This window comes from Chrysemys picta, chromosome 1 (genome assembly GCF_011386835.1).
Source record: "Chrysemys picta bellii isolate R12L10 chromosome 1, ASM1138683v2, whole genome shotgun sequence".
NCBI classification, from domain to species: Eukaryota; Metazoa; Chordata; order Testudines; family Emydidae; genus Chrysemys; species Chrysemys picta.
The window spans coordinates 142,134,294-142,187,747 of NC_088791.1; the positions used below are offsets into that span (position 1 = coordinate 142,134,294).

A 53,454-nucleotide genomic window follows, 5' to 3' on the forward strand; every position below is an offset into this window, starting at 1 on the left:
ATGCAGGTGGAGAGCAAGAACTGGGAAACATCAGGAAGGGGAGATACCAATGATAGACACACTTTCAATAACTAGAATGAAAGTGTATAAATGTTGAAAATAGCCTCCCCTCAAAACTGGCAGAGTAATCCTCCAGCACCCACACCTCGCCCTTAAGGCAGGAGGGGCAGAAAGGAGTGAGCAGCTGGTGGGAGGCATTTAGGGGAGGGAGTTTGCAAGAAGGAGGTTTTCAGGGGGGTCTAGGAGGATCTAGGGGCAGGAAGAGGTGGAGTGGGGGTGGAGCCTTGGATAAGGGGGTGAAGCCAGGATGGGGCACCCACCGGCAAAACCAAAAGTCAGTACCTATGAGTCGGGGTGACAGGGTCCCCCCTGCCTGCACAGGGTGTATTTGTTGCCTGTACAAACTTCCCCAGCAGCTGCACAAAGTTGTTGTAATTGTCACACAGTGAACCCCATGCTGCTACCAAGACCCCCCTTATTCCCCCACCCGAGCCTGCCCAGCCAATCGCTGCCTCCCCAGCGCTACACGTGACCTTTGACTTACGTCAGTCATAGCGCTCTTTCACCATTGCACTCCAGCTTGGTTGGCGCTCTCTGCGCCTGCCCTGTAAGTGCCATCATGTCATTAGTCAAGGGGATGTCCAGGGGGTGGGATTTGGTGGGGACTTTATTCTGAGCAGTGGCGTGGTAAGGGGGCTGGGCCGGGTCAGGGGGGTTGGATATGGGCCTGACGGTCTCGGGGGCAGTCAAGGGACGGGGAATGGGGGCGTTGGATAGGGTGTGGAAGTCTCAGGGGGCCTGTCAGGGGGCAGGGGTGTGGCTAGGGGTTGGGGCTGTCAGGAGACAGGGGGGTTGGATAGTTGGTGGGGTCCAGGGGGGTGATTGGGGGCAGAGGGGGTCTCTGGAGGTGGCAGGCAGGGTATAAGGAGTAGGGGGGTTGAATGGGTTGGGAGTTCTGGGAATCCTGTCAGGAGGCAGGGAGTGGTTGGATAGGCATGGGAGTCCCGGGGGTCTGTCTGGGGGCGGGGTGTGTGGCTAAGGATCAGGGCAGTCAGGGGACAGGTAGGGGGTAGAGTCCTAGGGAGGCAGTTAGTGTGGGGGGGTGTCAGGAGGGGGCAGTCAGGAGACAAGGAGCATGGAGGCTTAGATAGGGGGTGACGTCCTGGGGGGCAGGGTCCCAGGAGGGGGCAGTCAGGGGACAAGGAGTAGGGGGGGTTGCGGTTCTGAGGGGGGCAGTCAGGGGGCGGAAAGCAGGAGGGTGTGGATTGGAATGGGGGCGGGGCTTGGGCGGGACTCCCTGGGTGCACACCCTAATGAAATGTGCTGCGCACGCCTGTGGTAAAAAGGAGAGGATAGAAGTTGATAGAGTACAGGTAGGAACTGAAAATAAATACTCAAATGAAAAAGTCCCATTGAATACCATCACATGAAGGCAGACAACTAAAAAAGGACAAATTTTATAAGTGCTTATTTACAAATTCTTGAAGTCTAAATGCTAAGATAGTGAACTTGAGTGCCCGGTATTAAATGAGGATATTGATATAACAGGCATCACATAAACTTGGTGGAATGATGACAATTAATGGGACACGGTAATATCAGGGTACAAAATATATAGGAATGACAGAATGGGTCATGACATTAGGGGAGTGACACTATATATGAAAGAAAGCATAGAGTCAAATACATTACAAATCTTAAATGAATCAAACTATATCATAGAATATCTATGGATAGAAATTCTGTGCTTGAATAGTAAGAGTATAGCAGTAAGAATATGCTACCGACCACCTGACCAGGAGGGCGATGGTGACTGAAATGCTCAGGGAGATTAAAGAGCTATAGAAATAGAAAACTCTATAATAATGAGGGATTTTAACAAACCCCATATTAACTGGGTACATATGGACAGGATGCAGAGATACAGTTTCTATACACCATTAATGACTGCTACTTGGAACAGCTAGTCCTGAAACCCAAAAGGGGAGCGGAAATTCTTGATTTACTCCTAAGTGGAGCACAGTATCTGGTGCAAGAGGTGAATATAGCTGAACCACTCAGTAAGAGCATATATAATTAAATACTATATAATATAAATATACCATAATATACCATAATATAATTATATTTAACATCCTTGGGTGGGGGCAGGAAAATACCAAAAAAGCTTACCACAGTGTCATTTAACTTCAGAAAGGGGAACTACACAAAAATGAGGCAGCTAGTTAAACAGAAATTAAAAGAAATAGTCACAAGAATGAAATGCCTGCAAGCTGCATGGAAAGTTTTTGAAAACAGCATAATAAAAGCTCAAATTAAATGTATATACCAAATTAAGGCAGTTGTAGGCAAAAAGGCTTCCTTTAAAAATTGGAAGGCAAATCGTACTGAGGAAAATAGAAAGAAGCATAAACTCTGGCAAGTCAAGTGTAAAAGTATAATTAGGCAGGTCAAAAAAGAATTTGAAGAGCAACTAGCAAAGACCCAAAAACTAACAGCAGGAAAAAAATTAAGTACATTAGAAGCAGGAAGCCTGCCAAATAATCAGTGGGGCCAAAGCAGCACTCAAGGAAGACAAGGCCATTGCAGAGAGGCTAAATGAATCTTTTCATCAGTCTTCACTGCAGAGGATGTGAAGGAGATTCCCACACCTGAGCCATTCTTTTTAGGTGACAAATCCAAGGAACTGTCCCAGATTGAGGTGTCAGTAGAGGAGGTTTTGGAATAAATTGGTAAATTAAACAGTTAATATGTCACCAGGAAGAGATGGTATTCACCTGAGAGTTCTGAAGGAACAATATAAGCACAGGCCTAATGTCTGGTGCCAATGCCTCTCAGTGTCAGAGAGGTGTGGGTAGGCCTGGTTCATGTGCATGGATTATGATGCCAGGGAAAACTCACGTGCGTCAGGTGTCATGGATAGAAATACTGGTGGCCTCCGGAGAGGCAAGGTAAGCTTGTGGTGCTACTTCACGATGTGATCATTGATACTGCTGCATAAGTCAAACAGACCATCCAGGCTGGGTGGAGTTCCACCTGCGCAAAAATGTCTTTTATATTCGCATATAACAAATGGGAAACAGAGGCACAGAGAGGTGAAGTGACTTGTCCATTGTCACGCAGCAGTCCAGTGACTGAGCTAGGAATAGTCCCAGTCCAGTGGTCTTTATACCAGGCCATATGGTTGCTATGTGATTCCACAGTTTTCCTCCCCGTCGTGTACATTTTGTTAGTGTGTTAGAGGGCTGTCCCTTCACCCTTCCACTTCCCTGATTCTTGTCACGTAGAAAGTAAGCAACAAAAGACCAGAAGTCCGAAGTGCAGACAATGCAATGTTTATTGGGGTTAATTTCCAAGTTAGCGTATTCTGAAGTCGATAGTGTCTGTTCCCGTGTCCCCCTTCCCAGCTCTGATGCCGCAGAGCGTTTACCCTGTGTCCCACTTCCCAGCTCTGACGCCGCAGAGCAGTGCCTGTGTCCCTGTTCCCTATTCTCATTTCCTATTCCCCATTCCCCATTTTCCACCTCCTCCTTCTTAGCAGGCCCAAATATACCTGCAATGGAATGCCCACAGTCTCACCCCTTACAACTTAGGGTCATGTTCCATTTTGAGTCTGGGGTCTTCATCCCACCCCTTTTGTACCCCATGGAAGAGGTAAGGAGTGAGGTTGTGCTGCAGTCGAGGATGGGCATTTCTTTGGTCTTTTCGTGTTTTATACCTCACCCCACATGCCACTTTGCCCCTTCTAACTGGTTGCTTGACTTTACCTTGAGATAGGGGTGGGGCAATCTTAAAGTGTGCTCTCCAGTAACACTTTAACTGCTCTTATCTGTTCCCATTGTACTAACAAATGCAGCTGACTAGGCAGAAGCGACATCAGTGTCTCTGTCCCTTGTTTACACATTTTAGTATAAAAGTATCAAAAAGTCAAACCCAAAATTCTATCCCAGGGTAACAAACAGACCTATATACTAACAGAGTGGAATGGGGATAATGGTTGTACTTTGAAAAGTAGTTGCTAACAAGGCTAGTGAGAGAAATCACATTCGTTGTCTATGTCCCTGTGATGGTCTGCTCAGGACACCCAGAACTGTAAGCCACTGTAGTACTCATTTACATTAGCAAGTGAAAGCTTTGGTGCTGCTAAGCTGTGTGCTAGCTCCTTGCCCTACCAACTTGGCTGTCTTTCCAGAAAGCTCTTCAAAACTGTCAGTCTAAATCTTGATTTGCAGGTAACAATCAGTGACCCCAGTTCCCCAGATACGTCTCTCAGCAGTGTTGACCCTCACAGAAATTATTGAGTTTGCTGCCTCCAAAGAGCCAGTGCACACATCAGCCTGTTAGGTTAGCTGAGGCCCCACAATTCACTTTAATATACAGCACTGAGATGATTTTTGTAATAAAAAAGAATAAGTTTATTAATAAAGAACACAGATTTCTGTGATACCAAGCAAGACTAAAAGAGATAGAAAAGGGTTACAAACAAAACACAAACAGCATGCTGTCTTTGCTTGAAAGTTTCTCATTTACAGAAACTCCAGCCAGTCAGGTAAGAGGATCTACAGAATCAGAGGGAGATTTTCCCCTTGTCTCCTAAGTGATGGATAACTAGAATGTCTTTTTGTTCCCCTTGTATTTTCCAAAATTCACTGTCTTTGCTTTAAGAGCCAGGAAGTCCTTTTGGAGGACAGACTCCCGGATGTCCCCCAGTGTGCTCACCAAGCTCTTTCCTCCACTGCTTATTAGCTTGATTGCTTTGTTTACCTTGTATTAAATGCATGTTCATTCTCCTCTGCCTGTAACCAAGCCAGGCAGACAGGTAAATTCACATTTCTTTGCCTGTGGCAGGCTAGTTTATCCATTGTCTCCAAAACATATTTTAAGAACTTATTATTAGCACACATATATAACTCTTTATATGAACCCACACAATGACATTCATGCCCAGCATGTCACCAGTTTTTATGATACCTTACAAGACACTCTTTGACTAAATGTTCAGACAACAGAGTATTGAGTGTGCCTTTTGCCAGTTGGCATAGAGGGGCTCTTAAGGTCAACTCTTGTTTAACCCCAGACAGAAATGGCAATTCTGTGCTGCCTCATTCCACTCAGTGTAAGAGGCCCAACAATGAAATTCAGTGCCATATTTGGCAGTGTGCTGGCACTCCTGCCCTGAGGCCCAAAGGGCTGCCTCGGCAGTCTGTGTAAAATTGGGGTCATCACAGATAGACACAGCTTGAATGAATCCTCCTAATTATCCCAGGAGGCGGCTGCACTATTCCAGAAGGGGGTAAGGCCAGGCCAAACCCTCCCCAGACAACTAACTTAAGATGAGCCCCTCATGGCCCATGTCTATTGGTCATAATTGAGGGTGTAGTAAGAACAGGAGCTGACATTGGCCCAGGATTTCTAAAACTTGCCCCCCTCCCATCAAATTTGTCAGGCACTAGAATCTTTGGCTCTGGAGGGGGCAGAATCAAAGGAGCCGGCAGAGCAACCTACGCTTGCAGGAACACATTCTCTGATTGCAGGATGGTTACTTACACCTGCAGGTTCTGCACAGCATCCATTAGTTCTGCTGGTGCCTTAATCATGTCCATACTCATGTCATGGCCCTTGGCCCTTCTTTTGGGTTGCTCAATCTGTCAGGACATAGACAGTCTAGCCTAGTGGTTCCTGCAGGCATTGGACCAGTGGTCAGAACAGGCATCAGGAAGTGAGCGTCAGAAACCAGGAGCTAGAGCCAGAGTCAGTAGTCAGAAGCCACAGCCAAGGGACAAGTCAGAGTTCAGGAACTAGGTACCAGAGCTGAGAGTCAAGCTAGAGGCAAGACCCAGAGCCCAGAGCTGAGGATCAGAGCCAGAATCGTCTGGAGCAAGCAGGGTAATAGGCAAGATGGGTCACAGGCAGGAACAGGACTGAGGCAAGGCTGGGGACAAGGCAAGGGCAGCAGGAATAAGATACCACAGGAGTAGTCACAGAGATAGGCGTGAACAATGAGTAACCAGTGAGCAGCAGCTGCTGCTGACTTAAGAGCTAGTCTACTGACCCTTCCAGCCAATCAGGTGGTATAGCCAATCCAACAGCCTGCTGCAGGCCAGCTGTGCTTGTTAGGTTGCATGGAGACTAGCTCTGCTGCAGGCTCTAATTCCTGACACACAAGGCCTATTGTCCCTATTTCCTAGGTATGGAATTCACAGCATGCATAGACTCCAGTGCCCTGCAATGGCTCCTTATGAAGCACAACCCAGAAGGATGCCTGTGGAGATGGATTCACAAACCCTCTGAATATGCAGTCACAGTCCACTGTAAACCTGAAAAGCAAAATGTGGTTACAGATGCTGTCAGTCAAGTGAGTGCAGTGAGAAAAGATTCAGTCTGGTCTTGTGAGCACATCTGGCAAGAGCAGCCAAAGGAACCTGAGTTGTGATCTGTGCGCCAACAGGAGGGTCAGTGCAGTTCAGGAATGATTGTCCATTGATCCAGCTACCAACTTGCTAGGTGTATGAAAGTAATGGGATTGTCTTTCCAGCAAGTGTACAGAGAACAGTCCTGAAGTGTCTTTAAGAGAACAAAGCAACAGACAACTTAGGGTATGAAAAAACAATGAGCTGAGTATCCAACAGATTTTTTTCACTGGGCATGGCTGAAGATGTTAAAGACAGGGTACCTCTACAGCACCAGCAAGGAGAGGCAGAACTCTTTTAGGGGAAATGCTCTAACCTCATATGCCCTGGAAGTTTGTACAGATTAGTTTCAAAGGCCCACTAGCATAAACACCAGTACGATACTTCCTCAAAGTATGTGGTGGCACAGCTACTGAAGGATAAATGGACATTGATGAAACATGTAGTGTTGCGGTTTGGCATACCCACCTGCATCTGCAGTGATCACTAGAAAGAATTTGAATCATGGTTATTGAATGAGGTTTTCCAGATAACGAAGGTGAGGACCAGTGTTACCCACCTTGAGAGTAACGGAGAAATGGACAGTAAGCAGCACCACTGGTTCCATACTTTGAATCTTAGTCTGTGACAACCAACACAACTGAGATCAGAAGACACCTTTTGTCATCTTTGCATATAGCACTAGCTGCCACTCAATATTCTTTACTTTCCCTATGAGATTATCTTTGGATTCCATAAACCCATGCTTCCCTTGACCTGATGTTCTACACAAGTGGGAGACACAGCACCATCTTATATCTGTAACCTGAGGACAACATTCCAGAAGGTGGAGGAACAGATGAGATAGAAACAAGCATACCAGGCACAAGGTACCAGGAAAAAGGAGGCCAGGGACCTGATGGGAAGGTTAGGTTGTAAAATTCATTTTGTTGTAACTTGGAAGTGCTCAGTGCAGGCAATCATTCAACAGGGAGTCTGGTTCCCAGATACACCGGAATTGGAAGCAGATCAGGAGGCAGCTTTTTCTAAAGAAGGTGGGGGGGAATAGGGCTTGGTCTCCTATTGTCTAGTACAGCAAGGAGACACCCCCTTCCTCCCCACCCCTTCACCTTCATCTGGAGAAAGGGTGGTGGGGTCCCAAAATGGTGCTGGGAACAGTTAATGGGGTAAGGGGATGACAGCAACCCTCCACCAGGTGGTACATATTACAATAGGAAGGGTGACCTATGCTGGACGATTTGTTGCCAGGTAGTTCCCAGATGTGTTACTTAAGTTATGGTCTAATTAACCAACATTCCTGGTGTCTTGTCTTATCTTCTCATAGTGTCCAGGACAATCCAAATGTGAAACCATTCCTTGCCTATCAGGAGGACTGGGACATCTCTGGGGTCATGTGATAGGTTTTAAAAAATCTCTTTTCAGATGGCACTTGATAATCTGCAGAATCCTCACCAATGCCTGCTTCAATTTGGGATTAATTAGAATCAGGATAAGGGAGTGCCCTGGAGTATAAGCAGCAAGGACCATGGAAGTGATTGCAGGTGTCCAGGTGCGATCAGTCAAACAAGTAGGTAATGAGAGCACAGTCACAGCTACAAAATAGAAAATATAGAGAATATGGCAAGAGATCAGAGCCTTAATGGCACTTACATAGGCCTCTGTACTGGGGTCCCAGAAGCTGGTTGCATTGCACTGCATGTTCCTGGTGTGTCTCCACAGAGAGGAAATTAACAGGATGGATGTTGTCAAAAAGATGATAAAAGGAATGAAAGATGCTGCACTGTACAGAAGGATGAAGTAAAGGTATGAGACATCCCAGGTTTTATCTTCCACAGTGCTATTACTGAAAAGATCCCCTGTTGAGATGCAAAGGTAAAGGCTGTACTCACCCCCAAATCAATGGGATAGAGGTAACAAAGGAGACCAGCAGTGACCACAGGAGCAGCTTGGGGACCATCACAAAGATTGTCTGCTTCATTCGAAGGAAGAGGGGCTGGTTGCAGATGGTGATCTTCACACAGTAGAAAATGCCAAGACAGGCAGTGAACCAGAGACCAACTGTGTTTGCAAAGAACCACAGGAAGCTGAGAGATATCTGTACTTGATTCAAATGAAATGTCCCAGGAGCAAAGATGTGGATGAAGAGATCTGCTGTAAATATCCCCTGCAAGAGAATTCTGGACATGGCTAAACAGGTCAGGATCATGTCACATGAAAATAGTTTTCTGCTTTTGACCCAGTCAATGCAATAAATTACTGCAATAAATCCATTTCCAAACATCCCTATGATGATCTCCATCAATAAAACGATTAGGCCGATGATATAAAATGAAATAAACATCTTTCTTCTCACAATCATCACGACCTGCTTGTGGAGTTAAAGGAGAAATTTCCCAAGGAGAACAGGTATCACCAAAGCAAAGGCTTACTGGCATCTGTCTAACACACATTCCTTCTGCTTTTTATTGGAGAGCAGGAAAGCATCTGGAAAAGGGATTGTAGTTTCTTTCATGTCTTGATCCGGAGGATGCAAATCTTGGAAGGATTCCATTACAGGGTTTACAATTGCCTCACTTGTGATATTTGCATTTTACACAGTTCTCAGTACTGATCAATAGCTGCATTTTACCTCTCATTTTCATCTTTTATCCTGTCATCTGTAGGCATTTTAGAGCAAGGTAAATGTGGATATAATAAGACCGAACTCTATGGAGACAGAAATTTTGACTTTTGGATTTAGGAAAAACAAAAAGGAGTGAAAGTAGTGTCTCCATGAGAGAGCATAGTGCATGTATCACCCTCTACCAGCTACAGCAACTCTGAGAACAAACTGGTTACTGTCTCTGCACATTGCAGGATTCTCAAAAACGAAGAAGTGCCTGCTCCTTTCAGACAACTCCTGCAGAATGTAATAGAAAATGAAAAAAAAAATCATGTGAAAGTTTATCTATCCAATTAGAAATAGTTATAAAATTATATCCCTGAAATAGAATGCGATAAGATGGCTCAAAAGAATATGGAAGGGATATGATTCTTTATTCAATTCTATAGAGTTTAGACCAATTTCCCTAGAACTCTGTTAAATTCTAATAGAATTCTATTGCTTTCATCTTAATTAAATTCAATGGGCTAGCTTGTGGCATTTATTCAACAACCCTGTGTAGGTGGCAGTGTGAAACCACTCTACTCAGGTGGCGCATAGTGAGATTTTTGCCTCAGGTAGGACAAGCTCTACTGGAACTTCTGTAAGCCTATGAAGAGTGTGAAATCTGCTCTATGCTTTAGGATGGAACAAATTTCCCCAAATTGTCAAGTAGAACAGACCAATTCTAACATCTGATGAAGAGAGTCTGTGCCATGACTCTGCCCATCTCTACCCCTGTCAAGGCTGCTTCCCCACTCTGAACTTTAGGGTACAAATGTGGGGGCCTGCATGAAAACTTCTAAGCTTAACTACCAGCTTAGATCTGGTCCGCTGCCACCACTCCCAAAGCTAATTCCCTTCCCTGGGTAGCCTTGAGAGACTCTTCACCAATTCCCTGGTGAATACAGATCCAAACCCCTTGGATCTTAAAACAAGGAGAAATTAACCATCCCCCCTCCTTCCTTCCACCAACTCCTGGTGAATACAGATCCAAACCCCTTGGATCTTAAAACAAGGAGAAATTAACCATCCCCCCTCCTTCCTTCCACCAACTCCTGGTGAATCAAGATCCAACCCCCTTGGATCTAAAAACAAAGAAAAATCAATCAGGTTCTTAAAAAGAAGGCTTTTAATTAAAGAAAAAGGTAAAAATCATCTCTGTAAAATCAGGATGGAACATAACTTTACAGGGTAATCAAACTTAAAGAGCTCAGAGGACCCCCCCTCTAGCCTTAGGTTCAAAGTACAGCAAACAGAGATAAACACTCTAGCAAAAAGGTACATTTACAAGTTGAGAAAACAAAGATAAAAACTAACACGTCTTGCCTGGCTGTTTACTTACAAGTTTGAAATATGAGAGACTTGTTCAGAAAGATTTGGAGAGCCTGGATTGATGTCTGGTCCCACTCAGTCCCAAGAGCGAACAACCCCCAAAACAAAGAGCACAAACAAAAGCCTTCCCCCCATCAAGATTTGAAAGTATCTTGTCCCCTTATTGGTCCTTTGGGTCAGATGTCAGCCAGGTTACCTGAGCTTCTTAACCCTTTACAGGTAAAAGGATTTTGGAGTCTCTGGCCAGGAGGGATTTTATAGTATTGTACACAGAAGGGCTGTTACCCTTCCCTTTATAGTTATGACACGCCCCCCCAAATCACAGATAGTGTTGGACAGCCGGTTCCACACTGGCTGTAATTTCTTCCTGGAGCTCTAGGAGAAAACAGAGTTAATAAGACACATGCACCTGTAGACATACTACTGATTATATAAAAACTAACAATATGTTTCACTTTCCAAGAACAATGTTTAACCAGTTGATTCTGGGAAACTTTCCCGGGAAAGTGCATCAGCCACTTTGTTAGAAGCTCCTGAAATGTGTTGTATTTCAAAATCGAAATCTTGGAGAGTTACACTCCACTGAAGAAGTTTTTTGTTATTCCCCTTGGCGGTATGAAGCCACTGTAGCGCAGCATGGTCTGTTTGTAGCTGGAAACGCTGTCCCCAAACGTACGGGCGTAGCTTTTCCAGCGCGTACACAATGGCGTAGCATTCCTTTTTGCTGATTGACCAGTGGCTTTCCCTCTCAGACAGTTTCTTGCTGAGAAACACAACAGGATGAAATTCTTGATCCGGTCCTTCCTGCATTAAAACTGCTCCCACGTCCCGCTCGGACGCATCTGTGGTTACTAGGAACGGTTTGTCAAAGTCTGGGGCCCTTAGCACAGGCTCAGACATGAGTGTCGCCTTAAGCTGGTTAAAGGCCTTTTGACACTCATCAGTCCACCGAACTGCATTTGGCTGTTTCTTTCTGGTTAGGTCTGTCAGTGGGGCAGCGATTTGGCTGTAGTGTGGTACAAATCGTCTATAATATCCGGCCAAGCCTAAGAAGGATTGGACCTGTTTCTTTGACTTTGGAACCGGCCACTTTTGGATAGCATCCACTTTGGCCTGTAGGGGATTTATAGTTCCTTGACCCACCTGGTGCCCCAAGTAAGTCACTCTGTTTTGGCCTAGTTGACACTTTTTAGCCTTAACAGTTAGTCCTGCTTGCCTGATGCGATCGAAGACTTTTTCCAGGTGCTCCAGGTGTTCTGCCCATGAATCAGAAAAAATGGCCACATCATCGAGGTAGGCAACTGCAGATTCTCTCAATCCCGCTAGGAGACCATCTACAAGTCTTTGGAAGGTGGCGGGTGCATTTCGCAGCCCGAAAGGGAGTACATTAAATTCATACACCCCTGCCTGGGTGACGAAGGCTGACCTTTCCTTGGCGGGTTCATCTAGTGGTACTTGCCAGTACCCCTTGGTTAAGTCTAAGGTAGAGATGAATTGGGCATGTCCCAATTTCTCCAATAGCTCATCTGTGCGTGGCATTGGATAGTTGTCAGGACGAGTTACAGCATTTAGCGTACGGTAGTCCATGCAAAAGCGTATTTCCCCATCTGGTTTGGGAACTAGAACCACTGGAGATGCCCATGCACTCTTAGAGGGGCGTATTATACCCATCTGTAGCATGTCCTGGATCTCCCTGTTTATAGCAGTTTGGGCATGAGGTGACTCCCGGTAGGGTGGGGTTCTAATTGGGTGAGCATTACCTGTGTCAATGGAGTGGTATGCCCGTTCGGTCCGTCCTGGGGTGGCTGAGAACATTGGCGCAAAGCTAGCACACAGCTCCTTGATCTGCTGCCGCTGCAGACGTCCAAGGGTCGCGGAGAGGTTCACCTCTTCCACGCCACCATTACTTTTTCCTTCGTAGTAGACACCTTCAGGCCACTCCGCGTTATCTGTTTCCTGGGCTGTAAACTGGGAAACCTTTAATTCTCTGGAATAAAAGGGCTTAAGAGAATTCACATGGTATACCTTAGGCTTTATGTTGGAGGTGGGGGATGCTATGAGATAGTTAACAGCTCCTAGGTGCTCCTGGACTGTGAATGGTCCTTCCCACGACGCTTCCATTTTATGGGCCTGGAGCGTCTTTAAGACCATGACTTGGTCTCCTACTTTGAAGGACCATTCTCTGGAATGTTTATCATACCGGGCCTTTTGCTCTTCCTGAGCATTATTTAGGTTTTCTTTAGCAAGAGCTAAAGAGTGTTGGAGGGTGCTTTGTAGGTTGCTTACAAAGTCTAGAATGTTAGTTCCTGGAGAAGGCGTAAACCCCTCCCATTGCTGCTTCACCAACTGTAATGGCCCCTTAACCTTGCGGCCATACACAAGTTCAAATGGTGAAAACCCTAAACTGGGATGTGGTACAGTCCTGTAGGCAAAAAGCAACTGCTGCAACACTAGGTCCCAATCATTGGAGTGTTCATTTACGAATTTACGTATCATGTTCCCCAAAGTTCCATTAAACCTCTCCACCAGGCCATTGGTTTGATGGTGGTAAGGGGTGGCAACCAAGTGATTCACTCCATGAACTTCCCACAGGTTTTTCATGGTCCCTGCTAGGAAATTAGTTCCCGAATCTGTAAGGATGTCGGAGGGCCAACCTACTCTGGCGAAAATGTCTGCTAATGCCTGGCACACACTTTTAACCCTGGTGTTGCTTAAGGGTACTGCTTCCGGCCATCGGGTAGCAAAATCCATGAAAGTCAGTATGTACTGCTTTCCTCTGGGTGTCTTCTTTGGGAAAGGACCCAGAATATCCACAGCTACTCACTGAAATGGGACCTCAATTATGGGTAGTGGCTGGAGAGGGACTTTGACCTGGTCTTGGGGCTTTCCCACTCGTTGGCACACCTCACAAGACCGGATATAATTAGCAACGTCCTTGCCCATTCCCTCCCAGTGGAAGGACTTCCCCAACCGGTCTTTGGTTCTGTTCACCCCAGAATGGCCACTGGGATGATCATGGGCTAAGCTCAAGAGCTTTACCCGATACTTATTGGGAACTACCAACTGTCTTTGAGGATGCCAGTCCTCCTGGTGCCCACCAGAAAGAGTCTCCTTGTATAAAAGTCCTTGTTCTACAACAAACCGGGATCAGTTAGAAGAGCTGAGAGGCGGTGGGGTGCTCCGTGCCGCCGCCCAAGCTTTCTGAAGGCTGTCATCTGCTTCCTGCTCGGCCTGGAACTGTTCCCTTGATGCTGGAGACATCAGTTCCTCCTTGGACTGTGGACTTGGGCTTGGTCCCTCTGGAAGCGATGCAGGTGCTGGGGCTGTTTCCTTTGACTGTGAACCACTGTCCGCTGGTGCACTATGTTGTATTTCAGGCTCTGGCTGAGCCTCTTGGGTAGGGTTATCTGCTGCTTCTGCCAGTTCAGGCTCGCTGGTGCCCCCTGGCGTTGGAGTTGTAGACGGGTTTGCAAACGCTGTACTCAGTGCTGGCAATGGTTCTGGCACTGGTTGTGTTGCCGGTTCTGGCACTGGTTGTGTTGCCAGTTCCGGTTCTGGGACTGGCTTTGGCTGGGTCTCTGCGATTGGATCCACTACAGCTGTTGCAGTCGTTGGCAGGGGATCCGGTTCCACCACCTTTGTCTGGATCTCTGGTAACACAGACGGGGCCCTGGTGGACGGCTCAGGAACAGGGATGGGGGTGAAAGCTTGCTTAGCCTGGATGCGGGTGACTATTCCCACCCTCTTGGCTAGCTTCACATGGTTGGCCAAGTCTTCCCCCAGCAGCATGGGGATGGGATAATTGTCATAGACTGCAAAAGTCCACATTCCTGACCAGCCCTTGTACTGGACATGCAACTTGGCTGTAGGCAAGGTTACAGACTGTGACATGAAGGGTTGGATTGTCACTGGAGCCTCCGGGTTGATGAGTTTGGGGTCCACTAGGGATTGGTGGATAGTCGACACTTGTGCCCCAGTGTCCCTCCAAGCAATAACCTTCTTTCCGCCCACTCTCAAGGTTTCCCTTCGCTCCAAGGGTATGAGAGAGGCATCTGGGTCTGGGGATCTTTGGTGTGATTGTGGTGTAATGAACTGTAATTGGTTGGGGTTCTTGGGGCAATAAGCCTTTATATGTCCCAGTTCATTACATTTAAAACATCGCCCTGCTAAGGTATCACCGGGGCGATGTTGGTTGGTGGAGACTGGTGTGGTGGGGTGAGAAGGTGTCTGGGGTTTCCCTTGAGATGTGGGTGAGGCTTTGGGTTGTCCCCGGTGGTAAGGTTTTGTTTCGGGTTGCCCCTTCTGATATTCGCTCCAACTGCTACTAGTTTTTTTCTTTTCTGCCACCTCCACCCATTTGGCTCCAATCTCTCCCACCTCGGTTACAGTTTTGGGCTTCCCATCTAGGATGTACCTTTCTATTTCCTCAGGAACACCCTCTAAAAACTGCTCCATTTGCATTAGGAAGGGCAACTCTTCTGTAGATTTAACATTTGCTCCTGATATCCAGGCATCCCAATTTTTCCCAATGTGGTAGGCATGTCGGGTAACTGACACATCGGGTTTCCACCTTAAGGCTCTGAACCGCCGACGGGCATGCTCGGGTGTTAGCCCCATTCTGATTCTGGCTTTGTTTTTAAAAAGTTCATAACTGTTCATGTGTTCCTTAGGCATTTCAGCCGCCACCTCTGCTAAGGGTCCACTGAGCTGCAGCCTCAGCTCTACCATGTACTGGTCTGTAGTGATGCTGTACCCAAGGCAGGCCCTTTCAAAATTTTCTAAGAAGGCCTCAGTATCATCGCCTGCCTTGTAGGTGGGGAATTTTCTGGGATGGGAAGTGGTACCTGGAGAGGGGTTGCTAGGATTGGCTGGTATATCCAGCCTAGCCCGTGCTAATTCCAGTTCATGCTTCATCTCTTTTTCTCTCAGCTCCATAGCTCTCTTGTGGGCCTCCTCTTTGGCTTTCTCTTCTCTTTCTCTCTGCTCCATAGCTTTCTCATCAGCTTCTTTCTCGAGTTTTTTTAATTGAAGTAGTCTCTGATGTTTCTTTTCATTTTCTTCTGCCTCTAGTCTGGCCAGTTCTAGTTTGTTAGCTACTTCTTTGGTAGTCATTTTCCTGTTTTCTTGTGCTGGGCCACACCCCTCTGCAGTTGACTGAAACTGGGATGCACTCAGCTCAGGCTGCTTAGGTAACAGAGACTTTCTAACTAGCTATCCCCGAGAGGTAGAAAGAAAAAAAAAACAATTTAGCTTGTAAATTCCTTTTGCCAGTTGTTTGCTCACTGCTTGACTCCTTCTCTTAACAAAGACCCTTGTTAAAAAAACTTAACACCTCTGCCTTCAGGCAAGGAGAGATAAGATATGCATCTACCTTCAGCTCTGCTTTCCAAGCAGCTAGAAAGGAGAAAAAAAAATCTTACTGGCTTTTGGTTTAAAATGATTCCACCGCTCTGCCACCATGTCAAGGCTGCTTTCCCACTCTGAACTTTAGGGTACAAATGTGGGGGCCTGCATGAAAACTTCTAAGCTTAACTACCAGTTTAGATCTGGTCCGCTGCCACCACTCCCAAAGCTAATTCCCTTCCCTAGGTAGCCTTGAGAGACTCTTCACCAATTCCCTGGTGAATACAGATCCAAACCCCTTGGATCTTAAAACAAGGAGAAATTAACCATCCCCCCTCCTTCCTTCCACCAACTCCTGGTGGATCAAGATCCAATCCCCTTGGATCTAAAAACAAAGAAAAATCAATCAGCTTCTTAAAAAGAAGGCTTTTAATTAAAGAAAAAGGTAAAAATCATCTCTGTAAAATCAGGATGGGACATAACTTTACAGGGTAATCAAACTTAAAGAGCTCAGAGGACCCCCCTCTAGCCTTAGGTTCAAAGTACAGCAAACAGAGATAAACACTCTAGCAAAAAGGTACATTTACAAGTTGAGAAAACAAAGATAAAAACTAACGCCTTGCCTGGCTGTTTACTTACAAGTTTGAAATATGAGAGACTTGTTCAGAAAGATTTGGAGAGCCTGGATTGATGTCCGGTCCCTCTCAGTTCCAAGAGCGAACAACCCCCAAAACAAAGAGCACAAACAAAAGCCTTCCCCCCCCACCAAGATTTGAAAGTATCTTGTCCCCTTATTGGTCCTTTGGGTCAGATGTCAGCCAGGTTACCCGAGCTTCTTAACCCTTTACAGGTAAAAGGATTTTGGAGTCTCTGGCCAGGAGGGATTTTATAGTATTGTACACAGGAGGGCTGTTACCCTTCCCTTTATAGTTATGACAACCCCCTTTATGGTGTTCTGTGCCATGGAGAAGAGCAGGATTAAACAGGCTTTGCTACTATGGAAGACAATTGCATAGCTGCACAAATAGTGGTTGTAGAGGTTTCATGCCTACCTGTCCATTCCTACATGCTCATGCAAGGGCCAGCTACACTGTGAACCCATGTGATGTTTTTCATGAGGGGTATAACAGGTGCAGGTGTGCAGATAACAGGAAATCTATTTTGCAGATTTGGAAATTTGGCTTAGTTCCAATTTGAAAAAGAAAACTCGAAAAATCAAAGTTTTTCATGAAACAGAAACTAAAAAAAAATTGGTTAGAAAAATTGAAACATTGCCTTTCAGTGTTTAGAAGCGAAATTCTGCCCGACAGGCTGAAAGAGAGCTGGGAGCATGAAAGTCCTGTGAGTGCCTGCTCCCAACCTCCAAGACACCCACTTCAACCAGGGGACTTCCGGGCTTCTAACTACCCTTCAGCTGAAGAGCTACATGGGCAAGATGGCAGGAAACCAGGAAGGTTTTAAAACCTGGCTGACAGGTAGTGTTCCATCTGGACCTTGCATGGGTTCCATCTGACTTTCATCAACTTTGAACCATGTCTGCCAAACTGTTTGATTTGGACAAATCTGTGTTCTTCAAAGGCAAACCATCCTGTCAGAAAATTTCTGACCACTTCTAATAATAAGCAGATATAACAAAGTCACAAGAATGCAGGCTGATGCGGATCAATATAAGATCTGTAACTAACTTTGTATATGGTTTAACCTTTTTTATCAGTGATGAAGTACCCAGGATTATCTTCATCATCCAAGACTGGGTGGATTACACCAAGAGCTCTGTGTTAGCCTATCTCACCCCTCAAGTTACTCGGCTGATCAGAAGCCAAGAGAAGACAAGACAGGTCACAATGCATTCACCCTTTCCTCTAAATTGATACCCAAAAAGACACCTCAGGCAAGACAAGAAAAATTGGATTCATCCAGTGAACAGTAGAAACCAGAGCCAAAGCAAACATAGATTTTGTGCTTGTTTACGGACAACCAAAAACTAAAAGGTTTATAAAGGGGCTGACAGATATTTTGTCAGCAATGACAGTGAAATACCATGTAGTTGACATATGAGGAGACTTTACCATTCATGGCTACAAGGTCTCATGTGCAAACACCAGAAACCTCACTTCCTAATTTGCATCCTTAGGGGTCTCACAGGTCATCTCAAGTTTAACTCACACAAGCAGTCATAGTTTAGGCCTGATATTCAGATTAGAGGTCAATGTAGAGGACATCACAATCCAGATGGATTATAGCAGTGTTCAGAGTTCTCTCATCTCCCAGGCAACTGGGAAGGCCAAGGATTCCAGGTTTGTCCTTGAAGGCTCATGAATAAGGCTACATTTTAGTCACAGATATTTTTAGTAAAAGTCACATACAGGCCATGGGCAGTAAACAAAAATTCATGGCCCATGACCTGTCCATGCCTTTTTTTTTAATATACCCCTGACTAAAATGTATGTGTGTGGGGGGGGGGGAAGCTGGGGGAGGGCAGCCTGGGTGCTGGGGGTGGGGGTTGGCAGGGCTAGCAGACTCCCTACTTGGCTCCGTGCCTCCCCCTCAGCAGCAGCAGAGTTTGGGTGTGGGAGGGGGCAGGGGGTTGAGGCATGGGATGGGGTGAGGTGGGCTCTGGGCGGTGCTTAGCTGGGGGCTCCCCGGAAGTGGCAACATCCCCCTTACTCTGCTGTTAGGTGGAGGCGTGGCCAGGCAGCTCTGCGGCGCTGCCTCCACCTCCAGGCACCGCCCCCACAGCTTCCGTTGGCTGTGGTTTCTGGCCAATGGGAGTTGCGAAGCCAGCGCTCTGGGCAGAGGCAGCATGCAGAACCGCCTGGCCACACTCCTGCCTAGCAGCTGAGCAAGGGGGATGTCAGTGCTTCCGGGAAGCCCCCAGGTAAGCACCGCCCAGAGTCCGCCTCACCCTGTCCCATGCCCCACTCCCTAACCCCCTCCCAAACCCAAATTCTGTTGCTGGGGCGTAGGTGGCCCTAGACTGCCCCAGCAGCAACTGGTGTGACTGGCACAGGGGCTGCCTGAGCTGCCCCTGAACCAGGCGCACCAGTCACTGCAGAAGTCATGGAGGTCACAGAAAGTCAGGGAATCCGTGACCTCCATGACAAACTTGCAGCCTTACTCATGAACCCCATCAAATTCCAAAACATATTGAAGGATAACGGTACTCATTCCAAATGTCAAAGAGAAGAGGATTTGGTGAATTGTCCTCATCATACTTTAGTCACAGCTATTGGCACTGTGACTCCCAAACCATTCTTTCCTCTTTATTGTCCACACAAATGTCTTTAGATTTAAGAGAGCCTTCACCAAATGAGGATAGAAACTTGACCATCAGTGGTGGAAAGCAAAAGCAAAACCTAAGGAATTTCTTTAAGTCTGTATTACAAACTAAGATAATTTACATCTTTGCCTCCATTGAAACCACCAATTTCTGTAATAAGGATCAACTGAAGGTGGTAAACTGCTTAATCAATCCACACTGCCTTCAGTATACAGGAGAACCCAACAGTGAGTGATGTGAAGACTTATCCTTCTACTTTGCTAAAAAGGTAACCTACCTTTGGGGAGGTTTCCCAAACAACATGGACCCAACACCATATGTTTTTTTAAGAAAAAGTCCACCATCATTGCCTTCATTCAGATCACTCATGCCAAAGAAAGTACTGGACATGCTAAAGAAGTCCCAACAAAAGACCTAGGAATCTGACCTCCACTCTTCCTGGTTGGTAAAAGAGAGAGGTGAGCAATGGATGCCTTTCCCAACTGAAAGACCCAGTGGCTCATTCAGTGAAGGAAGCTTCCCTTCTTTCTTCAAACACACAATAGTCCAGCTGAGAGTGAAGAAACCCACCCTGGACACATTGGATCTGGCTAAATACTGCATGGTGTGGTGTGTGTGTGTGTGTTTTTTTTTAAAGGTTGCTAACCTTTCCATAACTGTTGTTCTTCGAGATGTTTCTCATGTCCATTCCAATGTAGGTGTGTGCACACCGCATGCACTATCGCCAGAAAGTTTTTCCTTCAGTGGTATCTGTCAGGTCAGCTCTGATGCCCCCTGGAGTGGCATCTTCATGGAAGGTATATAGGAAGCTGCTGCCTCGCCACCTTCTCAGTTCCTTGTTGTCGGCAACTCCAACAGCGGGGTAGGAGGGCAGGTTTTGGAATGGACTTGAGAAATACATCTTGAAGAACAACAGTTATGGAAAGATTTTTTCTTCTTTGAGCACTCATGTTCATTCTAATGTAGGTGATTCTCGAGCAGTCAGTCAGGAGGTGGGATCAGAGTTTTGCTGAGAGAGGAACTGGAGGACAGCTCAGCCAAAACCTGCATCATCTCTGGCCTTTGAATGATGGCATAGTGTGCTGTGAACGTGTGAATGGGTGACCAGGTTGCCACCCTGAAGATTTCCAGGATCAGGACCTGTGCCCAAATGCCACTGATGAAGCTTGCAATCTCATGGAATGTACCATCAAGTGAGAAGATGGCACCTTTGCCAGGTCATAGCACTTGCAAATGCATGATATGATTCAAGAAAAGATTCTCTGGGCAGAGATTAGGCTACCTCTCATCCTGTTTGCAATAGCAATAAATAATAGGGTGGTCTTTCTAAATGGCTTGGTCCTCTCTATGTAGAAAGCCAGCGCAGGTCTGACATCCAGCAAGTGGAGTCTCTGTTCTTCCTGTTACCTTGCGGCTTAGGATAGAAGACCAGGAGAAAAATGTCCTGGCTACTGTGAAACTGCAAAACCACTTTTGGGAGGAAGGACAGATGCAGTGGAAGTCATATCTTGTCCCTGAAGAAGACTGTATACGGTGACTCAGAGGTAAGGGCTTGAATCTCTGAGACTCTTCTGGCTGAAGTAATGGCCACAAGAAAAACCACCTTCCAGGACAGATAGATCAGGGGGCACGTTGCCAGTGGCTCAAACAGGGGCCCTGTCAGCCTTGTCAACATCAAATTGAGGTCCCAAGTGGTAAAGATTGACACACCTGTGGATAAAGGTGTTTTAATCCTTTCAAGAATTGGGCGCAAATTGGGCTTGAAAACACTGACCAGTCATCTACCGATAGGTAAAAAGCTGAGATCATGGCTAAGCGAACTCTTATGGATGATGCCACAAGCCCCTTCCTTCTTTAAATAAAGCAAGTAGTCCAAGATAAAGGGCAGGGAGGCCTCCATGGGTGAAACACCTCTCTGCATCGACCATAATGCGAACCTCTTCCATTTTGCCAGATAGGTGGTTCTAGTTGGTGACTTCGATATCCATAAGCACCTCTTGTACCAGCATTGAACAGCCTCATTCTGCTTTGGTCAGCCATGAAGTTTCCACATCATCAGGTGGAGGGACTTGAGGTTTAAGTAAAGCAGGTGACCATGCTCCTGGGAAATCAAGTCCGGGAGCCTCAGTAGGCTGATTGGTATTTCTACCAAGAGGTCTAGTAGGGTTGTGAACCAATGTTGGCACGGCCGCACCAGAGCTATGAGAATCAGCTGCACTTTGACCCTTCTGACCTTGAGCAATACCTTGTGCATGAGGGGCATGGGGAGATAGGCATAAAGAAGCCTCCCTTTCCAGGGAAGGAGGAAGTTGTCCACGAGGGAGCCCAGGCTGTGCCCCAGGTAGGAGCAGAACTGGAGGCACTTCCTATTGAGCCTGGTCACAAACAGGTCCACCTGGGGAAATTCACACCATCAGAAAACTGTATTCAAGACATCTGGAAGAATGGACCACTCATGATGATTGGCAAAGGATCTGCCAAGGCGGTCTGCCAGCTTGTTCTGTGATCCTGGAAGGTAAAAGGCCTCTAGGTGAATGGAATGAATAATCCCATAGGCTGAACACTTCCTGGCAAAGGGGAAAGGAATGAGCTCCCCCTTGCTTGTTTATGTAAAACATTGTGGTTGTATTGTCCATGAGGATTGATATGTAGGTTAGTTTGGAACACTTGGCAGGCTAGATGAACCACTCGCAGCTCTCTGGCATTGATATGCAGAGTCAATTCCTCTGGACACCAGAGGCCTTGAGTTTTGAGTGGCTCCATGTGAGTTATCCACCCCATGTCTGAAGCATCCATGACCAGTGACATTGAAGGGGCCAGCCTTGAAAAGGGAACGCCAGCGCACAGTGTCCTGGTCCAGCCATCACTGGAGGGTGAAAAATAATCCTGGTGGAAGCATGCTCACCTTGTCTAGCGGATGGCGGCCCAGTATATACACGGATGCTAGCCATGATTGGATGGGCTGCAGTCAGAGATGTGTGTGCTGCACCACATAGGTACAAGATGCCATATGCCCAAGAAGCTTAAAGCAGTTCCTTGCAGTGGTGATGGGGGAGTCCCTCAGGCTATTTATGATCTGTTCAATGGCTCTGAAACAGGTTTCAGGTTTCCTCTGAACTGGTGAGAAAATCAACTTTTGTGCATTTATCAGGAGCCCCAGGTTCTGAAAGGAGAACTGTATGAGTTTTGCGTGTGCCTCCACCAGGTCCCTGGATTGGCTTTTGATCAGTCAGTCCTTCAGGTTTGAGTAAACCTGCATTCCTCCTAAGGAAGGCTGCCATGACAGACATGCACTTTGTGAGTACCTGTGGAGCTTCCAACAGTCCGAAGGGTAGCATTGTGAACTGATAATGTTTGTGATCTACCACAAATCAGAGGTATTTCTTGTGTCCTCGGAAGATGGCCATGTCAAAAATATGCGTTCTACCAGTCGAGGGTGGCGTACCAGTCCCCTGGATATAGGGAGGGGATAATAAAGGCCAAGGAGACCATGCAGAACTTCAGCTTCGCAGATCTAGGTTGTGTCTGAGATCCCTATTGACTTTCAGAATCAAGAGGCAAAGGCTTTTACTTGCGTTACTTCCTAACTCCATAGGAACTTCCTCCACGGCTCCCACCCTTAAGAGTGACTGTACCTCCTGGGCCAGACGTCTCTTGTGAGAAGGGTCCCTGGGGAGGGAGGGTGGAAAGGAGGGAAAGAAATGTATTTTAGGGTATATCCCATTTCCATTGTGCATAGAACCCAGTGATCTGAAGTAAGGCTGGTCCACACCTGGTAAAGTGAGACAAACAGAGGAAAGCCCACAAACTTAGGGGTAAGACCCAGGTCGTGCTCTGGTATGCCATTCTTGGGCACACCTTCAAAAGGTCTGCCTAGGTCCCGTGAATTGTCTCACGGGAGCAGATGTAGGGGCTGATGAGTGTGGTGCTGGCCTCCTCCTGAAGCCCTTGTTCTTTCATTAGCCAAAGTCCTGCCTCTGCTGGTGGTGTTGTTGTGGGTAAAAATGGCCCATAGGTTGGGGCTTGTAATGTTTACATGTCAGGGCTGGGGTATGAAGTCCCAATGACTTAAGAGTATCCCTTGAATCTTTTAGGCTATGGAGCTATAAGTCCGTTTGTTCTGAGACGAGGGAGTTCTCCTCAAATGGTAGGTCCTGGATTCTTTGTTGGACCTCATGAGGTAGTCCAGAAGACAGCAGCCAGGAGCTCCACCTCGTGACTACTGCTGGGGCCATGGCTCAGGCAGCCATATCTGCCACATCCAAGGCCACCTGGAGGGATGCTTTGGCCACTGCCTTACCCTCCTCTACAAAGCTGCATATTCAGATCTGGACTCTGACGGTAGGCGTTCCATGGCTGACCAGGAATTAAAATCATAGTGGCCCAGGAGCACCTGGTGATTTGATATTCTCAGCTGGAGGCCCCCCCCCTTAGAGTACACCTTCTTGCCTAATTAATCCAGTTTCCTGGCCTCTTTCGCCTTGGGTGATGGTTCCTGTCGCCCCTGTCACACTTGTTCATTCACAGCCGCAACAGCTGGGGATTCTGGTGTGGGGTGGATATAGAGATACTCATACCCTTTGGGGGATACAAAGTATTTCTTTTCCATCCACTTCTCTGTGGGCTGGAGGGATGCAGGGGTTTTCCACAGAGCTCTTATGGGCTGCAAAATGGCCTAATTCAACGGTATGGCCACTCTTGATGGCCCCGAGGATGCTAGTAGCCCACCAGGGCAAGAGAAGCTGATTCTGTGATCTCCTCAAGCTGTACATCCAGGTTCTGGGTGACCTAGCATAGAAGTTCCTGGTGAGCCTTATAGTCATCCTGCATGGGCACTAAGGCCATTCCCACCACTGCCTCATTTGGGGAGGAGAATGCTGTGGCTTACACTGGCACCAGGCTTTGTATGTCCATTGCTGACAGTTCCCCCGTGGGTGTGTCCTGCATGTCAGTGATGTCAGAGCTGAGGACCAAACTCCTTTCCGAGGGGGAAGGTGAGGGCACTCTCACTTCTGATGGTGCCGAGAGGGGCCATCCTGTGTGGGACCTTTGGAACTGTTTGACCACCCACAGGTCCCACATTGGCCACTGGAGTGACATTTGCCATTAAACCGGTGGCCATGCCGATATAACGAGTCCTTGTGCCATAGCTGTGGAGTTCCTATGGTCAGCTCAGTGCCTGGTCCTCCAGGAGGCATACAAGTCAGCCTTTGAACTGGAGCTAGAGGACACACTCCTGGATGGCCATGGTGGTGCGGTGCCTGTCGCTACCAGGTGGCAATGCCGTGGTGGTGAGCAGTGCCATGATGGCAAGTGGTACCATGGCATCAAGTTCTGCCATGAGGAAGAGTGTGTGGAGGGCAGAGCTGCACAATCATTTCTGGCTTGCTCAGAACCAACACCTTCCTCCATGTTGAGAGATCATGCGATGACAGAGCTGTCCCTGATAGTCCATGACTTGGGGGAGATAGTGGCTATGGGAGGGCCAGGAGGCTCCTCGCCAACTCATACACCTATGTTGTTGAGGGCAAGGCCAGTGCTGTATCATTTCTGTGGCTCTCCCTAGGTGGGAGTCCATAGGCAGTGGGCTTGATGGACCCGTTCCCGGGGCCAGAGTCACTGGAGCCAATTGTTCAACGGATGTCTGACAGTAGAGTGGCTTTAGCCGAAGAGGTGTGTTAGTACTGTGTAGAAGCGTCTTTTGTTGGTGCTGGGGATGCCAAACCATGCTTTGCCTCTCTTAAGGAGGCCAGGGTACTTCTGGTCAAGGAGATACTCAGTGCCAATTTGGGCTGCCGCTCCAATTGAGGTTAAAATGCCTCCTCCATGAAAAGGAATTTGAGTCTGTTTATCTCTCTCCTTCTTTGTCCTGGGCTTAAAGTTCTTACAAATGCGGCACCACTTCTGGCTGTGGCCCTCTCTCAGGCACTTTATACAGCTGTTGTGTGGGTTACTCACCGGCATAGGTTTGTGGTGCACCGCACACTGTTTGAAGCTCTGGGGCCAAGGCATGCCCCAGAGCCCCCCTGAGCTGGAATTTAGTAACTACCCTAAGCTATCTTATTACTTGCTAACTTATTCTAATTCTAACTATTCACAATGTACTTACAATCTATTTACAGGATGAAGAACCACTAAGGAGTTAGATGAACAGTGTTTTAGTGACCAACACAGGTGTTCTAGTGACCAACTCCAGCAGTACCACTTGAATACACAGGTGTTAGAAGATATCAACTGTGTGCACAGGTTTTAGAGCTGAGAAAGTGTGGAAGCAGGAGTGTGTGCACACAAAGTTGTTCACACACTCAGTGGAGGCCAGGGTGTGTCCCTAATACAAGTGAAGCATAGTAGTGAAGCATAGTAGTTTTCTTCCATGGCTAATTTACAATCCCATGAGCTCTGAAACAGGAGTCCTTGGGTTGTTCTTCCACATCTCAGTCCTGAAAAATCCATCTGTGTTTATGTGGATGGAAATCAGGAAAGGATTCTGTAACAAGCTGTAAATTACACAGACACATCTTTGCATCCCCTGCCTGAGAGCTCATGCCTGTAAACAAATCACTATTTCACTAGACAGAAAACACATTGAAGTGTGATTCCAAGACAGAGAAAATCAAGAGGAATCATAGGTTATGGCATATAGCTCCTGCCCCGAAATAAAGGACAGCTGTGGTCAGCTGGATTACTCTTATGGCTGGGAGTCAGGACGCACGGGTTTAATTCCTATGTCATTCCCCAAAAGTCTGTTAATTCTTTCTGTGCCTCAGTTACTCTGGTGATGACAATGCTTCTTTCCCATCATTATAAAGCACTTTAAGATGGACTGATGTAAACGTCTAAACAAGTGAAGTATATTGGTATTATTATTAAAAGATGGGATATCTAATTCCAGTTGCTAAAACATGGCTCCTTAGCTCAGCTACTTTGTGTCCTGGCCTTTCTTGGACACATAATACATCAACTTTCCACAGTCACAGGCTACACAACAGAGGTAATTTCCTATATGTCCTCTACAAATGGATACTGGGATATCCCTAGAGCTTTTCATATACCGTATTAAGATACATTAACACCTTTGTGTTTACATACCAACTCTTCTCCTTCAGGTAACCAAAATCACTTTTTAAAACAGTGAGTCAGAAGCCAGCGGTGCAGTAACTATGCAGGCAAATGAGAGAATTCTGATCTCAAATAATTTTCAGAAAACCTGAGCCTGTTTCTTTGAAAACGTGTTAGCCCAGACCCTGGATTTTTTTCTCTGAATGTTTTCAAAGAGTTTCCTGAGAATCCTTACCTTTGCTGGGTTCCCCTCACACATGGGCACAGAACATGGTTTACAACACCACACTCTAATACTGCCTTTCCCTTTAGTACTGCCCTCTAGCCTTAGAACTAGATATGAGTCCCAAGGCTTGGTATTTTACTTCACCCCTCGTACTTCAAATACAAAATTGAGAGTACTACATCCCGTTGAGCAGGATAATTTGGGGTGGGAATGGTTGGACCTTTTGGAAAGGCTCTGATAGGAAGGATGAGTCTCTGATGCTCCTGACCTAGCAAACTTCTAAAGGGAACAGACAAACGTGAGTGGGAAATAGCTCAAATCTGCTCACAAAGAGACCTCAGGGGAGAGAGAGTGTGTCAGTCACATGACTTTCAGAGTCATACTCTGGCAGCCATTGTTACAGAGATGATTGTGTGGACATTTTAGTTGAGTAATCCATCAAATCTTCAGGAGAAGAAAGGGTGAAACCAAGGCTTTTCACTCCTTAATCTGTGACATTTTTAAGATCTAAAAAGTTCACATGCCCACACTCAAATGCCAATTAAATATATATTTATTAAGCTACAGTAAAAAAGCTGCTTTCACAAGATTAAGAGTGATAACATCAAAAAAGAAATAAAAATTATAATTACTTATCTGACAGCCAGAGTATGGGCCTAATCCCATTCTCACTAAAATCAAAGGAAAGATGGCTATTGATTACAGTGGGTATTAGATCATACCTTAGATTTTATTACAACATCTTTGAGGTGATTCACTGAGCCACTCTACCTTCTCTCAGACATGGAGACAGGAACTGACTGTGATAGCATTCAGCAGCCTGGGACTCAAACAGACTCTCAGTCATTGTTGAGAGAGGGAACCAGCCAAGGGACAGCTATGATCTTTTCTTTCTGACCTATGGAGTGACTGAAGTGTTATCTAACTCAATAACAACAAAAATATTTCGGTTTCAGAGTAGCAGCCGTGTTAGTCTGTATCCACAAAAAGAACAGGAGTACTTGTGGCACCTTAGAGACTAACAAATTTATTAGAGTATAAGCTTTCGTGGGCTACTGCCCATTGACAAAATATAATTGAGTGAATTAGGTTTTAATGCTCAATGTTTTGTGACTTGCCAGGGCAGAGAAACTCTCTGGTAGGACTGATGCAAATACTTTCAGAAGTAGCAAATTTGCCTAAACACTGATCCTGCAGCTACCAGCCACAACCCCCAGACCAGCACCTGCAGCCAGCATTTGAGCATGTCTATACTGAGGCATGTCTGATGTGGCCTGTGTTGGTAGCCAAAAAGCTAACCCTTGTAGCTTTTGGATAACTGGTTGTGCTGCTGTTTGAGTGCTGGGCTTGACTTCCTATCAACTCACACAAAGAAACAATTCTGAGTTTTCAGAGACACTTCAGCATGCAGTAGGTATATTTTCCACACCTCTTAAGAAAGGCTGTGAGTTCTTCTGAACTGGCACTTGTAGAAACAGTTGTGCAGGACTGTGGGATATTTATCTTTAAAAATAGGAGAGGACCCCTGGAATTTTTCAGGAAAGCAATCTTGTTTAAACAAAACAAAGCTCTATTTTCCAAGCTTCTCTACATGATTCCAGATACAGAGCCAGATTCTGCAGTCATTTACATGTATGTAAATTCATAATAACTCCTTTGACTTCAGTGGAATTACTCTAGATTTACTCCAGAAAGCACCATTTGGTCTATGCTCTTTTACATGGACCTGCTTTTCAAGTGACACTTGGCATAGTGCAGAATCCTGGCTGATACCTGTTTCAGTTTGGGATTGCCCAAGATCAAGATAATAGAGTGTCTCATGGGATAAGCAGCCATTACAACTATACAGATGACATCCCAGCTGCTGTTAGTTGAGAAGATGTTAGCTAATGTGAGAATCAAAGCAACAAAATCGAAAAAGTATAGGATGAGGAAGGAGACGATGGATTCTATGGCACCCATGTGGGCCTCCATGTTGGGATCTGTGAAGCCAGTTGCCTTGTTTTCGATCTTCCTGGTGTGTCTCCACAGAGAGGTTATTAACAGGACAGTGGAAGCAACAAACACTAGTAAAGGGAGACATATCCCAATGTTGTAGAGAAGAATCTGGGGAAACAAATTGATCTCCTTCGCAACTGTCCCCTTTGTGGTGTTTGCCATGGAGTTGTTGCAGTACACATTGTAGATGTCCCACAAGAAAGGAAAACTGCTCAGTAAGGAGAAAAGGGATGATTCTACCAGCAGCCATGGAACCAGACTGGAAATTTTTCACTTCAGCCAGAGGAACCAAGGGCTGGGTGAAACTGGCTATCTTGGCACAGTAGAAGACACTGAGCCAGGCAGCAAACCAGAGGCTGGAGTAGTTCAGGAACATGACGAGAGTATTGAAAATTTTGTATACCTTATCCTCGTTGTAAAAGGCTGGATAGAACATGCTGCAAACCACCATCAGCATGAACCAGGACTGCAGGCAGAGTATGGATAAGCTCAGGAAGATCAAGATCATATCATAGGAGGACAGTCTACTGCTCATGACCCAGTTGGTGAGATTGATAGCCACAATGATTCCATTTCCCCCAATTCCTATGATGGATTCAATGGCTAAAATGATCAGATAGAAGATATGAGTTGGCTTGTCTGCCCTCAGGGAAGCACAGTCTTCACCTGACATCCTTGTGGGCTCCTAAAAGCTCTGGACACCTAGGAATATGCCTGCCTATAGATGCTGGTGTCAGCTGGCTGCTGTCCCCACATTCCTGCCTATTTATCTCAGAGGAAGAACTCTGAAATAGATCATTTCTCATTTATTTTGTTTATTTCTTACATTATTTGATGATCAAAAGCCCAGCTACATTCCCTGGCCCTTGGTGAATCCATGCTGACTGTTCCTGATCACCTTCCTGATGACCATCCTGGTCAGGTGGTCGGTAATAGATCTCTACTGCTATATTCTTATTATTAGAGCATGGAATTTCTATCCATAGAGATTCTATGGTACAGTTTGATTCATTTATGATTTTTACTTCATTTCTTTCTTGCTTTCTTTCACATATAATGCCACTCCTCCACCAGTATGACTGCTCTGTCCTTCCGATATATTTTGTACCCTGGTATTGCTGTATCCCATTGATTATCCTCATTCCACCAAGTTTCTGTGATGCCTATTATAGCAATATCCTCATTTAATACGAGGCACTCTAGTTCACCCATTTTATTATTTAGACTTCTAGCTTGGCTAACTGCAGGGAAGGATTTATTTTCAGCCACAGGCAAACAGCCCAGTAGGAACAGCCACCTCTGTCCCCTTAATTAAATTCCCATATTTCAACCAGGTTACCATGAACAATATCACTCTCCTGAGGATTACACAGCAAGATAAAGAACGGATGTTGCTTGAATGCCAGCAAACACCGGGACCATACGCTGCCAGGCTTTGTCATGCAATGATACCAGATTACTTGCTACTAGCATGGCGTGGTCAAGTGTCCTACCATGGAGGACGGAATAAAGCAGCACTGCCCAGAAACCTTGTGGAAAGGCTTTTGGAGTACCTCCAGGAGAGCTTCATGGAGATGTCCCTGGAGGATTTCCGCTCCATCCCCAGACACGTTAACAGACTTTTCCAGTAGCTGTACTGGCCACGAATGCATCCCAAATCCTCAGGACAAAGTAATCATTAAAAACGCTTGCTTTTAAAACAAGTTTTATATTTTAAAAGGTAAACTCACCTGAGGTCCCTTCCATGGGGTCATGGTCTTGGGTACTGGCTTGGGAGGGTACTTCAGTCAGGCTGAGAAAAAGATCCTGGCTGTTGGGGAGAACGGAGTGCTGTGTGCTCTCTGCAAGCTCGTCCTCCTCCTCCTCCTCTTCCCCGTCCGCAGAATCCTCAGGTGTGGCTCATGAGATTACCCCCCGCCTTGGAATCCACGGTCAGAGGTGGGGTAGTGGTGGCGGCCCCCCCTAGAATTGCATGCAGCTCGGCGTAGAAGCTGCATGTCCGCGGCTCTGACCCGGAACGACCGTTTGCCTCCTTTGTTTTTTGATAGGCTTGTCTGAGCTCCTTGACTTTCACGTGGCACTGATCCCTACTGTGGCCTCTCTCCATCATGCCCTTGGAGATTTTTTCAAAAGTTTTGTCATTTCATCTTTTCGAACGAAGTTCTGCTAGCACTGAATCCTCTCCCCATATAGCGATCAGATCCAGTACCTCCCGTACAGTCCATGCTGGTGCTCTTTTTCGATTATCAGCCTGCATGGTTACCTGTGCTTATGAGCTCTCTGTGGTCACCTGTGCTCTCCTGTGCTGGGCAAACAGGAAATAAAATTCAAATGTTCGCGGGGCTTTTCCTGTCTACCTGGCCAGTGCATCCGAGTTCAGATTGCTGTCCAGAGTGGTCACAATGGTGCACTGTGGGATAGCTCCCGGAGGTCAATACCATCCAATTGCGGCCACACTAACCCTAATTCGAAATGGCAATATCGATTTTGGCGCTACTCCGCTCTTCGGGGAGGAGTACAGAAATCGATTTTAAGAGCCCTTTATTTCGAAAAAATGGCTTCGTTGTGTGCAGGGTTAATTCGATTTAACACTGCTAAATTCAAATTAAACTCATAGTGTAGACCAGGCCTTAGGTGCATGTACATGAATGCAAGAAACCTGGGAAACAAGCAGAAAGAATTGGAGGTCCTGGCACAATCAAGGAACTATGATGTGATTGGAATAACAGAAACTTGGTGGGGCAGTTTACATGACTGGAGCACTGTCGTGGAAGGGTATAAACTGTTCAGGAAGGACAGGTATGGAAAGAAAGATGAAGGAGTTGCATTGTATATAAGAGAGCAGTATGATTGCTCAGAGGTCCAGTATGAAACTGGAGAAAAGCCTGTTGAGAGTCTTTGGGTTAAGTTTAGAGGCGAGAGCAACGAGGGTGATGTCATGGTGGGTGTGTGCTATAGATCACCGGATCAGAAGGAGGGAGGTAGACAAGGCTTTCTTCGGACAACTAACTGAAGTTTCCAGATCACAGGCCCTGGTTCTAATGGGAGACTTCAATCACCCTGACATCTGCTGGGAGAGCAATACAGCATTGCACAGACAATCCAGGAAGTTTTTGGAGCATGTTGGGGACAACTTCTCATACAAGTTCTGGAGGAACCAACTAGAGACCATGCTCCTCTTGACCTGCTGCTTACAAACAGGGAAGAATTGGTAGGGGAAGTAGAAGTGGGTGGCAACCTAGGCAGCAGTGACCAGAAGCAGGGGCGGCTCCAAGCACCAGCGCAGCGAGTGCGTGCCTGGGGCAGGAAGCCGTGGGGGGTGGCCTGCTGGTTGCTGTGAGGCCGGCAGGCAGGCAGCTTTCAGCGGCATGCCTGCGGGAAGTCCGCTGGTCCCGCGGCTTCTGCGGCAATTCGGCAGCAGGGATGCCGAATCCATGTGACCAGTGGACCGCCTGCAGGCGCACTGCTGAAAGCCGCCTGCCTGCCGTGCTTGGGGCGGCAAAAAACATAGAGCTGCCCCTGACCATGAGATAGTCAAGTTCAGAATCCTGACAAAAAGAAGAAAGGAGAATAGCAAAATACGGACCCTGGGTTTCAGAAAAGCAGACTGTCACGGAGTATTGGGGGACTCAGGGCCCTGCACCCCCGGCTTCCTGTGATCCACCATGACTCTCAGCCAGCCAGTAAAGCAGAAGGTTTATTTAGATGACAGGAATACAGTCCAAGACAGGTCTTGCAGGCACAGACAACAGGATACCCCTCAGTTAGGTCCATCTTGGGGTCCCCGGGCACCCTAGCCCCCCTGGGAGGTCAGAGCCCCGTCTGCCTCCCAGCTATGTCCCTAGCCAGCTCCCAAAACTCTGCCTTCAGCGACCCCTCCCACAGCCTTTGTTCAGTATCCCGGGGCCAAGGTGTCACCTGGCCTCCAACCCCTTCCTGGGTTCTCATGTTACATGCTCAGGTATTCTCCTTCGGGCAGTCTCCCATCCCCCAATGCAGACTATCCTAGCCACACTCCCCTGTCAGCATTCACAGACCACAGTAAGAACAGTCCCAGTTCGTCACACAGACTTAGACTCCTTTAGGGAATTGATGGGCAGGATCCCCTGGGAGGTTAATATGAGGGGGAAAGTAGTCCAGGGGAACTGGCTGTATTTTAAAGAAGCCTTATTAAGGGCATAGGAACAAACCATCCCGATGTGCAGAAAGAATAGCAAATATGACTTACTTAACAGTGAAATCTTTGAGCTTAAACTCAAAAAGGAAGCTTACAAGAAGTGGAAATTTGGACAGATGACTAGGGAGGAGTATAAAAATATTGCTACAGCATGAAGGGGTGTAATCAGGAAGGCCAAGGGACGATTGGAGTTGCAGCTAGCAAGGGATGTGAAGGGTAACAAGAAGGGTTTCTACAGGTATGTTAGCAACAAGAAGGCCAGGGAAAGTGTGGGATCCTTACTGAATGGGAGAGGCAACCTAGTGACAGATGATGTGGAAAAAGTTGAAGTACTCAATCCTTTTTTTGCCTTGGTCTTCACAGACAAGGCCAACTCCCAGACTGCTGCACTGGGCAGCACAGTATGGGGAGGAGGTGAGCAGCCTTCAGTAATGAAAGAACAGGTTAAGGACTATTTAGAAAATTTGGACATGCACAAGTCCATGGGTCCAGATCTAATGCATCCAAGGGTGCTGAGGGAGTTGGCTGATGTGATTGCAGAGCCATTGGCCATTATCTTTGAAAATTCGTGGTGATTATGGGAGGTCCCGGACAATTGGAAAAAGGCAAATATACTGCTCATATTTTAAAAAGGGAAGAAAGAGAACCCGGGGAACTACAGCCTCACTTCAGTTCCCAGCAAAATCATGGAGTAGGTCCTCAAGGATTCCATTTTGAAGCACTTGGAGGAGAGGAAGCTGATCAGGAACAGTCAACATGGATTCATCAAGGGCAAGTCATGCCTGACCAACCTGATCGCCTTCTATGATGAGATAACTGGCTCTCTGGATATGGGGAAAGCGGTGGATGTGATATATCTTGACTTTAGCAAAGCTTTTGATACAGTCTCCCACAGTATTCTTGCCAGCAAGTTAAAGAAGTATGATTGGAAGAATGGACTATAAGGTGGATAGAAAGCTGGATAGATTGTCAGGCTCAGTGGGTAGTGATCAACGGCTCGATATCTAGTTGGCAGCCAGTATCAAGCGGAGTGCCCCAGGGGTCGGTTTTGTTCAACATCTTCATTAATGATCTGGATGATGGGATGAATTGCACCCTCAGCAAGTTCACAGATGACACTAAGCTGGGGGGAGAGGTAGATACACTGGAGGGTAGGGATAGGGTCCAGAGTGACCTAGACAAACTGGAGGATTGAGCCAGAAGAAATCTGATGAGGTTCAACAAGGACCAGTGCAGAGTCCTACACATAGGAAGGAAGAATCCCATGCACTGCTACAGGCTAAGCAGCAGTTCTGCAGAAACTGAGGATTACAGTGGACAAGAAGCTGGATATGAGTCAGCAGTTTGTCCTTGTTGCCAAGAAGGACAATGGCATATTTGGCTGTATTAATAGGAGCATTGCCAGCAGATTGAGGGGAGGGATTATTCCCCTCTATTCAGTACTGGTTTTAGGTATATCTCCATATATATATCTCTCTCACAGAGCTGGAAAGGACCTTGAAAGATCATTGAGTCCAGTCCCCTGCTGTCACTAACTGACCCCCTGAAGGATTGAACTCATAACCTTGGGTTTATCAGGCCAATGCTCAAACCACTGAGCTATCCCTCCCCCACTGGAGTAGTGTGTCCAGTTTTGGTCCTCCCACTACTGAAGCGATGTGGACAAATTGGAGAGAGTCCAGCAAAGAGCAACAAAAATGATTAGTGGGCTGGGGTACATGACTTACAAGGAGAGGCTGAGGGATCTGTGGGGAGGGCTAGCTCAGTGGTTTGAGCATTAGCCTATGAAACCTCAGGTTGTGAGTTCAGTCCTTGAGGGGGCCACTTAGGGATCTGGGGCAAAAATCAGTACTTAGTCCTGCTAGTGAAGGCAGGGGGCTAGACTCAACTCAATGATCCAAGGTCCCTTCCAGTTCTAGGCAATATGATATTTCCATTAATTTAATAATTTTAATTTAAAAAAAATTAGTCTGCAGAAGAGAAGAGTGAGGGGGGATTTGATAGCAGCCTTCAACTACCTGAAGGGGGGTTCCAAAGAGGATGGACCTAGGCTGTTCTCAGTGGTGGCAGATGACAGAACAAAGAGCAATGATCTCAAGTTGCAGTGCGGGAGGTTTAGGTTGGATATTAGGAAACTCTATTTCACTAGGAGGGTGGTGAAGCACTGGAATGGGTTACCTAGGGAGGTGGTGAGATCTCCCTCCTTCGAGGTTTTTAATGCCCAGCTTGACAAAGCCCTGGCTGCTATAATTTAGTTGGTGTTGGTCCTGCTTTGAGCAGGGGAATGGACTAGATGACCTCCTGAGGTCTCTTCCGACCCTAATATTCTATGATTCTATGATTAGCCAAGCTGATCAAATTACTCCTTACAACTGTGAAAGTCTGATTTCCAAATGGTATGGAAAGCAGATTTCTCTCCATCATACTCTGACTCATCAAGTTTGGCTTCCTGGCCCCTTTCACTGCTGCTCTTTCCCACACAACAGGGAGTGAAGAGGATGGATGCTGCTCCAATGGGACTCCAGGCCAGGGGCTCTCAGAGCTGCTCCTGCCCCCAGAATGTCCAGCAGAAGCTCTTGCTGCCCTTTACATACTGCCCAAGGTATGACAAATGGACTGGGTTTACTTGTAGACCTGTCTATGTATGACAGGGAGGGTGCATGTCACATAGGAAACAGATCACACATTATGTTCATACTCATCTATAAAGATAGTGGGCCAGATCCTGACCCTCACTTCAGCTCCTTTGCACTGTTGCAAAGCAGCCACTGGCAAGTATGGGAATAGGAGGTTTATGATGTTGAAGTAAGGCTACCTTTGCCCAATTCTGCATTCCATGGGTACTGCATCCAGTGCTGCTTCATTGGACCCAAGGCTCGGGCCCCATATTTTATCTAACAGCCTCAGATGATTGGGTTCTATAGTAGAGTTTTCATTATGCATTAGCTATTTAGCAAATTGTGATGGTTTTATTAGCCATTAAAGCTGGCAGGTACTGTAGTGTGTGGAGTGGCTGGGCTGTGATTTCTTAGCCAGATGTTGAGAATTCATTGTATGAGTGAGTTATGGAAATGGTAAATGAATAATTAGGGTGCTTGCATCATTCCAGAAGAAAAAAAAATTTCTGACAAAAATAAAGATCCATCTCCAAGCAATTCTAGCCTCCAGTTGTAAGTTACAGCCTGCCCTGATCTCCTCTTCTTCAGTACAGCATCTGTCAGTTTACATGGGCAACATAATCAGCGTACTCCAGAGAACTATGTGGAGGAGAAGCCAGTAACTAGGGAAGGGCAAATATGTCATCCCTGTTTATCATTTTTCCTAACATATAGGCATTCTCATACAGGTATTTCTCACCTATGAGCATTATCATTTATAGTGACTGTGAATGTCACTGAGCTAAAGGCATCAACCTGTCCGCAAATGATCAAATCTCTCTGGGACTGTTTAATATTTGTGTGCAGTGGCCAGCCACAGCAGCTGCCTTCTGCTTTTTCTTCTGAATAGAACCGTTCTCTTTGCGGTTCAACACTCATGTTTTCTATTTTTTCCTGATTTTTGGCAATGTCTGCAGCTTCTGGTTTACCAGTTGCTGAAGCACCTCCTATTATGTGAAGACAATTAATGGCACCCATCGCGTTTTCCTCAGGATGAAGATGAGAAACTCCAGGCAGATATCCTGGATACTCCTGTGTGAAATGGTGAAAGCCTTCAGATTCAGTCTTGCTGCAGCCTGGGATGTCTGTAAAGAAGCCTCTCCAGGCATGATGACCAATTTCAGCCTCAGTTACAACAAGCCATCACTTCTTTTTAACAGCTACATTTCCTTCTGTCTCATCCTCTTTCCCCTGGCCTGTCCTTGGCCCTTTATAGTAGCATCACTTTTTTAATAAAGCTCATCAAGACCATCTGCCAGCACAACAGGTATCTGGAGTAGACCATGGTCTCTGGAAAATCTAACCACAATCATGCCATCCGAACCTTGACTTCTCTCCTCATTCTCTATATTTTCTATTACGTGCCTGAGAGTTTAATCCTTCTGGATATTTTTTCATATGACCGCACCTGGTTCTTAATTTGCATTACCTCATTTCCCATACTCATGTTTGCACAGGCCATCACCCTGATGCCCAGTAACTCCGGTCTGAAACAGGAAGACTTGGATACCCTCTGAGGCATCAAGCAATCTCCCAGGAAAGAGACAGACCATAAGCCAGCCCCGTCTTTAGAGAGTAATATTTCTTATATGACTTTGGTCATGTAAAATGTTTTATAAAAGCAACTGTTCTACCTATCTAACTTCTCTCTGTCTCTCCCTAATCTATACTAATCTGTTTTAATATTTTGTAAATTCCAAGGCCAGAAGGGACCATTAGACCAACTAGTCTGACTTCCTGCATAACACCAACCAGATAATTTCATCCAGTTGCCCCTGCATTTATCCCAATGATTTGTGTCTGACTGAAGCACTTCTTCCAAAAAGACACCCAGTCTTGATTTCAATACTCCAAGATATGGAGAATCCGAAGGCTCCTCATGATATCTCAGCCCTTGTATGTAAAACCATTTTCTATCAACATTTCTGCTTCTGTTGTTTAATATCATGTGTTAGGATATAGATATTCAGGTCTGTCTGCAAAGACCTGTACTTTAAGATTTTAGGTATATGTTTATCATTTGGCTAGTTGTAGAGGTATAAAAGAGAGAATCAAAATCACTGTCTGCCTGTTTATAGGCCTTCTCTCACTATGATAGTCTAAGGCCGTGTCCTTAGGCTGAGGTCTTTGGCTAAGCAGCAGAGGCAGCCATAAGCTGGGAAGTGAACGGTCACATCCTCACATTCCAAACTAGTCACATGGAAATAAGGCAATCTGGGGCTGTTAGAAAGGTGATCCGATCTATCACCTCCAGAGAAAGGGAAGAGCCTAAAAATTTTAAAGAGAACTTAGTTTAATAGCATCTTGTCTGGCAAGAACTCACTTATCAATAGCTGGGGTGTAAAATCCTCATTTCTGTGTTGTTCTATCATTGTAGTCTCCACTTCCCTATTGTTTGTCTGTATAATCTATGTCTGGTTCTGTGATTGTTTCTGTCTGCTGTATAATTAATTTTGTTGGGTGTAAACCAATTAAGGTGGAGGGATATAATTGGTTAGATAATCATGTTACAATATGTTAGTGTAACCCTTCTGCCCATCTAAGTTGGCAGCAACAAGGGCCGGGTTCTGTATCTAGGGGTTCCGTTTCAATAACGCAATGCAAAACTGGCTCGAGCCCCCACCCAGTGACCTGGGACAATTACATACCACCCCCTGGGTGCCTCTAAGAGGCAATACTTCCCCTCTCGCAAGCACAGAGTCTGAGTGTAACAGAAAATGTTTAATAACATGAAGTAAACGACATCAGCATTAAATTGGAAAAACACCACCAACAGGATTCATAACACAAACCATGAGCAAAAAAACCCACCCCAGCAAGTCGGGCTGTGTCCTTTCCCTTGGGTTCTTGAAACCAGCAACCCAAGGATCACCAAAGTCCAAAAAGTCCAACAACCCCCCCCCAAAGTCTCTGTCCCTGGTCAGTGCAGCCCCAGAGTTCGGGGGGGGGGGGGCACGCAGGGTGTTAAGGGGCACCTTACATGATCCAAGGCCAACGGGGTTCCGCCGCAGCCTTCACCACGAGCCACTCCATTCCACCAGCTGTCCTGTGAGCTGCTCCCGCCGTCCCACGAACTGCTCTGGCAGCTGCTCCACTCTGCTCACCGACCTGTGAGCCGCTCAGCTCTGCTCCACTTCAGCCGTCCCTTGGGCCGCTCCCACAAGGCTCCGCTCTGCTCTGCTCTGCCAGCTGCTCCTCCAGCCGCTCCGCTCACCGACCTGTGAGTTGCTCAGCTCCACTCCAACCATCCCACAAGGCTCCACTCTGCTAGCTGCTCCACCAGCCGCTTAGCAATATAGCTTCAGGCTCCCCCACTAGTTAACACAGCCTCAGTGATCTCAGCTCTTTTGTGATTTCAGCTCATAGTAGGGGAGCCCCAGTGCTAGTGCACCATTGGCCCAAAGTGATTTCAGCTCAGCAGTCTGTAACTAGACTTCTAATGGAATCAAAGTTAGCTCTGATATTCAACAGTGGAGAGAGGAGGTAGTGCAATTGGTGTTTCAACCCCTCAGAGAGGGGGCCCAAACCATCAGGTACAAATACCTGTCTCCATCCTCTCTCAATTCACTGGGTTTTGTAACCCATGCCCCTTGACAAGCAAATGCTACTTAGGTAATGGTGAAGGACTCACTCAGTCCTTCTGTCATACAACAGTTCCACTGGCCTTGATTCACAGAATCAGGGTAACAAAACTTTATTCTTCCTGCCCCAATAACAGAGAAACTGGGGATCCCACACCAGCCAAAGTAACCACTTTGAGTTGCTGCTGTTTCATGCCAGGTGTGCCTATGCAAACAAGATCAGCCCCTGGAGTTCTTTTCCACACTCGCCATAATTCACCACCAGATGTCAGGGTAGAGCTCATCCTGACTCTGCTTACATTAGGATTGGTTGGTTAAATTTCAGTAAAATGATTGGTTACGGTGTAGCTAAGCAAAACTCAAGTTTTACTATATAGTCTACAGTCAATCAGGAAGTATGCGGGGTGGGGGAGCAGAATTGGAATCATGTTTTGGTAAGGGGTGGGGAGAATGGGAACAGGGACACAGGCCAGGCTCTGTAGCATCAGAGCTGGGAAGGGGTACACTGAAGAAGGAAATTGGAATCGTTGCTTGCTGGAAGTTCACCCCAATAAACATTGAATTGTTTGCACCTTCGGACTTCGGGTATTGTTGCACTCTGTTCATGCGAGAAGGATCAGGGAAGTGAGAGGGTGAAGGAATAAGCCCTTTAACAGCATGGGGCTCCCTCTTTTTCTCAAGAAGGAGGGGGTGGGCAGCTATAGGGACTCAACACCTCCTTCGAACCCTTCTCAGGTTGGGTGATGCAGGGGGCAGTAGTGTAGGAACCAACCTGACCCCATTGAAAATACCAGACTCTGTAACTTTCTATTTCCAACTGGAATATCCTCAGGTCCCTGAAATTTGCCTAGCCATTCAAGTCAAAAAGGGGCAACACTGGTATCAGGAATAGGATTCAGTTTCCAAGAAGAGAAATTGTGAGCTGAACCAAAATGATGGCAATACTTGCAGAAATCAAAGATAATAAAAGGGAATTGAAACAAGACTAAAAACAGGAACTGGATGCTTTACAAAAGAATTTAAAACAAGACCTGGAGGTTTCACAAAAGGAACTAAAGCAGCATCTGGAGGATTCCCAGAAAGGGCTGAAGTTTGACTGTAAATGGAGGAAGTTGTTGGAGCAACAATTACAAAGTGTCCAGACAGGTTGGGAAGCTCAGTTGCAAAGCTCCCAGGCTGGAATGGCAAGACAGATTAAAGAGGTGACCAGCAACCTGACTGCCATAAACCAGGAGTTTTCCATGAAATAGTGGAGACCAGGCAGCCTTTAGTCAACTTGGAACTTGTTAACAGAGATGAGCTGCAGCAAGGACATAAGGAGCTGACAGTTCAGCTCCAGAAGGAAATCAAAGGATCACAGATCACAGTGGAAAGCAGCCCTCTGGATGAGGACTTGGGTAAGACTGGACAGTTACAATAGTTTTCTACCCTATTTGTAACACAGAGGCCCAGAGGGGAGAGTTTGGGCTGTCCCAGCTCAAATAATGCCAACTCCCACTATCTTTGAGAGAGAAACTCCCTGGGAGACTTATTTGGTTCAATTCAACTTTATAGCTCCAATGAATGTATGGGAAGATGGACATAAAAGGGCATTTCTAGTGGTCAGCTTGAGAGGCCCAGTTCTACGGTGCTGCAGAATCTATCCCCAGAAAAGACATGGAGTTACCCAGACCAGCCACAAGCCCTACATGCAGTTTGGAGCTAGCCATCAACCTGAGCTGGCCGGGGTACAGCTAAGAGCTAGGAGGAGAGGGAAAGAAGAAACCCCTCCTGAATTGGCTGTGGATACTTGTGTTCCTGGCATTCCGAGATACCACCACAACCTAACAAGATAGACTGGTGATGGACCAATTTATAGATCCTTAGCTACACTTGGACTTGCAGAACAAGATCAGTGAAAGGAGGCCAAAGAAACTGAGAGAGGCAGTGGAAGGTGATGCAAATTTAAACATCTGAAATCCAGAAAATGAAAAGATACACATAATACCTATGTGGGGTATGGGGTGGGATAGCCAATGTGTCAGAGAGGGAGCTGGTTTGGAGGAGGGGTGAACTGGGTGGACCTGGAACATGGCTGCGGAAACCTGGCTGAAGCGGGACAGGAGTCCAAGCTGGGAGTGGGTAGTGGGAGTGAGCGGCCCAGCTCAGTGTGCATCTTGGATAACATAACCAAAGTAGTGTACAGAACTCCAGTAAGCCATTGCCTATGATGTGTGTACACAGCAACAGGAGACAGCAAAGAGCAACTTCTTGCATATTAATGGTTGCTACAGTGCTAACTAATGGCTTAATGGGATGGGAAAAGGAGGGGGAGCCGGAAATATTGAGGGATCTACATATTTTGGGTAATGGTGGGGCAGGGATGCAGAAGGAGAGAGACACACACCAGTCTTCTCTCAGACACTTAAAGTAACTGTAATAATTAAATAATAAAACTGATAAGGTTTTGGAACTGTGACTCTGGGATCCTCTCAGTGCAAACTTGGAGAGGGCCTACCCTCCTGTAACCCAGATCCGGCCTGACACACTCACTACCTCCACCAAATGTCATAATATTTATCTAAAAGTTGTCATGTAAGGTATCATATGTGAACTGGGGACACCCTGATCCTGAAAATAAAGTATGGGTTGTGTATGAAGAGTTATATATATGTGCTGGAAATAGGTTCTTAAATTGTGTTTGTGAGGCAGCGTATAAACCCAGCCTGCCCTAGACAAAGGAATGTGGATTCCCCTGTCTGACTGTCTTGGTGACAGGCAGAGGACAATGAACGTACATTTACATATAAGGTAAAAAAGCTAACAAGTCAACAAGCGGTACCTTAGTGAGCACACCAGTGGACGGAGTCTGCACCCCATGAATCCTTCCTGGCTCTTGAGGCAGAGAAAATGGTAATATAAAGGGAGCAAAAATTATGTTTTCCATTTAGTTATCCATCACTTACGGGACATAAGGTATAGTTCCCTCTGAGTCTGTGAAGGTTGAATCCCCCAGCCTGGAGGGCCAGGGATACTGGTAACTTGATGTGAGTAAAAAAACTGCTTGGGCAAAGATTGTAACTTGCTAAAATTAAGTTTTAGTCACTATAAAGTAGTTTTATTTTGTTTTGTTTGTATCCATCCCTGTCTCTTTTTCTCTTGCTTGTAATCCCTTAAACCTCTGTTCTTGGTTAATAAACTTACTCTTATTTTATTACAAAACCATCTCAGTGCTGTGTATTAAAGTGAAGGGTGAATCCATAGCTAACCTAGCAGACTGATGTGTGCACTGTCTCTTTGGAAGCAGCAAACTCAATCATTTCTGTGAGTGTCACAGTGTGAGGGGGGAGATGCCTTTGGGGAACTTGGGAACTGGGGTCACTGATTTACCTGCAAGACAAGGTTTAGATTGGCAGAGTTTTGAAAAGTTTGCTGGCAAGGCAGTCAGGTTGGTGTGGCAGGGAGCTGTCACACAGCTTAGCAGCAACAAAGCTCTCACTTGCTTAAGTAGAGGGATATCACAGTGATTTACAGTTCTGGATGTCCTGAACAGAATGTCACAGGGACATACACCATGGATGAGATTTCTCTCAGTGGCCCTGTTAGCAACTAAACATTGGACACATTTCAAAGCACGACCATCATCCCCATTCCATTATAACAAAATGTACAGGAGGGGAAGAGAACTGAGGAATCACATAGTAACCATACAGCCTGGTGAAAAGACCACTGGACAGGGACTATTCCTAGCTCAGCCACTGGCCTGCTGCGTGAAACTTTACCTTTCTCTGCCTCACTTTCCCATCTGTAAAATGAGAATAATAGAATCATAGAATATCAGGGTTGGAAGGGACCTCAGGAGGTCATCTAGTCCAACCCCCTGCTCAAAGCAGGACCAATTCCCAACTAAATCATCCCAGCCAGGGCTTTGTCAAGCCTGACCTGAAAAACCTCTAACAAAGAAGATTCCACCACCTCCCTAGGCAACCCATTCCAGTGCTTCACCACCCTCCTAGTGAAAAAGTTTTTCCTAATATCCAACCTAGACCTCCCCCACTGCAACTTGAGACCATTACTCCTTGTTCTGTCATCTGGTACCACTGAGAACAGTCTAGATCCATCCTCTTTGGAACCCCCTTTCAGGTAGTTGAAAGCAGCTATCAAATCCCCGCTCATTCTTCTCTTCTGCAGACTAAACAATCTCAGTTCTTTGAGATCTACTGATGAAAAGCACTATATAAAAACTAGGTCTTTTGATTATTACCTAGCTATAGTAGCATATCAGCTGGAAACCTAGTTGATGACAACAGCTGTCTAAATGACCATTGACTCCTACCAACAAACATTTCTCAATCAGATTTAAAAATTAGAAAATGAAATGGCAAAAACGTAACACACAGTTAAGGTTGCCCAGTGATCGCTTGTGCCCTTCCAGAACACCAAGTTCAGCAAAACTTCTGAAAACTTCTGATTTAATTTCAATCAGTTTTGAAAGTCAAACATTGCACAGCGGCTATGTGAGACATACGCTGACAAATACAAAAGATTAAGGGTTTAACGCTGCAAATGATAAACATCTGTTGGTCCTTTAGCGATCATAATTCATTAGGGCTCACCTATGAAAGAGATGGTCTCGGGAAAGAACTGAGACAAGTTTTGACTCCAGTGATTAGAGATGGGAATCTGCTTGTATTTAAACTCTTTGTATTTAAACTCAAAGAGATTAGGCAGATCGGGGGTCACATTCAAGATGTATTTAATGCCAAACTCCTCTAAAACATCCAGATTGGTGGAGTCCTTAGCATGAAACACAGCATTAAGGTAAATGCCCATGCAACCTTAATTCGCTTCTCTTTGAGCAATACCCCAATACACCCATAAGACACACACTCAAATTCTGCCCTTTCACTGTAATAGACGAGCACTATCTCCACTTACCCTGCACTGCACTGAGCCTACTCCACTGAGAGAATACCACACTGATAAAATTTAACCACCACTTCATACCCTTTTAAACCTCTTCAAATCTGCACACAGGAAACATGTAATTTCCCCTCCCCATCATTAAATCCACAGACTGCTCTCATATCCCACATCACTAATACCTATGGCAAGAAGATGTCAGTGCCCTGCTACCAGAGGTGAAAATAAGCTGGTTTGCCGTACCGAGGTGGCCTGGCTTCCCCAGGGAGCAATTTAAAGGCCCTGGGGCTCCCAGGCCCTTTAAATTGCCACCAGAGCCCCACTGCTGGAGCCCTGGGGTAGGGCTGCAGGGCTCTGGGGGCTATTTAAAAAGTCCGGGGCTCCCGCTGCTTCTACTGCCCCAGCCCTTTAAATAGCCATCGGATCCCCAGCTCCACTACTCCAGGGCTCCGGCGGCTATTTAAAGGGCTGGGGCGGTAGAAGCAGGGGAGTCCCAGGCCCTTTAAATAGCCCCCAGAGCCCAGGGGTAGCAGGGGGATCCAGGGGCTATTTAAAGGACCCAGGGCTCCAGCTGCCTCTGCCACCCCGGTCCTTTAAATAGCCACGGGAGCCCCGCTGCTTCTCCAGGGCTCCCGCGGCTATTTACAGGGCCAGGGTGGTAGAAGCAGGGGAGCTGCGGGCCCTTTAAATAGCCCCCGGAGCCCCAGGCTGCTGCTGCTACCCTGGTGGGGGGGGGGCACTTACCTTACAGGGCGGGCTGGGGCTGGCTCTGACTCCCTCAGCCACGCCCCTTCTTCCCTAGACCCCGCCCCTACCAGGGGCCAGAGCTGGCCCCAGCGTACCGGTAAGTCACTGGACTTACTTTCACCCCTGCCTGCTACTGAATTCAGTATAATTCTATACTGAAATAATGTAGATTGGAACCTCACGGTACACATGCACCTCTTTCCTTTGATAACACTGCTCTACAGCCAAAATGCTTCTGAAATAAATGTAGTCAAACTTTACTAATTCTGGGTCACTGAGAACGAAAATGATGCTTAAAATTCTTGATTGGCTCTAGTTTTCAAGATGCTATTGGGTCAGTATATACGACCCTTGACTTGGGAATGGCAGAGGATAAGTGAGTTATAAAGGGAAGGGATCTCAATTTAAACCAGAAATGACTAAAATACATCTTTGACTGGATCTATGAATAAATCTATGACTGGGTTTGGACAGTACTTGCTTTTTAGGCAAAACAATGAATGATGCAATCTGAAGCTGGTATTGCGTCATACATGATATGAATTGCATCATGTTATTCCTAGAAGTCATGGATGATGCAATCATAACGAAGCTTACATCACACTGCTAAACAAATTGCCCTATATCGGCTCTAGAAAGCATACACTGTCGTGCTCTCTTATTTGTCAGTGTTTGATTTTGCAAAGGGACACATTTCTGTTTAGCCAAAGTGAGCAGAGATGCCTTGTACTTGTGTGAACAGTGCAGATAACTTCTGCTGTTTGTGGTGAAGTGACTTTTGCATCACAAAAGCGCAGTATAACCACTATGGTTAAGAAAGCCTATCACCTTTATTTTGGCTGCAAAATTGGAGATCAGAACAAGAGGTGGGCCCCACACATATGCTGCAACACTTTTGCAACAAATCTTCGCCAGTGGTTTAACAGGAAAAGGAAATCTATACCTTTTGCAGTGCCAATGATTTGGAGAGAGCCAACAGATCATACCAGCAATTGTTACTTCTGCATGGTGCCTCCAGTTGGGAAAGGTGTGTCAAAGAAGAAAAAGTGGACTGTGCATTATCCAAACATTCCATCAGCTATACGCCCAGTACCCCACGGAGAAGGACTGCCGGTTCCTGATGCACCAGAATCATTCTCACTTGAGTCATATGAGGAAGAGGAAGAGGATGAAACTTCTGGTCCTGAACCATCAATGTCACAGGACTCACATTTTCTCCCATCCTCCTCCTCTGAACCACACCTCATAACACAAGGTGAACTGAATGACCTTGTCAGGGATTTGGAACTACCCAAGAGTAAGGCAGAGCTGTTGGGCTCCAGACTACAGCAGTGGAATCTCCTGGCAGGTGATGTTAGGGTTTCCATGTTCCGTGACCGTCAAAAGGATCTTGTCCCATTCTTCTTCATGGAAGGTGATCTTGTAGCCTGCAACAACATCGATGATGTGATGGCAGCCCTCAACATCGTTCACGATCCAAATGAGTCTTAAAGCTGTTTTACTGCATAATGGCAATGTTTTGCCATCAATTCCACTTGGTCATGCAGTCCATATGAAGGAAACCTATAACAACATGAAACAACTTTTGAGGTGCATAAACTATGACCAACATCAGTGGCAGCTTTGTGGCGATTTGAAGGTTGTTGCTCTCTTGCTTGGTCTGCAGACTGGATACACAAAGTACTGCTGTTTTCTCTGCGAATGGGATAGTCGTGCAAGAGATTCCCACTACATCAAGAAAGATTGACCACTCTGACAGTCATTGGAGCCTGGGAGGAAAAGTGTTCAGGATCCACCACTTGTTGAATCAAGGAAGATTTTGTTACCGCCCTTACACATCAAGCTGGGTCTGATGAAGAACTTTGTCAAGGCCATTGACAAAACACAAGCAGCTTTCAAGTACCTCCATGGAAAATTTCCAAGGTTAAGTGAAGCTAAGATAAAGGAAGGTGTCTTTGTTGGTCCTCAGATTCGTAAACTTCTTTGAGATGATGCATTTGACCATGCACTGCGTGGCAAGGAAAAGACGTCATGGAAAGCCTTCCAGTTAGTGGCAATAAATTTTCTCGGAAACAACAAGGCAGACAACTACAGGTTGTTGGTGGAAAACCTTCTCAAGGCATACAAAAGCCTTGGTTGCAACATGTCACTAAAGATACATTTTTTGCACTCTCATCTAGATTTTTTTCCACTGAACTGCGGAGCAGTGAGCGACGAGCACGGCGAGCGATTTCACCAGGACATTGCAACAATGGAGAAACGCTATCAGGGCAAATGCTTGCAGACTATTGCTGGACAGACATCAATGCTTGCAGACTATTGCTGGACAGTGACAAGAGAAGCTCCATTTAATGAATACAAGAGACAAGCCAAGAAGCGCCGAGTAGACACTGAATAGGACTAAACGACGTACATAATAGTTTTTTGCCTTTTGTTTCATAATCAATTTTATTTATATAACCCTTTTGCTGATTTTTAAAGTGTTACATAAACAGGACAGGTGAAATATTATCATGTAAAGCAACCATAAACACATGAAAAGACCTAGGTTTACAATTTATGATTAAAACTCTACTATCTACACAATATACATAGACATAAAATGTAAAAACTTAAATATCTTAGAAACAGTAGCCAATCAGTTTGTTTTAATTGTCATATTTGAATTCAGCACATCAAAATACATAATAAATAGCACATTTTATCTCTGAAGCAGACGACTTCTCAAAAATTGTAGACCAGTGTAACAAACATGGGGGGACTCAGACCCAGATCTACTCATATCACAATCACAGCTGCTCTGACTTATTCCTCCACCATTCAATACAGCTACTCCTAACACAGTTAACACAACTAGTATGAATGTGGATAATTCCCAGTGACAATTGTCAGCTCCAGCTTCTTGGCTTTCAGACGTTTACATTTTGCTGAACTCAACTTTCTGGAAAAACATGAGCTATCACTGGCCAGCCGTAACTCTGTGTTAATGAACTTTTTGCCATTTAGTGAATTATTTGCTTTGCCTTAAAAGACAATAGGTAGAAGGTTGCACAGTTCATGACTGACGCAGGCCAAGCTGCCATGTGGTGGGAGGGGCTGAAAAACAATCACTATCCCCGACCCTATTGCAATTTTGCAAGATAATGTCACTAAACCTACATTTCCCTGTTAAGGCATCCAAAGTGCTCCTCTTTTTCTCTTTGTTGCTTTATCAGTTTCATTTCTAGACAAATTAGAGGATTGGGCCAAAAGAAACCTGATAAGGTTCAACAAGGACAAGTGCAGAGTCCTGCACTTAGGACGGAAGAATCCCATTCACTGTTACAGACTAGGGACCGAGTGGTTAGGCAGCAGTTCTGCAGAAAAGGACTTATGGGTTACAATGGACGAGAAGCTGGATATGAGTCAACAGTGTGTCCTGGTTGCCAAGAAGGCTAACAGCATTTTGGGCTGTATAAGTAGGGGCATTGCCAGCAGATCGAGGGACATGATCGTTCGCCCTCTATTCAACATTGGTGAGGCCTCATCTGGAGTACTGTGTCCAGTTTTGGGCCCCACACTACAAGAAGGATGTGGAAAAATTGGAAAGAGTCCAGCGGAGGGCAACAAAAATGATTAGGGGGTTGGAGCACATGACTTATGAGGAGAGGCTGAGGGAACTGGGATTGTTTAGTCTGCAGAAGAGAAGAATGAGCGGGGATTTGATAGCTGCTTTCAACTACCTGAAAGGGGGTTCCAAAGAGGATGAATCTAGACTGTTCTCAGTGGTAGCAGATGACAGAACAAGGAGTAATGGTCTCAAGTTGCAGTTGGGGCGGTTTAGGTTGGATATTAGGAAAAACTTTTTCACTAGGAGGGTGGTGAAGAACTGGAATGGGTTACCTAGGGAGGTCGTGGAATCTCCTTCCTTAGGCCTGGTCTACACTAGGCGTTTATGTCGAAGTTAGCACCGTTACATCGAATTAACCCTGCACCCATCCACACTGCGATGCTATTTAGTTCGACATAGAGGTCTCTTTAATTCGACTTCTGTACTCCTCCCCGACAAGGGGAGTAGCGCTAAATTCGACATGGCCATGTCGAATTAGGCTAGGTGTGGATGGAAATCGACGCTAATAGCTCCGGGAGCTATCCCACAGTGCACCACTCTGTTGACGCTCTGGACAGCAGTACGAGCTCGGATGCTCTGACCAGCCACACAGGAAAAGCCCCGGGAAAATTTGAATTTGAATTCCTTTTCCTGTCTGGCCAGTTTGAATCTCATTTCCTGTCTGGACATCGTGGCGAGCTCAGCAGCACTGGCAACGATGCAGAGCTCTCCAGCAGTGATGGCCGTGCAGTCTCTGAATAGAAAGAGGGCCTCAGCATGGACTGATCGGGAAGTCTTGGATCTCATCGCTGTGTGGGGCGATGAGTCCGTGCTTTCTGAGCTGCGCTCCAAGAAACGGAATGCAAAGATCTATGAGAAAATCTCTAAACACATGTCAGAGAGAGGATACAGCCGGGATGCAACGCAGTGCCGCGTGAAAATCAAGGAGCTGAGACAAGGCTACCAGAAGACCAAAGAGGCAAACGGACGCTCCGGATCCCATCCCCAGACATCCCGTTTCTACGAGGCACTGCATTCCATCCTCGGTGCGGCCGCCACCACTACCCCACCACTGACCATGAACTCTGAGGATGGGATAGTGTCCACGGCCGGTTCCTCGGACATGTTAGGGGACGGGGAAGATGAGGAAGGAGATGAGGAGGACGAGGCAGTCGGCAGCGCTCACAACGCTGATTTCCCCGACAGCCAGGATCTCTTCATCACCCTTACAGAGATCCCCTACCAACCGTCCCCAGCCGTTACCCCGGACACAGAATCTGGTGAAGGATCAGCCAGTAAGTGTTGTAAACATCTAAACATTTATTTTTAACAGAACAGGAATATTAACAATTAAAAGAATGGGTTGTTCATGATTACTTTGCCCTAGGCGCTTAACGGTTCAGTCATGGGCAGTGCAAGTTTTGAAAAAAAATCTAGCAATGTCCGGTTTTGCGTGATTGTCCTGCCCAAGCCGCTCTACTGTTTAGTCCCTGCTACTGCAGCTACAGTAAAATGCGGTCTATATGTCCGGTGATAGAGCAGAAATCCTCCTGGGACATCTCGATGAAGCTCTCCTGGAGGTAATTGGAAAGCCGTTGCATGAGGTTCCTGGGGAGAGCGGCCTTATTGGGTCCTCCGTAGTACGACACGTTGCCGCGCCACGAGACAATCAAGTACTCGGGAATCATTGCTCTGCACAGCAGGGCGGCATACGGCCTTTGGAGGCTTTCCCGGAGCATTCTCTCTTTCTCGCTGTCAGAGATCCTCATCAGGGTGATGTCGCTCATGGTGACCTGCTTTGAATTAGGTAGGGGAATGTTAGTGTTGGGACTGCTTGCCCATTCCTTTACAGAACTGTAACCGCTGGTTTGCAGCCACGCGGTGGAGGCGGGAGAGGGGCAACCGAAAGGGATCGTTCCCGGGGACAGCCGCGAGGGGGTGGGACAGGGGCAGAGTTCCCGCTTGCTGGATTGCTGGCAGCAAGGACTGACATTGCTTTGAATGTGAAATGAGGCCAGTGGTAATATAAAAGTTTTAAACTGCCACAAGTCTACGGCTTACCATGTCTGCCTGCAACAGAAATTCCGTTGTGCTGCCCCGCTTCTCAAATGTGCTGTGCAAGACCCCAGGCACTGAATGCGAAGGCCGAGAATTCGACCTTGTGCTGAGTGCGCATGTGATAGGTGCTGTGCATGGTCTTGTTCACAGAGAAAGACTATGTTCTTTGTTCACAACTACATTTATCTTTCTGAGGAATTCACTCCCTTTTTCCCATTCCCACAGCCCCATCTGTGACTGTCTCACAACCTAGCCTGGCATCACACTCCCAGAGGCTAGCGCAGATTAGGCGTAGGAAGAAGAGGACACGGGAGGACATGTTCTCGGAGCTTATGGCCTGTTCCCGAGCCCAGGCAGCACAGCAGACCCAGTGGCGGGAGAACTTGTCTCAAATGCACCAAGCAAACATGGATCGGGAGGAGAGGTGGCGGCAGGAAGACCAGCAGGCGACTCAAACGCTGCTTGGACTACTGAGGGAGCAAACAGACACGCTCTGGCGCCTTGTGGATGTTCTGCAGGAACGGAGGCAGGAGGACAGAGCCCCGCTGCAGTCTATCTCTAACCGCCCTCCCCCGCCACCAAGTCCCATACCCACCTCACCCAAAGTCCAAAGAAGGAGAGGCGGCAGAGTCCGTGCTAACTCTCACTCCACCCCTGCAGAGAGCTCTAGTAGCAGAAGGCTCTCATTCCCCAAAATTTGACAAGTTCTTTCCTTCCCGCCTGACACAAGCCCCCGTCCAAGTTTCACCTCCCAGTTCCATGTGTAATTGATAATAAAAAATACGTTTCTGTTAACTACTGTTTCCATCATGTTCTTTTGGAGGAGGAGGGGAAAGGGGGTTGGTAATTGGACAGGACAGTCACCTTTGGCAGGGTACATAGGCGGGGGCAGGTACAGCAGCAGGGCACATACACAGCGCAGTGATGCAGTGACTAGTTACCCTGGTTAGTCTGGGAGGTGGTTTTCATGTTATGTGGTGGGGGGTGGGTTGCTCTGTGACTTTGTGGCGGGGGAGGGCAGTTACAGATCTTAAGCGGCGGTCCTTATGCAGGATCACAGAGCCACGCAGCAGGGGATCTGTAACCGTCCTCCCCCTGCCACAAAGTCACATAGCCCCCCCATACACACAGTCCCGATCAGGAGGGGTGACAGGCTCCGTTGAAACAACCATCCCACCACAGCGGAGCCTGTCAATCCTTGAGTTTAGAAGCTTCATTTGCGTCACTACACTACACCCGCTCCGCACCACAGTCTGCGTCCCAGTTTTAAAAAATTCCCGCGAAAACAGTATTAAAGAAAACGGTGTGCATTAACAAAGTAGAACTACTTTTATTTTGAAACGTGTGTTGGAAGGGGGGTGAAGGGGGTATGTAACTGGATAGGATAGTCAACATTAACTGGGTAAAGAAACGGGGGCAGGTTCAGCTTCTCTGTACACAAACTTTAAAGTCACAGGTTACCCTGCTCACTCAGGAACTTAGCTTTCAAAGCCTCCCGGATGCACAGCGCGTCCCGCTGGTCTCTTCTAATCGCCCGGCTGTCTGGCTGTGCGTAATCAGAAGCCAGGCTATTTGCCTCAACCTCCCACCCCGCCATAAAGGTCTCCCCCTTGCTCTCACAGAGATTGTGGAGCACACAGCAAGCTGCTATAACAATGGGGATATTGGTTTCGCTGAGATCACAGCAAGTCAGTAAGCTTCTCCATCTCCCCTTGAGACGGCCAAAAGCACACTCCACCACCATTCTGCACTTGCTCAGCCGGTAGTTGAAGAGTTCTTTTTCAGTGTCCAGGGCGCCAGTATAGGGCTTCATGAGCCAGGGAATTAGCGGGTAGGCTGGGTCCCCGAGGATGACTATAGGCATCTCCACATCCCCAACAGTTATTTTGTGGTCCAGGAAGTAAATACCTTGCTGCAGCCGTCTAAACAGACCAGAGTTCCTGAAAACACGAGCGTCATGAACCTTGCCCGGCCATCCCACGTAGATGTTGGTAAAACGTCCCCTGTGGTCCACCAGTGCTTGCAGCACCATGGAAAAGTAGCCCTTTCTGTTAATGTACTGGCTGGCCTGGTGGTCCGGTGCCAGGATAGGGATGTGAGTTCCATCTATGGCCCCACCGCAGTTTGGGAATCCCATCGCTGCTAAGCCATCTATGATCGCCTCCACGTTTCCCAGGGTCACTACCTTTGGCAGCAGTACATCAACGATTGCCTTGGCTACTTGCATCACAACAACCCCCACGGTAGATTTGCCCACCCCAAACTGGTTCGCGACTGACCAGTAGCTGTCTGGCGTTGCAAGCTTCCAGAGGGCTATGGCCACTCGCTTCTGGACAGTCAGGGCAGCTCGCAACCGGGTATCATTGCGCTTCAGGGCAGGGGACAGCAACTCACAAAGTTCCAGGAAAGTTCCCTTCCGCATGCGAAAGTTTCGCAGCCACTGGGATTCATCCCAGACCTGCAGCACTATGCGGTCTCACCACTCAGTGCTTGTTTCCCGTGCCCAGAATCGCCGTTCCACGGCATCAACATGACTCATTGCCACCGTGATGTCCTCGGCGCTGGGTCCCGTGCTTTCTGAGAGGTCTGTGCTACTCTCAGACTTCACGCCCTCACCGCGGTGCCATAGCCTCCTCGCCTGACTTATCTGCATCTGCCTCAGGGAAAGGTGTATGATAAGCTGCGAGGCGTTGAGAGTGGCCACAACTGCAGCGATGGTCGCAGCGTGCTCCATGCTTGCAGTGCTGTGGCGTCCGCGCTGTCAATGACTGGAAAAGTGCGCGAACTGATTTCCCGCCGGCGCTTTCAGGGAGGGAGGGCGGGAGTGATGGACGGATGACGACAGTTACCCAAAAGCACCCTGGACACATTTTTTTACCCAGAAGGCTTTTGCGGCTACACCCAGAATTCCAATGGGCAGCGGGGACTGCGGGAACTGTGGGATAGCTGACCACAGTGCACCGCTTCGAATGTCGACGCTTTCATCGTTAGTGTGGACTCACAAAGTCGAATTACTGTCCTTAGTGTGGACACACACGTTCGACTTTGCAATATCGATTCCAAAAATTCGATGTAAGTAAAATCGAACTACTCTCGTAGTGTAGACATGGCCTTAGAGGTTTTTCAGGTCAGGCTTGACAAAGCCCTGGCTGGGATGATTTAGTTGGGAATTGGTCCTGCTTTGAGCAGGGGGTTGGACTAGATGACCTCCTGTGGTCCCTTCCAACCCTGATATTCTATGATTCTAAGAATGTCCCCTTGACACGGCCCATTGGCACTGCAGACAAAGGAGCCTGTAGCAGGAGTATTGTGACATCAGAGGGAAATCAGCAAGTCATCAGCCTCTCCCTTCATTAACCCTAGCACTACTGTCTGCCCTGGACACCTCTCCCTTTGATAATGCCCATCTGATGCTGCCGACAGAGTATCTCACTGTTTAGATGCAATAATT

General features: G+C 46.7%; 2 protein-coding genes across 2 annotated transcripts; both read right to left on the reverse strand.

Annotated features, from left to right (window-relative positions):
* Positions 1 to 7,799: 7,799 nt before the first annotated feature.
* LOC101949422 (taste receptor type 2 member 9-like) lies at positions 7,800 to 8,769 on the reverse strand. Its single transcript, XM_065564686.1, has 2 exons — positions 8,300 to 8,769; positions 7,800 to 8,190 (listed from the first exon to the last, which is right to left on the reverse strand). Exons 1-2 carry the CDS (start codon positions 8,767 to 8,769, stop codon positions 7,800 to 7,802), a joined length of 861 nt encoding a protein of 286 aa, XP_065420758.1.
* Positions 8,770 to 28,010: 19,241 nt separating this feature from the next.
* On the reverse strand, positions 28,011 to 28,965 carry LOC101949161 (taste receptor type 2 member 40-like). Its single transcript, XM_024110069.2, is given in 2 exon segments — positions 28,011 to 28,586; positions 28,588 to 28,965. Coding segments are annotated over 2 exon segments (954 nt in total).
* Between the last annotated feature and the right edge of the window lie 24,489 nt (positions 28,966 to 53,454).

Excerpts from the sequence above, each read along its gene's own strand:
- LOC101949422 (XM_065564686.1), bottom strand. The coding sequence starts at position 8,769 with ATGATTGTGAGAAGAAAGATGTTTATTTCATTTTATATCATCGGCCTA. Across the intron at positions 8,191-8,299 it reads TCTATCCCATTGATTTGGGG|TGCAGCATCTTTCATTCCTT; the intron begins GTGAGTACAGCC and ends CCTTCTGTACAG.